The sequence below is a fragment of the Bidens hawaiensis genome, unplaced genomic scaffold, assembly GCF_021521415.1.
Source record: "Bidens hawaiensis isolate Kalapana, Puna unplaced genomic scaffold, B.hawaiensis_p1.1 tig00032827_1, whole genome shotgun sequence".
NCBI classification, from domain to species: Eukaryota; Viridiplantae; Streptophyta; class Magnoliopsida; order Asterales; family Asteraceae; genus Bidens; species Bidens hawaiensis.
The window spans coordinates 109,813-181,901 of NW_027495612.1; the positions used below are offsets into that span (position 1 = coordinate 109,813).

A 72,089-nucleotide genomic window follows, 5' to 3' on the forward strand; every position below is an offset into this window, starting at 1 on the left:
TTGGTTAACAAACTAGCTCGGCCCCATTAGTTTTGTGAAAGAAGTAGTTTTGTTTGATTACTTTTGTTTAAATAGTAGTTCGGTTCGATTATTTTTGTTAAAAAGAGTAGTTCGGCCCGATTGGTTTTGTTAAAGTAGTTTTGTTTGATTACTTTTGTTTAAATAGTAGTTCGGTTCGATTAGTTTGGTTAAAAAAGTAGTTCTGTTCGATTATATTTGTTAAAAAAGTAGTTCGGTTCCATTAGTTTTGTTGAAAAAGTAGTTCGGTTCGATTATTTTTGTTAAAAAAGTAGTTCGGTTCCATTAGTTTGGTTAAAAAAGTAGTTCGGCCCGATTAGTTTTGTTAAAGAAGTAGTTCGGTTCGATCAGTTTGGTTAAAAAAGTAGTTCGGTTCGATTATATTTGTTAAAAAAGTAGTTCGGTTCGATTATTTTTGTTAAAAAAAGTAGTTCGGTTCGATTATTTTTGTTAAAAAAAGTAGTTCGGTTCGATTAGTTTGGTTAAAAAAGTAGTTCGGTTCGATTAGATTTGTTTAAAAAGTAGTTCGGATTCATTAGTTTTGTTGTAAAAGTAGTTCGGTTCGATTAGTTTTGTTAAAAGAAAGTAGTTAAGTTTGATTAGTCTTGTTAAAAAGTAGTTCGGTTCGATTAGATTTGTTAAAAAAGTAGTTCGGTTCGATTAGCTTTTGTTAAAAATCCAATCCGGTTCAATTAGTTTTGCTAAAAAGGTAGTTCGGTTTGATTAGTTTTGTTAAAAAGTTGTCCGTTCGATTAGTGTTTCTTAAAAAACTAGTTCAGCTCGATTAGTTTTGTTTAAAAAAATAGTTTGGATAAAATTTAAAACGAGGGACGTAAAGTGAGCACAATCACAAACCACACGGACTCATATGAATCTTATAAAAGAGTATATTGGTAATTTCATTTTTTCTATGGATTGAAACTTAACAATGGGGACTCATCTAGTTCATTTTTTGAACCATGGGGATTCAACTTGTTCAATTTTTTTTCAGGGACTCGATGTGACTCCGCCAAACAATTATTTTCTCTTTGTAATAAGACCAACAGAGCTGCCATGGAGCTAGACCTAGATGCCTTCCTGCAACTTGACGACGCCTCAACTAGTGATGCCGAAGACGGTTCCCACCACCGCAACACCGTCGATGAGCTTCTCCTCCTCATCGACGGCGACTCTGATGCCTCTTCTTCATCGTCTCCGCGAAGCAACAACAATAATAGTCCAGTTGATTCTGATTCCTTACCACCAACAGCCTCTCACTTGGTAAGTTTTCGTCAATTGCCTCCGTTGTTCAGGTCAAATGCTAAGCCCGGGGCAGCACTGGCAGCCGCTGCTGCAGCCTCACGCTTGGTTCCAACTCCACACGCTGCTGCTATTAGGGAGAAATCCACTACTAAACCCCCCGATGATAGTGCCACACCTTCAGATCATTTAGATACCGAACATATAGAATATAAGAAGAATCTCGATGCTGAATGTGAGGAGTTTGCCTCTGAGGTGGAGGAGATATTTGATCTTGATTTCAGAGACAGAGACGCTACACTTACTTCTGCTGCGAAACCAGAGATCGACTCGCCTTTGGTTTTGGATAATGATGATACGGTGTCAGTTCTAGATGACAGCTGCAACGAGCACATTGAGGGCGACTCGGCACCTATTGACATGGATGATGCTAAAGAGGTTAAGGAGGAGGACTCGGTAATTGTTGTATTATCAGAAAAAATTGATGCTAAAGAGGTTAAGGAGGAGGACTCAGTAATTGTATTATCAGAAAAAATTGATGCTGAGAATCTGGAAATCCATGAAAAAGATGTTGAATATGACCTCCAAGCAGAAGCTGATGACAAGCCAACACAAACTGATGTTTCTGTCGATATGAGTGAAAAGACACGGTTAAAGCCCCTTCAGTTTGCTGAGGAACTTGAAAAGAAGCATGCGTTTACGGCTCTGCACTGGGAAGAGGGTGCCGCTGCCCAGCCAATGAAGCTTGAGGGTGTGAACATGGGATCAACGGTGTTGGCTTATTTCAGTACTAGCACTGATAACACCATTACCAGGACAATATCCTCTCCATCATTCAGGCGAGACCATGGAACTCCACAAGCCCTAGCAGTTCATCTTAACTACATCGCACTGGGAATGTCTAGAGGGTTAATCGTTGTTGTTCCCAGCAAATACTCTCTGCATTATGCTGATAACATGGATGCTAAGGTTCCATTCACATGACTCTCCTTTATAGTATCAGCACTATTAGATGCTATTGTGGATTTTTTTTTCTTGTTACTAAGTTTTAAAAAATATATATATGCTTTTCTTTCAGATGTTAATGCTTGGATTACAAGGCGATAGGTCCTATGCCCCGGTCACATCCATGTCCTTTAATCATCAAGGAGACCTTCTTTTCGCAGGATATGCTGATGGGCATTATACTGTTTGGGATGTCCAAAGGGTCTCTGCTGCAAAAATTGTTACCGAACATAAAGCTCCAGTAGTTCACATGCTATATCTGGGGATGGATTCTCAAGTGACTCGTCAGGTCAACATGGTTAGCGGTGATAGTAAAGGTGTTGTTAAGTTGATTCGCTTTTCTCCATTTTCATGGCTTAGTAGGTTCTCTACATCTAAACCCTCGGTAAAAATCTACCTCTTTTTATGGTTCTTGTTCATACGTCTATCACATCTGACCTTATTTTTCTTAAAGTAGACTCTTCTTGATGAATCAACAAGCACAGTTGTATGCGCGTCGCCCCTAGTGCCGGAGGAAAGCTTTGGAAGTTCTTCCACAAGCACTTCCATTGGTACAACTGGCACTGAAAATACAACGGGAGGGGATTTGACTTCCGCTGAAGAAGGTGTGGTCATATTTGTCACTCATCAGTCTGCTCTGGTGGTATGAAATTCTTTGAAGACTAGACCTTATGCATAAATTATTTTATTAGCTTTGTTACTATGGCACTAATATGTTCTTGTACAATGCCTTCACCTTGTTTTGTAGGCCAAAGTTATTTCTAACAAACCAGAAGTCTACGCTCAGCTTCCCAAGCCTGATGGGGTCCGGGAGGGTTCCATGCCTTACGCTGCTTGGAAATATATACCTCCCTCACAGGCTGGTATGTTACATATTGAGTTGATGACTCACATGCTGAAACTTTTTTGGTAATATGATAATTTTTCTTACAGAGAATGTCCAGGTAATAGAGTCTGGAACCGCGCCACTGCTCGCACTTGCTTGGGATCACCAAGTACTGGTTGCGAAATTGGTGAAGTCAGAACTGAAACAACATGCAGATTGGACCCTCGAGAGTTCAGCAATAGGGGTTGCTTGGCTGGATGATCAGGTCATTGCATAGTTATAATGTGGCTTTTGTTATTCATTTAAAGGTAAACTATAACAGATGTTATACCTGTTCAGATGTTGGTGGTGCTAACATCAGCTGGAAAGCTCTGTCTGTATGCAAATGATGGGACTTTAATTCATGACACAAGTTTTTCTGTAGATGGAGGCAGAGGAGATGATGTCATTGGACATCACACCTATTTCTCCAATGTCCTTGGCAAAGCTCATCACAATTATATAGCTGTTAGGGGTGCTTCTCTGTATCTACTTGGGCCTACACATCTTGTTGTTTCTCGCCTTCTTCCGTGGAAGGAACGCGTCAAAGTTTTGCGCAGAGGCGGTGACTGGATGGGTGCTTTCAATATGGCAATGGTGCTATATGATGGTCAAGCCCATGGGGTTTTTGATCTTCCTAGATCATTGGACGATGTTCGAAAAGTAATAATGTCCTACCTAGTGGAGTTGCTACTAGCATACGTGGATGAGGTCTTTTCTTATATATCAGTGGCATTAGGCAACCAACTGGAGCACTTGAAGACTGATAGTTACTCTATCACTTCAGAGCAGTACACAAGTGTTGGTGGGGTTGCAGTTGAGTTCTGTGTTCACATCAAGAGAACCGACATCCTGTTTGACGAAATTTTATCTCGTTTTGAGTCTGTTCAACAAAAAGGTACATTGTATTTCTCTTAGCGCATGGCCTTTTTCATTTTATTCTTTTGGTTTGGTTGATTAAACAAAGCCTTTGATACTAAGTAGCTTGGATTAAAAATGCGTGCATTATGTGCAATGCACACGGTGCGGTGATGCGCATCGCTGCAGTTCAATTCTTTAACCTGTTTTTGGTTTTTGAATCACAAGTTTATTAATTTTTACCCGATTTTATAAATTATAAGTGTTATTATGTTAATTCTGGCTCTGAATAGAATCATGCAGATTTTATGTCTATTAATCTTGTGTTTTCAGAGACATTTTTGGAGCTTTTGGAGCCATATATTTTGAAGGACATGCTTGGATCACTTCCACCCGAGGTATTTCTTGTTTACATCTTTTGTATGCTTGAAAGTTCAGGCAATGCTATATCATTACATCCAGGAGCTAGTGCATGTTGTAACTGTAACAACAATGCTTTTCTTTCTTTGAAGATTATGCAAGCATTGGTGGAGCACTATAGCGCAAAAGGTTGGCTGCAGCGAGTTGAACAATGTGTTCTTCACATGGACATTTCTTCCTTGGACTTCAATCAGGTAGATTTTGATAGAAACATTGCAAAAGCTGAACTTCTTACACAACTAAATAGTATGTTTTCAAGAAAAAATCGCGTAAAGATATAACGTAGAAACCTAGAAATGACATTTAACACCTAAATACATACACTCTCACCTCATGTGCAGTGTTATTAAGATATATGAACAAATATAAAGTTAAAAAGCCAGGTAGAATATGGAAACACAAGTATTTAGCCACAATTCAAGGATGTTGTATTTTTCCTCACAGCTTTTCTCATGATTTGTATGTGTCAGGTCGTCAGGTTATGTCGGGAACACAATTTGTACAGGGCCTTGATATATTTGTTCAATAAAGGTCTAGATGATTTCAGGACACCTTTAGAGGAGCTGCTTCTGGTATTCACAAACAGCGATGACGAGAATGCTCCATCACTCGGGTATGCCGCATTATGGGATAGCTAATCTTTTCAAATTCAGCTTCTTTTTATAGTCACTTTACCATATACAACACACTATTTCATTATCAATGATAGCTATTTACACTGTAAATTGTTGAGGCTATCATCATTCTCATACATACAAAGCACACAGTTTTTATTTCCGTTTTTTTTAATTTGTTATAGAAAGGCTTGTTGCTCAAGGAGAACCCCTTTATAGATTACATCCACAAATGATTAGCTGCTAAATCTCCGTTTATACTTTATAGTTTTCCATTTAAGCTACAGGCGGCCCCTGCCCTTAGCTTGCCGGATGTATATAGAGCCCCATTATATTTGTAGTACTTATGTGTAGAAAACCGAACTAATTGATCCATAACCATTGAAACCCAACAGCTACAACCGACCCGCACCAAACCCGGTGGATTGGTTAAATGATTTACTGAAAACCGACTATAGTGGGTCGGTTATGGTTAAGAAGATTTTCATACCTGCTAATATCGAAGCGAACCAAATATATGTATGTTTTTTATTGCCATGCAATATAGTAATATATGTAAATGTGGTGTAACAATTTATTCCATAGTCATAAAACTTCAAGCCAAAACTTTCAGGCCAAAATAATGCCCAATTATATTGTAATGAGCTATTTTTAGCTAGACCCAGATTCACAGTTAACGACCCACTATAACCTTCGAAATCGATTAACCGAAACTGCCATAACTGGTCGGTTATGGTTATGGTTTTGAGCCAAAGCCGACCCATGCACGCCCATATTTTTTACATACATACTCAAGGTACAAAACCTCTCGCGGTTCATTTTGCTGTATTAAAATCATGTCTAAATCAAAACATTATATATATATATATATCCTGTGATATACAAAAAGAAGTCTCGAATTGAGTATGGATGCAGTATTGTAAAAATCTTGATTAGTCACTGATTTAGTGGAGATTAGTAGCTAATCGGGATACTGATTTGATTTCACCTAATCAGACCACCAAATCGGTTGTCGATCAAAGCTGGTCCAGATCGGCCCGAATCGTTCAAAATTGGTCAAATTTTGGTCAAAATCGGTCAAGTTTTGGTCAAAGTTAGCTAAATAAGTCAAAATTGGTCAAACTCTTTGAAGTATTTGAAAGGTTATACTTATTAATCCAATCTGATTAATAAGTTTGAAAAGTTATATATATAATCGTGTGTGTGTGTGTATAATTTTGAAAATTTACGTATAAGATTCCAATCCAACTGCATATATGGCCCTCCATTGTTAATACAGTGTATCCTGTTATTAGCATTTTTCCTTCCTCCTTACGAAGTTTTATCCACGTGTCTATTTCATGCCTTGGGCTTTGTAAACAGGTACAGAATGCTAGTTTATTTGAAGTACTGCTTTTCAGGCTTAGCTTTTCCTCCAGGCATGTCATCTGTCTAATGATATAAATTATTATTTTGTATTTATGACTAGGCCTGTAAACGAACCGAACAAACACGAACAAGGGTATGCTTGTGTTCGTTCATTTAACTTTAAAAGAGCACGAACACGAAAACTTAATCGAACAAATATTTGGTGTTCATGCTTGTTTGTTTAAAAAATGAACATGCTTGTGTACGTTTATGTTCGTTTATTTAAAATCTAAACGAACAGTTTACGGACATAAACAAACATAAATGAACATAATTGAACAAAGATAAACAAGCATATTTGAACATATATGAACCTACTTAAATGAACACAAACAAACGTGAATGAACACAAAGAAACATAAATGAACGAACGAAACATGTGTTCATGTTTGTCCGTTTAATTAAGTGAACAGGAAATTTTTGTTCATGTTCGTTCGTTTATTAAATAAACGAGCATAAACGAACTTCCCGCCGAACAGTTCACCGAACGTTTGGTTCGTTTACAGGCCTATATATGACTGGATTTGGATTCTCATTTTTTGTTTTTCTTTTTACTAAATGTATAATCAGGACATGGAGCTCTCTCCCCTGCACGTTTACCGTCTCTTAGAAGGGAGCTTATACACTTCTTACTGGAGGATTCTAATGCTCCAAGTCCTTGGGGATTGGCTAACTTATCAGCCACAAATTCATATAAGAATCTCTATCATCTCTTAGAGTTGGACACTGAAGCAACATTAGATGTTTTGAGATGTGCATTTATAGATGAAATTCAAAAGCCAGATCATCTTTTGCATGAAAAGGATTCTACATCTCAAAGCCAAGATATGACCCAAAAGACTGTACACGCTCTGGTTCTCGTATTAGAAACTAGAAAATCTATTAGCACTCAGACTATTCAACCTGACACAGTTTGGCCTTCAAAGGATGATATAGGTCATATACTAGAGTTTATTTCTAGTTTTGTTTCCCGTGGAAAGGCCAAAGTCTCGAATGAGTTGCTAGGTCAAATATTCGAGTATTTGACTTTAGATGCTCGCATTCCAGCAAACGGTGAAATGAAATGTGAAATTTCATTTAAAACAAGAGAGAAGGAGGTTCTTGCACTTTTGAAAGTTGTGCCTCAGATAGATTGCGACGACAAATACTTGTTAGACATGTGTGAGAAGGCTCACTTTTACCAGGTTCTGACGACTCTTTCTCTCCCTTCCTCTCTCTCTCTCTCTTGAATGAATGAAAATGACCAATAATTGTGTTCATGTATTCATCTAGGTATGTGGCTTCATTTTTGACAGCAGACACCAGTATTTAGCTGCTCTTGATAGCTTCATGAAAGATGTGGATGAACCAGTTCACGCTTTCTCCTATATCCATAATTTGCTGCGAACAAAGAGGCTTGATTATATGGAAGCAGCAATCATTTCACGAATTCCAGATTTAGTTCAAATAAGCAGGTTGTTATTTCAAATGCTGAATCGCCCTAGCTTTACTTACTTTAATGACAAATAGCTTTCGTAATTGTGTGTTAAACTTTGGCAGGGAGGGAACGGTTTTTCTAGTTTTTGAACATTTTTTTCAAGAATTTCAACAAATTTTGGACGAGCTGAGGACTCATCCAAAAAGTCTCTTTCTCTTCCTAAAGACGGTTATTGAAGCTCATTCAATGGGCACCATGAGCTTTAGTTCTCTCAGGAAAGGAGAGCCTTTGTGTTTCACTGGTACAAGGGTAAAGCATCAGACCGTCATAGTAGATGATTTCTTAGAAAGACTATCAGAGTTCCCAAAGTCTGCGCGTGAGAATCCGGTTCCTGTAACTGATGAAATGACTGAGCTGTATCTTGAGGTAATTGCTTATACAGTTATACTGTTGTACTTTACGTTCAGTTTTGGTAATTTCCTTTATTTTTGTCAGATTGCATGCTGATCGCAGGTATTCTGTTGCACTTGGATCTAAACTATGCGGTTTTTTTGTTCTGCAGTTACTATGTCAGTATGAACCCAATAGTGTTCTCCATTTTCTTGAGACATGTGAAAGCTATAGGGTAGACCATTGTTTACGTTTGTGCCAAGAATATAAAATCATAGATGCTGCTGCTTTCTTATTAGAAAGGGTTGGAGATGTTGGAAGTGCTCTTTCATACACACTTTCTGATCTTGAGGATAAATTTAGCATGCTTGATGCTGCTTCTGCTGATTATGCCATGGCGGATCATTTAATGAAAAAGGAGGTTTGTCACTCTTTCCTTGGAACATATTTTTCGTAGGAAGTTTTCATATCCACCTCAAGACTTGCACATATCGTATTTACCCACCCAAAAATCATTGCATTATATTAACTGATTATTCAATTTTATCTATTTTATTAAAACAACTCATAACATGACCATTATACTTAGGCCTTCTCATTCTCCATGACGACTTCTCCATGATTATATTGTGGGTGAATGACGTCACATATTGTGCAGGTGAATGACATATTACATATTGTGCGTACTTGTGTCGGATTGTGCCAAAGGAACAGTTCTCGGTTAGATCCCAATGAGTCTGAGGCCCTCTGGTTTCAGCTGCTTGATAAGTAAGCACCATTCCTCCACTGACACAAACAGATAAAATAATAATAAATATTGGTTTAATCACGTGTTACAACTTGCCTTTGTTTTACAACTCTGTTTTGTGATAAGATGTTGAATTATTATTATTTGTGGACAAGTATTAGTATTTTACTTACAAGACAAGTTTTATATTAGATATTGATTAGGTATCATTTTTCACAATGTTTTAGGAAATCTTATTTTATAAATAGGGCACTAAGGTCGTATTATTTTTTATCATTTTTTTGATATTTTGATTTGGAATTCCCCAATTGGGAGGGGCGATGGACCTTTTGAAACTCGATCAACTTATTTTACTACTATTGTGCTTTTTCTTAATCCTTTTTAAGCCAGATCTTATCATTTAGTTATTCTAAATTGGCGACATATTATGATATTAAACTTCTCTTACAGTATTGCTTTAGCCGCTCTTCCTGTTGCTTCTCTATATACTTAAACCATTTATTTATATATTGTTTTTCTTTCATTATCTTTTATTTCATCATCATCATCGTACTCAGTATATCCCACCAATAGCAATGCTATGGTAGGGTCTGAGGAGGGTAAGATGTAGACAGCCTTACCTCTATCCCATAGGGATAGAGAGGCTGCTTCCGGTGAGACCCCCGGCTCAATAGTAGTTTTGAATCAAGCCTTGGACATAAGACACATAACACTCAATCATCGGGACACCGGCTGATTGGTGCATGTGCCCTTGTCTTTCGGCTATCAACGCCACCACATGATGCCTGATTAACCTTCCGCCACCTTTAACGTTATTTTCACGTGATTAGTAAAATAACGTCATAATTAGTGCAATTTTACTTTTGCCCACCCAAGGGTTCACACATATACACATTATATGTGCGCACCCAAGGGTTCCAATGATGATGATGATGATGATGATGATGACGATCTTTTATTTGCCATGCATCCATTTTATAAACTTGGGAAGAAATTTAAATTTTAGAACTTAAGATTCCCATGGAAAGAAGATATGAAAATAACTGGTATGCACATCAAGTCTAAAGATCATTTAAGTAATGAATGAGATCTAAAAACAGCTGGTGTATTCTTCAAGAACATGCATGTGATACAATTTGGAACATGGTGATGCTAATATTTTTCATATGCAGATTTTGTGAACCATTAACAAAACCAGGATCTGGTAAGGACCAGAACGGCACTTCATCTGCAACTATAGGGCCTGATAAAGGTTTGAGAAAGCTGTTGTCTATTTTTATTAAAGAGATTGTTGAGGGAATGATAGGATATGTTCGGTTACCGACTGTCATGATGAAACTTCTTTCTGATAATGGTAGCCAAGAGTTTGGTGATTTTAAGCCTACAATACTCGGAATGCTTGGAACATATGATTTTGAAAGAAGAATTTTGGTATTTACTTTTTTCTCTCGTCCTCTTTTATGCGTTGTATAAAGAATAAAGAATAAAAGTATGCATTTTTATTATCAGGACACTGCGAGATCTTTGATCGAGGATGATACATATTATACCATGACATTACTCAAGCGAGGAGCTTCTCACGGGCATGGACCTCAGAGCCTTATTTGTGTCATATGCAATTGTCTTGTTACTAAGGACTCCCCCGGGATCCGAGTGTATAGTTGTGGGCACGCAAGCCATTTGCATTGCGAACCGGCCTCTCATGCAGGCTGCCCCATTTGTACGCCAAAGAAAAAGTCTAGACTTCCTTCTGCTGCTGCCAAGAGTGGATTGGTGAGTAAGGCGGCGATGCTACCAAAGCACAAGTTATCGTCACAAGGGACCCACCTGCAGGAGAAAGACACACTTGATCGTCAAATACCCAGGGTCGGTTAGTTGTCTCTACTTTTTTTTTTTCCCTATACGTTACCAACTTGCTAGCTGATACTGAGGTCTTATTATATCAACAGTATGAAATATTAAGTAACCTTGATAAAGACAATAACCATGTAGATAACATGCCACAGTTGAGACTTGCACCGCCAGCTGTCTATCAAGAAAAGGTTGCTATGTTGAGGGGTGAAGGTACCAGCGGGCCTAAAACGGGGAAGCAAATTAAAGATCTGAAAACCAAGGGACGATTTCCCTTGAAATCAAGCATATTTGGTAAGTTGTTTTCTGCTTCACCGGTTCGAGACTCGTCTTTGAATTTTAACATCCCATCTCTTTTGCAGGCAAGGAAAAGACCAGCAGAAGATGACATATAGTATTATAGTATGCCAAAGGCCTGTTTAGAGAGAATCTTGTTTGTAAAATGAAATTATTTTAGAGACAGTTAGCACTATACGAAATGCGTAATATAATGTAGTGAGAAGGAATTTTGACGTTGGTGTTTATGCTCTTTTTTTTTTCCCTCTGCACCTAAATAATAATAATAATAATCAAAGGAAAAGAAAGGTTTCTGGAGCAACCTCTCTATCTCTTGGGATGGAAAGGTTTTTCTGCATCACACCTTTCTTATACCTTACTAATAGCTAATGTTATGAGTGAAATTATACTGAGTATGTTTGTATTTGTTTGTTTAACATATATTTTGCAAGAGTTGATTTTATCCTAACATAGATCTTATAAAACCAAAAGTTTTTGAAAAACCACTTGCCTAGACGACGTAGCCGGTCATTGATACCAGGGGTGGCAAATGTGACCTATGGGTTGTAATAAAATGTATATAATGAGTCAGAATGGGTCAAGCAAAAAAATGAAAATTATTGAAACGGGTCAAAACGGGTTGACATTTCTTATTACTTTTTTAGTTTTTTTGCTGTTTTAATTTTTGATTTATATTTCAAGTTACGATTTATTATTTATTTTTTTGAATATTTTAGTGAGGGGTTTCTGAAATCTCAACCCATTTTGATCTATTTTAAAAACCCTTCATTAAAAAATAATAAAAAAATCATAACTCAAAATATAAATAAAAAACTAAAAAAGTAAACGACCTTCAATTGCATACTTTACACATCTTTCAATTGCATATATAATAATTATATTTATATACGCACATTCAAACAACAATTAATAATAACATTAAATAAATAATCATACACATATAATACACTTATCACTTAGGATAAGTGTATTAACTATCACATTGTAGTATGCACACAGCCCCGAAAAACGTCACAGAGAAAGGGGCTAGAACTCACCTGCAGACGATTCCTTTCCGAACTAATAGTAATCCCCTTCTCCAACTGAGCTCGACTAACTGTTAATAATACACACATATTCATTTCCTTTATTCGTTTGTTAATCATTTTCTTAAGTTAATAGGGTTAACTTTTAAGTTAACAACCGACATGTAATTTTCTTAAATTGCTCATATTAGTTAACTTTAATTTATTAACGAGTCGACCTCATTAGTTTACATTCTCACCTATATTTGTTATTATTATGTATATTCATTATTATATTATTTTATTAGTAGCTCACGTTCTCAACTTGCTTAAGTATTTCTGAACGGGCCCCATAAACCATTGGTTTGACATAAGACGGTTTACGATTTCTAGACAAGTCGGGTCTCGGGTTCGAGTCTTGTTTAAGCCTCGTCTCCTTTATACTTTTATTGTTATAAAGTTTTATTATTATTATTAGATTATCTTTTATTTATTATTATTATAAACTTATTATGTATTTACCATAATGCCCTCCTATATCTAACTATAAATCCCGTCCCCCAAGGCCCCCCACCCCCACCTCGTCTCCTTCTTCCTCCTTCACTCTCTGCACCGCCGCCGGCCCTTCCATTTCCGGCCACTTGACAACGGTGGGCAGGAACTAGGTGGAACCACATGAAACTCCAAATCGATTCGCGTCTAATCATGTCGCATGGAAGATTCTCCAAACGAGTCACACACCAGTCGATTCACACACAAACGACTCGTACCCAAACGATTCGCTTGGAGAGTATTCGCATGGGATGCGATTGGAATTGGGTCGCACGATTCTGAATCGCATTCCGTGCGAATAGTTTGGTGATTGGAGTCGCATAGGCATGCGAATAGTTTGGATCCCAGTCGCATAGGCATGCGAATAGTTCGGATCTTACGGGTGTAATGAACCAGTTGATGGGTCCGGGTTCCGTACTCATCTGTGCTACTTGGTTCGAACCAGTGGCCACTTGGGCTTTGTTTGTATGAACCAACTTACTGTACATACATACACTTATGTTTTTTTTTTCAAATTGTTTTAATCAAAATCTGATTCTCCTACTTGGTTGGTTAGGGTTCATTTGTGTTCAACTTTTAGAGATCCGTTTGTTCATTCATGATTAACCTAAACGAAAGTGGATGAAATGGAAATGAAACGAAAAGGATAATCTTTGATCTTAAAACATAATGTTTACTTTTCAATGTGATTGAACTATAACTTGAATATCTTGATTGTAAATGGAAGGATGGATTGTTTGTACAGGGATTGTGTGTATGGGTGTGTGCCAATGATTGGGAGATGATTGGGAGATGACGATAAAATGATAAGGATAAGGATGGATTTAGGGTTTTAGGATTTAAATAGGCAAAGCCCAAAGGCTTTTAGGCTCATAATTGTCCTTAAGTCCACTAGCCTCTATTAACGGGTGGATTGTTAAGCCACCCTTAAGTGTAATAATTCTAGTTAAAACGTGTGAGTGTATGTTTAATTTCAAGGATTTGGATTACTACACTATGTCGTGTGAATGCAGGTATAAATGAGAAGAAAAGGGTGTTAAAGGGTGTTCAGATGGAGAGGAGCCAGTAACTCGAGATTGGGAGATGGCGGTCAACAAGTCAAAGAAGCATAAGGAACGTGGAGCTGAGACTACCGTAGCTTACGGTAGCCACCGTAAGCTACGGTAGGTGTCTGGCGTAACCAAGTTGCCATAGATAGACTTTTCTTGGCGTAATGATTTTGAAGCCACCGTAAGCTACAGTGACCCTGCACGCTGGTAGTGGTTACAACTCGAAATTGACGTTATAATTGCCTTTTGATATACTTTTCAGTCTATTCCGTTCTAGACAATTGTTTTGGGTAATTTTGGTGCTTGAGAACAAGATTTTGGGTACTTCTAATCAAAGATTAACACTATAATCTTTGTTTGCTTTGGATTAAACATTGAATCGATGATGCTAACCATGTGTGGCTAATCCTTTGGTATTTCTCTTGGGATGTAAGGTTAATTGCAAAACACTTCATGTTATTTGTTCTTGAATTTGGATTGATTGTCTAATTGTTATGTTAGTATGATCATGATGTTTATGTGATTGTAATTTGTCTATATTGTTTAAACCTAGTTTTGAACCATGCGTTCTTGGTGTCGTTGACAATTGAGATTTAGTGGAAAGAATTAGGGTTAATAGTATTGATTGATTGTTAAGTAACAACCCCGCGTTCTAGGAATCCGAGTACTTCGTTCTTAATTAATCACAAACAATTGCATTTACACAAAACCAAGATAATATGGTTTATCCATTGAATATTAACATAAGTGTTGAGTAATAGCCCGAACCCCGAAAGAAATGCTTGTTTAATCAATTGTTTACAACTTATTTGTTAGTTTATTTCAGTTCATAAAATCAAATCAAAATCAATTTGAAATTACTTTTTTGTCATTTACGTTTATATTAGTTTAATTGTTAAGCTACTTATTAACACATATTCCACAAACTCCTCGTGTTCGATACCCACTTACCGCTATCTATTTAGTTGTAATTGGTTTAAATTTGAGTGAGTCTTCGACCTCACGTCAAATTTTCGCGCCGTTGCTGGGGAGTAGTGCGCAACGTGTGTTATTTTTGTAGTTTTTGTTTAATTGTTTATTGTCAGTTTTACGCGGGTTGTGCTAGTGTGCAGGTATTGTTAGTGCATACGTCTATTGCTTTCGTCTTTGTCAAATGAAGATTCGCGGAACTTTTAAAGGAGCTAAAAGGTTGACCATTTTAGATGAATTATAAATGAAGATATTATTTTATGGGGTGATAGAGAACTTGATTACGAGCACGTGGGCGAAAACGGAACGTAAAACGGAGCTATAACGAAGAAGTTATGCGCAAAACAGCTTTCTGTTTTTCTGGAGCATAAAATATACGGAGTATATGTTATACGTTGACAACATATACGCTGGTTGAGGACTTATACGCCAGAAATGCTCCAACCACCCTATAAATAGTAGTTTTGACATATGTTTTGTAAACTCTTTGGTCCAGAACATATATGTACTGATATTTGTCATATCTTATTGTAAACCTTGATATATATGAGAAATAGAGAAGATAATGAGAAACCTTGTTGTTTTCGATCACGTTTAGGGATTCCGCACCTTCACGTTGATTATAAATATCGATCTACGTCTTGTTCACAACACGAACATGTTCCTACAAGTGGTATCAGAGCTTTGGTGCTCGATATCGGAAGAAAATAACAAGATACACTCGTTTCATGTCAAGATTCGATCTATTTCTCAACTCGTTAAAAAGTTCGTTTCGGATTCGATAAAGCCAAATCATATCCAAAAGCTCAGAGCCTTTCGGTGCTCGATTCCACAACTAATCGTTGAATCTCGTGTTTAATCGTTACTTCTAACGTGCTCGCTTTTGATTCCGTGTGTTCGTGTTAATCGGTTTGAGTTTTACTTGATTCGGATGATAAATGGTTGATATTTTACGTTTAGAACGGTTTTAGGATTCATCTACGAGTGTGTTTGGGATTGAATTTGTGTTAAAATTGATGTCCGGTGAAGGTTTTGACGATTCTGGTGAGTTTCCGGCCAAATAACCGCTTTTCCTGTGTCCTGACTGTTTTTTCCGGCGAAGTTTCGGTGACAACAGAATTTTCCGGCAAGTTTAACAAAGTTTTCCGATCATAACTGCCCATAACAGAAATATCCGGAGAGATTTTGGTGATTTCCAACATGTATAACTGAAATTTGCTGCTGTTGGTGTTTAAACGAGCTGTTAACGAGCTGATACGTGTTGAAACGGGCCAAAAACGAGCTGAAACGAACTGATTTGCTGCTGAAATTGCTGTCAAACGGACCAAAACGCACTGAAACGAACCAAAACTTGCTGAGTTTTGCTGAAATTTGCTGAATCGTGCAAAAACTTGCTGAAACGTGCTGAAATTTGCTGAAACAGGCAGAAAACGTGCTGAAAGTTGCTGTTATACGAGCTGAAATGTGCTGAAACTGCTGAAATCGTGCTTAAACAAGCTGTTTAATGTGCTGAACTGCTGTTAAACGAGCTGAAACGTGCTGTTTGCTGTTTAAAACGCGCTGAAATTGCTTAAACGAACCAGAAAGTTGCTGAAATTTGCTGTTTAGCTGAAAAAACGAGCTGAAACGAACCAAAATTTTCTGTTTTGCTGATAAACGAGCCTAAACAAGCCAAAAGGTTGCTGAAATTTGTTGAATTTAGATTACAAAAATTTTCAAAATGGAATTTTCAAGTTTGTTTAACGTTGAAGTTACATCGAGAAGAAACAGAATGAAGAAAGAATTTGATCATTTTGAGATGATGACTGGAGAATCGTTTGATCGTTTAATCGAAAGATATTGCAAGCTTGTGAGCGAAATATATTGGGATTGTTAGACGAGAGTTTAAATACATTGATAGGTTGGCTTATATACTCATCGAAAATTCACCTGAAGATTTGGGTATAATCATTTTGTCAATACAATCAAACCCCAACACATACACACTCTCCCGATTCATCGAGAAGCTAATGATGCATGTGGTTATTGAAGATTCTGAGAAGGTTGATGATAAGACTGAAGTTCAAAGTGATCAGTCTAAAAAGTTTGAAATGATTGATCAACTTTCTGAAAAGATTGTCAAATCTGAAGAATTATCACTGCCAGAATTTGAGAACACTCCAAAGTTTGATAATGATAGTGATTCAGAATTTGATTGAAGAATTGGTTTTGGAATCATAGTGTCAGTCTACTTGTGATCCTCTGAAGTTGGAATTGAGGGAAATTAAGGTTGAGGATGAAGCTGAGGAAGCTGTTGTTGGAGCTAAGGGAACTGAACCTATTCTCAAGCAAGTCAGAACAGAAAGTTCAGGTATCCCGACTGTGAAAGTCGAAGAGGTTAAGTTATTCGAGGTACACTCTGAACCTTCTGTTCATTATCATGTTAAATCAAATCAGAGTCTAATCATGCGTCGTTAAAAATTCATAACGTAAAGTCATGTGAAAAATGTGAGTTACTTCATAAAGAATGTTTAGAAAAAGATATGGAGAATAAATTGTTAAAAACTCACAATGACTCTTTACTAAATGAGTTTAAACGTATTAAGGAAGCTTACGCTAAGCTTCAAACATGTGAAAAGGCACTGAGGGAAAAGATTGATCAAAATGAGAAAACAATTTTGATATTAAAACAAATTGTTAATGAAAAGGTTGATTTGAAGCTTAATAGTTTCAAAGCAGCATCTCACCTCTTAGACAATATTCTCCTTAAACCGACAGGTAAAGATGAAATATCTGGGGAAGTTGTTTATGGTTATAATGATCATGGTTTGGGGTATAACCAAGTTCAAACCCCAAGTTCCGCTGAGCCTCTAAAGTCTGTAAATAAAAAAAATGGGCGTGATTGTGTTCAAGAACCTCTGGTTAGAAAGTTTGTTGACCGGAGGAGATGCTTTAACTATAACGAAGTAGGGCAGTGTGTCCTTTGCGTGTCCTAATCGTTATTAGCACGATCATGGCAACCACCAAAAATTTGTTAATAAAGTTGAATTTGTACATGATACAACATCTGAAAGTTGTAAAGAAATCCAGTATCGAAATCAAACCAATAAGGATTTCTTTGTTCGAAAAGAGAAATGTACACAAACGAAGGAATCTCCTTGTTATAAGAAGAGTTCTAAGTTTGCTTACATTAAAAAATCAGATGTTGTTACATCTAAAGTCAGCCAAGATGTTCTTAAAACAGAAAAATAAAAATTTCAAAATTCAAAATCTAAAAATACAAGCTCAAGTGTCAATTCAAATATCAAACCTAAATTTGTTAAGGTTGTTTATTTGAAAGATTGTGATGTTAAAAGGTTTGAGAGTTTGAAATTTTACGTGAAAAGATCCAAATCAAAGTTATATCATTGGATCATCAAGGACTAAAATGCCAAATCCAAACAAGATTTGTTGAGTCTTGTTCTAAAAGTTCGGATAACATTGTTATATCTGAAAAATCCAAAACTTCAGAAAATTCAAATGTTTTAAATGTTAATTCAGAGAGTTAAGACAGCAAGTGTTCTGAAACTACTAAAACTGTTGAGAATTTTGAAAATGTTCTGAGGTCCAAGACCAAGCGGGCTTGGATTTCTCTGTTTTCTTAAACTGTTTTGCAGGGGCTCTCATAAGTCATAATGTCTATCATTGGAGCATGGTTGTGCTAAACATTGCCAAATTACTGGAGGACGGGGCAAACACAGAAAATCTGGAAAGATGGAGCTCATTACGGTTTGCTTTTCATGTCCATTTTGGATTGCTTAACTGTTTATTCTTGTTAATGAGGCTGCCATTGTGATTTACTAAAAGTGATCTAAAAATAGCTGTAAACCACATCAAACAATCAAGTTTATTTTTGTTAATATTTTTGATTTTATGGGGAGAAAATTTCTGAAAAACCAAAAACATTGAAAAATCTGAAAAAGCCAAAAACATTATAAAATTCAAAAATGTCAAAAACAGTAAAAATGTTGCTCTTTAGAAAATGAGTTTTTGAAGCAAAAAAAGAAGATGATAGAACATTAATCATCTGGTCTCAAATCCAGTAAAAAGTAGGCATAAAAGGCTGGGTGCTTAACTCTATTAATGCATTGGTAGGCATTTAAAACAAACAAGTAAGAAAAAGTATGTGATATAAACCAAAATACAGCCGAATCTAGTGGATTAACATCCTGAAGCTTAGTTAATATCTGCTTTAAGAAAATGGAACGTTTAAAGATTGCTGTGTGTGCATGTGTTCATTTTGCAAAGAAATTAAGAAATTTAGCTTATTTTTCTTTTCATTTTGTAAAGAAATTCAACTTAATTTTTTCTTTATTTTTTATTCAAATATTGGATCTTCTCCTGCGTGATAAGATTATCCGACCTGAATGTTAAGATTTGGATATTCTGCTTTATTTTCTTGGTGTTTTGTATAAAACTTTGGACTTTCTCTGCGCGATAATATGGTATTATCCGACCTGATTGTTAAAAGCCTTATACAACTTCAACTTATTTTATCTTTTTAATTTTGTTAAAATGGAACCTTATCTGCGTGTAGTAATACCGATCTTAAGGGAAAATTTTAACGTTCTGAGTTGTTTTGTTTTATTATTTTTGCATGAGTAATAGCTAATCGATTTTCAGTAAATAGTGAAAAAGTATACACGTGAAAAACTCACTGTATAAAGATATACAAATTATGTCTGATAGGTGGGGTCCACATAAGATTCGTGCTTAATTGAATCAAATAAATGTATTATAGAAATTCCTGAATCATTTGTTTGGAAGGTTAGGTGGACAACAATACCAATGATTGACTTAACACTAGTCATAATAAACGCTGAAAATAAAATTGTGATGGAAGGGCAATTTGGTCAATATGATTTCCAGCTCAAACTCACAAAAATATGTAATTGTTTACATGTTTGTAAATAGCTTTGAAGTTCATTTGTTTACTGTCTTTATTGTTTTTCATTAAAACCAAAAAGATTTTATTTTTTCCGTTTTATTTTCGACTGTTGATGTTGGAATACAAAACTTTATAAAATCAATTGGAAACGTACTTGAATGTCAGTGCTTTTCAAGATCATTAATTTGGACTTGATAAACAGCTTTTTCCTGATGTCTGTGGTGGTTAATTGTCAAACGATTGAAAAGTCTTTAAAAGTATTTGAGTATGCTTACATTGTTAATTAAGATTTTCAACTTACAATTATCATGAGTAACAGGTCCCATCAAGACATGAAGCTTGAGGTGGAGTCGTTAGATGATCAAGAATTAAGGGGGAGAATTATTGAAGATTCAGTTATGGAAAGTGTCAAAAACTATACAAACAGAGATGATAATGTTTAAACAATTGTTTGAAGCTTGACATCAAATGTTCTTTGCACTTAAGGAAGGAATTGATAATTTGAAGAGATGTGTTGACAAGACAAGCGATACCCAGAGCTAAAATGTTAAAGCACTTAATTTGAATGGAAAGACTTGGCAATAGCCGAGGGGGAGTCTGTTAGTGCATACGTCTATTGCTTTCAGCTTTGTCAAATGAAGATTCGCGGAGCTTTTAAAGGAGCTAAAAGGTTGACCATTTTAGATGGAGTATAAATGAAGATATTATTTTATGGGATAATAGAGAATTTGATTACGAGCACGTGGGCGAAAACGGCACGTAAAACGGAGCTATAACGAAGAAGTTATGCGCAAAACAATTTTCTGGTTTTCTGGAGCATAACATATATGGAGTATATGTTATACGTTGACAACATATACGGAGTATATGTTATACGCTGAAAACATATACGCTGGTTGAGGACTTATACGTCATAAATGCTCCAACCACCCTATAAATAGTAGTTTTGACATATGTTTTGTAAACTCTTTTGTCCAGAACGTATATGTACTGATATTTGTCATATCTTGTTGTAAACCTTGATATATATGAGAAATAGAGAGAAGATAATGAGAAACCTTGTTGTTTTCGATCACGTTTAGGGATTCCGCACCTTCACGTTGATTATAGATATCGATCTACGTCTTGTTCACGACACGAACACGTTCCTACACAATTCCAGCACTTCTTCAATGGCATTCACCAGTTTAGTCTTGTGGGATGATTTATGCTGCTTACCGTTAATGCATGAGGAACATTTGTTATCAAGCTTGAACTCTGATGTGCTAAAAGTAGTTATATAAAAACACGTTAATCTAGACACTAAGTAATAAATTTTAGACTCTTAAACTTAACTAAACACTAACCAGCAAGTGAACCGATCGACTCTAGTACAGCTAAGTAAGTCCGGATATCGAACCCACGAGACTCTTTTAATTACATAAACTAGCTAATTGGACTCAACTAAATGACACGACTATTTATTTATGTTATGTTGGGGGGTTTTTCTAATAACTAATATTAAACTAACATTAAATTAATCACTAAGATTTAAAGACGACTTAAACCTGGACTTAATTCAGATAATGGAAAGTAACCACCTAGGCTAGAATCCCTAATGTATCAGTTATCAATTAATTGGAAAATGCTTTGTTATGGAACTGGGATCATAAAATAGTCACTTAAGAAAAAACCCGAATAGGACCCCTGACCCTTCTCAAGAAGATACCTATGGATTTCTATTAAGTTCTAAAAAACACCAACTTTAATATTAAACTTCCTTACGGTTATCTAATTAATTATGAACAAGTACCTTTATACGAAACCCTACCTTACAGCGTGGAAATCAAAGGCAATCTAATAAATTCATTCGACATTAATAGACAAAGCTGAAAAATCAAACCTAGACGGACTCCTTACGAAGAACTAAATCTAGCAAAACAGTCAAGCAAATCCCAAACTAGTCAAGAACACACAGTAAATGACCTAACAGAATCCTATTTATATGACAAGCAATCACCAAAGACTCTGTGAAACAATAAAATTTATCAAATAAAACCAAGCACTCATATGAATCGAATAAATAATATTAAACTCTTTACTGATTCATAAACCCATAACGAAAAGCAAATCCCAAATAAAATAAAACGTCAACAATGGTTCATCATAAGCTTAGGCAGTCTAAGGGGTTTAGCCAACAACCATACTCAAGAACAAAAGAAAATAAATAGGTTCAAACAATAAATTCATGACGAAAATAATAAATTCAAACCAAATATTAATGATGTTTGGATGAGTAGGTGTTGAACCTGGACAGTCTCTGCTCGAACCAAAGTGCTCTTCTCTTCTTTTTCTGTGAACCTTCTGGCAGCTCCCAACCAAGGGAAAGTTTTTCGTCCCTTATCAAAGAACAATAATATATATATATATATATATATATATATATATATATATATATATATATATATAGTCAATCTAGCCGACATAATATTATACCAAGTTTCTTTTTTTTTTCGGCTAACTTTATCTCCAAGTAGCCACATCTCTTCTCTAGCCCATAGTCCAGTTTCCTTTTAGCCCATATTGTGACATTTGTCAATTTCGGGTTATTTTATACTTGTATTCTTAATGTAAACCCGACCCGTTTTGTATCCCGAACCTTTCGATATTATCAAAATGATGAATTGTATGTTAATATTTGTTTTATAGTTGTTGGATCAAAAAAAAAAAAAAAAAACCCTTTTCGGTTCTTAAAATTCCCCGAAAACGCTCAAAACGAACTCCAGGGACTAAAACTACCAAAATGGAGACTTGAAGGACCCATTTGTAGTTTGTGCTTTCTTGGGTCTATAACCAACCCATTTTCATGAAACACCCTTTATGAAAGACCCATTCAACTTACCCTATATATACACACCCATCTTCTTCATTTGTGCTTGCTCATTTCTTCATTTCTCTCTCAAATTCTTGAATTCTAAGGTTGTTCTTCATAAGCTAATCTTTCATTTTAACTAACTTCTCAATACTTAAAGCTTGATGTTACAACATATATATATATACACTCCTTGTTTACCTTCGGTCTTTCATTTCTTCGGTCTCGGTCGGTTGAAATGTCGGGCTAGTAAGGCAAGGTTACATGGAGGACTTTGTAGTCCTTGTTTATATATTTAACAAATCTAACCATATAACTTGTTATACTTGCTTAACTTCTACATATTTTAGTTTATTGTTCATATTTGTCAAGTTCCATGGTATTGGGTATGTGGTGACTAGCCTCGGTTTCATCCCGAGTTGAGAACCGAACCAAAAACCGAACTTTTGTTTAAAAGCATTATTGTTAACTTTTTGAATGTAAAACTTGAGTATTATTATTTATAAGTTGTTTTACAAGTTCCATGGTAATTGGGTATGTGGTAACCATCCTCGGTCTTATTCCGAGTCAAGGACCGAACCAAAAACCGAACTTTTGTGTAAAAACTTTATTGTTAACTTTTTGAATGTAAAACTTAAGTATTATTATTTATAAGTTATTTTACAAGTTACATGGTAATTGGGTATGTGGTAACCATCCTCGATCTTATTTCGAGTCAAGGACCGAACCAAAAACCGAACTAAACCGAGTTCACTCGCTTAAGACACACAAGTGTGTTTTTAGCCACCAAAACTAATATTTTTCTTCAAGATTATATTTTAAATCAATTTTAGTTAATTTCTAAACATACTTGGCATGTCGGTAACCAACTTGATCTTATAACAAGTTCGAACCGATAAGGTCGTATACTCGCTTAACGAACGTTAAGGTTCTTCACAATAGAACTACATACTTGATTAAGTCTATTTTGATTTTATTGAGTTATCTCATAACATTTATTATTTTGGGAAGTTAACTGTGAGCTTGGTCAATTATCAAGTCTCGAACCGACAAACCCGAACACTCGTTTAAACATCGTTTTGGTATTCTTATAACCAAGGGTTTTGCAATATCGCATTTTAACCCACATTATTACTTAACATAGGTTGAGTAAAAAAAAGAAAAAAAACTAACGAATAGAATACCGAGACCCGGTTTCGAGTAAACTTATTTTACAAAACTCGTTTCTTTAATTTCTCAAATATTTACATTTTAAATCCTAAACTTTATTTATTTACTTTATTTGTCATGTATTTTATTTTAAACCCTTCCAAGACTACCTACTAACATAAGACCCGTTTAATATAGGTCTTGCTCGTTAAACCGATCTCTCCGATTATTCACGACACTATCTTTCAAGTTACTTGTTAATGTGAGTATTTTTCATCCCCCGTTTTCCATCTTTCGTTTTGGGGGTGGCATTGCATACTTATTCAAATTCAAATGATTTATACTTGAGTCTTAAACCACAACACGTATTGTATATGTTTACTTAAATAAATGCTCGATTTGGTGTTATATGCTTTACATGATTATGTGCAAATTCTTGAATGCTAAGGCGGGTAGCCTCATCAAAGTATGATGATACGTTAATTCCGAGTATATATGGTATCCCCATATAGAAAGGTGTCGTCAATGTATTCTTATTGAGGATTTCATTATTGTCGTCAATGTATTCTTATTGACGGTTCGTCAATGTATTCTTATTGACGGTTTTATTATCTAAATTGTTGCTATTATTTATTGTTTTCATATACTAGTTGTGGATTTCATACTATATACTTATTGTCCAAAACTATGAAAATTGCTCACCAACCTTCGTGTTGACAAACTCTATTTTATGCAATGTTACAGGTTTGATGTTAGCTTGATTGGATTACTTGAAGAAACTTATTATCTTGGCTTTAGGATATTAGAAAATAAAAGAACAAGTTATTTGTTTATCTATCTATTTGGCATTTTGTATGAACAATTGTTGTGTTATTTATGATGATATGGATTAAAATGAGTTGTTTAAATATTGTAACTTTATAGTGTCATTATGCAATGAGCAATCATGTCGCGCCTCGACGTTTCCGCATTCATTGGTCGGGGTGTGACACATATTTAATTTGTGAAAACTTGCAAAAGCTTATATCTCAGCCCACTTCCGATTCTATATTATGTGATATGGGGCTCCAAATGAATCTGTAGCTCATGCTCCCTACCAAAATAAATAAGCAACAATAGTTAAAGTGAATATAATAATCCTCTAATTCATCCAATTTAAAACAAATTCATCCAATTTAAATATGTAAGCCTTAAAAATCAACTCCAAATCTATTTAAGCTAAATACTTTGTTTTAGCTCGTAGTCTTTTTTAAACCTTTAAAACTTTAAATACGAACCAAGTAAGAGTAATATTCAATAAACCCTATCTCAAAATACTTAAAAGTGGAGATAATATTGATATAATAATATATATATATTTTAGATGACATCAAACTCCTTAGTTGGAAGACCAACAACATGCTCTCCCATAACCAATTTGTTCATGTTCTTTAAGTTCACGTGACACATCTTCCTATGCCACATTCTTGTTTCATTCACTGTTGCTTTGGACACAAAACATGATCCACCCCTTGAAACTGCATTTTTCATTATCAGCTCATACAAGTTTCCATTTCTGGGTGTCATCATCATAATCATGTCTGGTGGTATCACAAACTCAGGTTTCAAGATGAAGCAATGTGCATCATCAAAGCCAACTTTATATCCTTTATCACATATCTGAGTTATGCTTAACAATTTGTATTGTAAACCCTCTACATGCAACACATTCTCAAAATATACTTTGCCATTGGTAAGTGTTCCTCTTCCTACAATCTTCCCTCGATTTTCATCACTTCCAAAGGCAACTGGTCCTTCAAATTTTTGTTCATAGTTGACAAGTGATCCCCTATCACATATCATGTGCCTGGAACATCCACTATCCATATACCATACATCATTGACTTATGTGGAATGTCCCTGCACACATAAAAACAAACTGATCAGTTACTGTCTGAAATACAAACTTCAACAGTTTGTAAATCAGTGACATTTGAATCATTAATATCTGTTGGAATAGGATCCTCATGAACAACTTCACAAGAATCATCTGATTCATATTCAAACATATCATTTCTGGCTTCATTCTTTATTTCACATTGCTCAAGAACTGGTTCCTCTCTTTTAGTAACATCCTTTTTAGTTTTCATTAAAACCCTTTTGGTTCAAAGCCCGGTTTTAAGAGGAATTTTCATCACCATTTAGCACACCAGCCTTTCTTCTGTCTTTCTTCTTTACCTTGCCAATTTCAATAGATGAGTCACTAGTTTCATTCTCTTCTCTAGTTTCATTCTCTCTACTTCCATATCATCTTCATATATCTCATTTCTCAAGTAATTTTCATACTTATTCTTATACAATCTCATATATTGGCCACAAAATTTATTTGGAATGACATACTCTTCCTCATCTTCAATCCAGCAAGAGTCTGTATGATGTCCATAAGAATCACACTTCTTACACCACACTTTTGCAAAACTTCCTAGCTCTTCTAAATCTTGGTCATTTCTATTCTTATCACTTGGTTTGGGAAAATCAAATCCCAAAGTCATTTTTTCATAAGAACACTTGTTAAAGTTTACTTGTATTGGTCCACATACATCAAGCTTGTGCACCTCTTTGGCCTTAAAAAATTTTACTTCCTTTAACTTAAAATGAGAACCTGCAGACCTTTCTTCCTTCCCATGATCTGTTCCTCTTCTAGGTGCATACTCTGTATTTCCAATGTCAAGTAGTTCATGGTTTGAGAAGACAGGATAGATAGTTGGACAAAAATCATCTTCTGTAGACCTTTTAACTCTATCCTTCTGAGATCTTGATCCACCACACAAATCAAACATTTGACATTCATTTCTCATTCTTTCATAGTGCTTTCTCAACTTGGGAGTTTGTCTTGGTTCTTTGGGCATTCTTTCAACAGATTTCTTCTTGATAGGTTCTTTGACATTACCTTTACTTTTTGACCTCCTAGGCTTGCAACTGTGACGTTAGGTCGAAGGCTCACGCAAACTTAAACCAAATACTACTAAATAGATAGTGGTAAGTGGGTATCGAACACGAGGAGTTTGTGGAAAGTGTGTTAATAAGTAGCTCAACGATTAACTAATATAAATGTAAATGACGAAAAAGTAATTTCCAAGTTGGTTTTGATTTGATTTTATAAACTAAATTAAACTAAACGAAAGTTGTAAACGATTAATTAAACAAGCATTCCTCTCGGGTTCGGGTTATTACTCAACACTCTTGTTAACATTAAAATGGATAAACCATAATATCTCGGTTTTGTGTACATGCAATTGTTTGTGATTAATCAAGAACTAAGTACTCGGATTCCTAGAATGCGAGGTTGTTACTTAACAATCAATCAATACGATTATCCCTAATTCCTTCCACTAAATCTCGATTGTCAACGACACCAAGAACGCATGGCTCAAAACAAGGAATAAACAATATGGACAAGCTACAAACAATCACACAAACATCATGATTATACTAACATAAACATTTAGATAATCAATCCAAGTTCAAGAACAACTAACATAAGTGTTTTGTAAATAACCTTACATCCTGAGAGGAATACCTTAGAACTAGCCACTCATGGCTCGAGAGATCATTCTTGCATCAAGTATCTTGTTATTAGCAATCCCAAACATAAACAAAGGAGTACAAATCCCCAAAATATGATTCTTGTCTTCAAAAATCGCCTCCAAGCCGTCCCAAGTGGAAAGGTATGTGAAAAGACACCCAAAAACGGCCTAAAAAGTGGCCCAAACTCAGCAATTACGTGTCGGACCGTGGGCCACGGTCTACACCGTGGACCACAGTCCAGTTACGGTGCTCGGAATGCCACGGTACGGTGCTTTCTGTTGATTTTGGTGCCTGTTTGACCGTGGCCCACGGTCAACACCGTGGACCACGGTGGAGCTCTTCCTCAATTTCTTGTTTTCTTCATATCTTTCTCGTTTCAACTCCGTTTTCTTCGCCGTTTTCGCCCACGTTCTCGTAATTTCATCCTCTACCTCCTCCTACCTGCAAACATATGAGTAACCATAGTCAACTAATTCCATGAAATTAAGTTGGTTAAGCCAATGCATTTATATCTTTTAACTCGCTTAACGGCTTCCCTACTCGTCACTCGTCACATCCCCACACTTAACCGTCGCTTGCCCCCAAGCAACACTTAAAACCACAATTTCTTTCAAAATACAACCACCAAACATACCAACACACCATGTTCAGTCAAGGTCCCAACTCATACCCTATTCCCTCATTATTAGAGGTTTGCATTAGTATCACTTAATATTATATTTAGAACATAGAATTCTAGTCAACCTTAACATGCTTTTAGTTTTTACCCACACTTAACACACCATCACTCATTAACCCTCTTATCGGTGATCGTTCCATATATTCCAATAATTCTCAATTCTCGTCGCATACGCTTATACCACCATCAAATCTCCACCTATATATGCTTTAACACAAATGCAAATCAAGAGGTCTTAAAATGGGTTATAATGGGGCTAGGTGTAAAGGGATGGAATGAGAATATTGAAAGTGGCTCAGGCGATCCGATCTGGCTTGTTACAACAAAACTAAATAACCAATAAAATAAACGACTATATACACTACTAACTTGCATCACAAACTCGATACACACTACATTGGACATTGAATCTCAACTTTTTCTTCCTTTTTCTCGTTTTTCTTTTTTTTCTTTTTTTTTCTTTTTTCTTTTTTTTTTCATTTTTTTTCGAGTAAACATAATACTTCATACTTCCTATTGATTAGTGCTATAACAATTACAAATACAAAGAAATACCTACTAAGCCGGATCGTCTCGTAAATTAACGTCAGGGTTGATCAAATAACAAGAATAGGTCCAACAAAGTTTTCTAAAGGAACCAACCCCCCGCCCCTCTCATTACCCACGCTCATATATGTAATTTATGAGGCCCAACCCCCAAAACCCGCACTCACACTCATCCGAGACGAGGCTTTAACCTAAGTGCCTCAATCACTTTTGCATTTATGTCAAGCTAAGGTTTCGAAGTGCATTGATGGCACAAGTTCTAACGGAGAATTACCAATTCGTCACTGCTCTTTGTTTTCCAAATACCCAAGTGACAGTAGGCATGTTATGTGATTTGATAAACCGAAAGCATGCTAACCTTGCCTAAAATACTACTCGACCACATTTTTAATATAGCTAAGCAAATTTGGCCTTTAGGGAATTGTGACCATGAAAAGGGACCAAAACCTTACCCCGCCATCTTACCACTTTCCGGTTTTCTTTCAAAAAAATATTTTTTCTTAAATTTTTTCTTTTTTATTTTTTTTTATAATTTTTTTTTGTAAAACCAAAAATTTCCCCATCCCCACACTTGAGATACATTGTCCCCAATGTATGGTTGAGAAAATAAAAACAAAGAGACTACTAATTAAGAGCACCACTTCTTTTAATGAAAAACCCGTGTTGTCCCCAACATAGTGTCGAAGATAAATCCATAAGAATTTCCCCACACTTGGTTTTTGCTAAGATGGTAACTTAAACTACGTTAATAACAAACAACCTAGCAATTATAAAGCAAACTAAAAATAAAAATATACAAAATGTACAATTACCACCTTTTTGAAACTTTTATGACATTCAAGGTGGGTGACTGGCCCACTCCCGTGCAGCCTTCTCGTTATAAGCACGCTCTTTTTCAAGCAACTGTTGCCAGTCTTCCAGCAAACCAGGGTCGGGCCCGAACATCCTCATCTTCCACCCTGGATCATTTAGGTTAGGTGGATGTCTCACTTTCGTCTTCCTTGGTCGGCCACCTTTTTCTGCCACTTTCTCACTCTGTTGATGCTCAATTTCTTTCTTCTCAACTGACCTGTCAATCACAAAACACTCCATTTTCGTGTGATCCTTTCTCAAGGATACACACTTGTTAACAAAATCCGCCTTCAAGCTTTCCTTATCAACAAGAGGGTCAGTAGTATTTTCAAATAATGATAACCGTTTATCACGATTCCCACATTTAATTTCCAGTGTCCCCTTAGCACAATCAATTACTGCAAGTGAAGTAGCGAGGAAGGGTCTACCCAATATGACTGTGGGTTGCATATTAGTTACATTTTTAGCATAATCAAGTACTAAAAAGTCAACTGGGTAACATAAATCCTTCACATGTACCATCACATTATATATCATGCCTTGGGAAAGTGTATGGGTTTGATCCGCTAAAACCACGGTGGTGTTTACTTTTTGTAGCGGACCAAACTCATACTGATCATATAAACTACCGGGCATGATACTAACACAAGCTCCAAGATCTAGCAGTGCCCGATCAGTTTTAAATTCACCAATTTGGATTGATAAAAGGGGCACTCCTGGGTCTTGATGTTTACTCGGGATAATATTATTATCAACCCTCTCATCCCTTATTTTGGTTAATTTGTCATTTAAACATTTATCACAAGAACAATTTTCACAAAAAGATATTTCATTCAGTTGTAATTCAGATTTATTTTGAAAAATTGTTTCATTATTAACCACATTTTCAATCTCATCACTAATATCTTCCACCACCCCCTCAACAAACTGTGGTGTTGGATCAACTTGAACACTAGAAATTCCAAAATTAGGTAAGAGACTTACCGCATTGATATGCATGTTGTTCCCCTTCTTTAAGCTCGAGCTGTTTTTCTTCAAATTCTCAACATCGGTTGCAAGTTGACCCATTTGAGTGGTCAAAGATTGAATGGCTTTTTCACGGACTTCATCCTTTTGCATTCGGGCTTCATCAAGTTGATTCCTTTTCTGCATGTCTTGTCGCATCAACTTCAACATCTCCATCACTTCATTCCCACTTGAGGAACTTTGACCCGAAGACCCGCTTTGACCACTTCCCGTTTGTTGAAATTGACTTTGAATTCCTTGGTTGTTCCCACTTTGAGCATTCCCTTCATTAAAATATTGTTGACGAGGAAAAAATGGGTTTGGGAAGTCCCTTGAAAGTTAGGGTTGAGTTGAGTCGATGGGTTGCCATATCGAAAATTGGGATGATTTCTCAACCCTGGGTGGTACGTGTTTGAATTCATGTTGTAGCTCCGACCACCTCCTTGACCTTGAATTGTATTTACCTCTTCAACTTGCCCTTCCACACCGGGACACAAATCACTTGTATGTCCCAATGTGTTACAACTCGTGCATACATCATACACTTGATTGGAGACTTGAGGTTCTTCATTGTTAACCGCATGCACTTGTGGCCTTGTGGTGGCCGGTCTTGCTCTTCTTGCGGTTTGAGCCTTTCTTTTCGATGTAACCGACATTTGTTCCAAGAATGCCCCATCATCTTGTTCATAATTGGTACCAAATGTACCATTTGTGATTGACATTAAGTCCCGTTCGTCTTCCGTACTCAACCCCTCATGAAAAGAGTTCAACAATTCCCAAAGAGCGATACCGTGGTGAGGGAAATTCTTGATCACCATGTTGAATCGCTTAAAGGCTTCATGAAACATCTCACCCGATTGTTGTCGGAAGCTTCTCAAACTTCGTCTTGCATCATTTGTCTTTTAGGCCGTGTAAAACTCTTCCAAGAACCTTTGTTGCATCTCGGCCCAAGTATAGATTGATGCGGAAGGCAAGGTGTAAAACCATCTTTTTGCCTTATCTTCTAACGAAAATTGGAGTAAAACCAACTTGACCTCATCCGGTGAAAAACCTTGACCCCCGATCGTGTTGCAAATTGAGTCATACGCCTCCAAATGGAAATAGGGTTCTTCGGTTGCTAAACCCTTGTACTTTGGTAAACTTTGGAGTGCGTTGGTTCTAACCTCAAATGTTCTTCCATTTTGATGTTGAGGAATGACCACCGGAGATGGGTTATTTGTAATGATCGGTCGAAAGTGAGCTTCGATTCCCCTCGCCATCTCTCTCACATGCCTTCTCGGTACCCCCATTGGTACTCTCGGTTGACCCATTTGCCTATACACGGGCCTCAACGGTGGGTATTGTTGGAATTGAGGTTGAGGTATTGGTTGTTGATGTTGTTGATAATGAGGTTATGGAGGAACTTGTTGCAATGGTTGTGGTTGTTGCAATGGTGCTTGATTTACATGTGGTACACCCCATTGTTGCACTTGTTGTTGCGCAACATACCCAAATTGACCTTGCACCCTTATTTGATTTCCGTCGCCCCCACTTGAATACCCCTCTTCATACTCTTTGTACCCTTCGCTATTATCACCAAAACGTGGCCTGCCAAATGAATGTGGGCCCGACCTAAGACCCAGTGAAGTATGAATGATGGGTGGGTCTTGTGGTAATGTGTATGGTTGATTATACGACGGGTTTTGTTGAGATTGGAAAGGTGATTGTTGTTGTGAGTTGATGATTGTACTTGAGTGGGCATGAAATAAGTCAATGGTGGAAGGTTAGATGGTGGTTGAAAGCTAAACACGGTCGAAGTGGGCTCACTAGTAGGATTTGGAGTGGTAACGGTTTCATTGTAAGGAAGATTTTCTAGGTTGATGGGTGGTGGTATAGGTGGTACGGATTGACCCGAAGCCATGTTTGTGGTGTCAGTTGTTTGACTGTGCGTGCTTGGTGTCCTGGTAATCTTATTCTCCCTTTGAAGAATCCGATTCTGACGAGCAGATCTTTCGATTTCCAGATCAAAAACTAACGGTGATGAAGACCGAGAGTTTCGCGTATGCATATACCTGTAGATACCTGCACACTATCACAACCCGCATAAAACTGACAATAACAATAAAATAAAAACTACAAAAGTAACACACGTTGCGCACTACTCCCCCGCAACGGCGCCAAAATTTGACGTGAGGTCGAAGGCTCACGCAAACTTAAACCAAATACTACTAAATAGATAGTGGTAAGTGGGTATCGAACACGAGGAGTTTGTGGAAAGTGTGTTAATAAGTAGCTCAACGATTAACTAATATAAATGTAAATGACGAAAAAGTAATTTCCAAGTTGGTTTTGATTTGATTTTATAAACTAAATTAAACTAAACGAAAGTTGTAAACAATTAATTAAACAAGCATTCCTCTCGGGGTTCGGGTTATTACTCAACACTCTTGTTAACATTCAATGGATAAACCATAATATCTCGGTTTTGTGTACATGCAATTGTTTGTGATTAATCAAGAACTAAGTACTCGGATTCCTAGAATGCGAGGTTGTTACTTAACAATCAATCAATACGATTATCCCTAATTCCTTCCACTAAATCTCGATTGTCAACGACACCAAGAACGCATGGCTCAAAACAAGGAATAAACAATATGGACAAGCTACAAACAATCACACAAACATCATGATTATACTAACATAAACATTTAGATAATCAATCCAAGTTCAAGAACAACTAACATAAGTGTTTTGTAAATAACCTTACATCCTGAGAGGAATACCTTAGAACTAGCCACTCATGGCTCGAGAGATCATTCTTGCATCAAGTATCTTGTTATTAGCAATCCCAAACATAAACAAAGGAGTACAAATCCCCAAAATATGATTCTTGTCTTCAAAAATCGCCTCCAAGCCGTCCCAAGTGGAAAGGTATGTGAAAAGACACCCAAAAACGGCCTAAAAAGTGGCCCAAACTCAGCAATTACGTGTAAGACCGTGGGCCACGGTCCAGTTACGGTGCTCGGAATGCCACGGTACGGTGCTTTCTGTTGATTTTGGTGCCTGTTTGACCGTGGCCCACGGTCAACACCGTGGACCACGGTGGAGCTCTTCCTCAATTTCATGTTTTCTTCATATCTTTCTCGTTTCAACTCCGTTTTCTGCGCCGTTTTCGCCCATGTTCTCGTAATTTCATCCTCTACCTCCTCCTGCCTGCAAACATATGAGTAACCATAGTCAACTAATTCCATGAAATTAAGTTGGTTAAGCCAATGCATTTATATCTTTTAACTTGCTTAACGGCTTCCCTACGAGTCACTCGTCAAACTGCATGAGCTTCATTCACTTGATGTGTCACTTCTTTTCTCATCCCTCTGCGTTTCCTCTTCCTGCTTTTCAACTTTCTCAACAGATGCAACTTTCTCTTTCACTTCAAATTCACCCTCCTTGTTCACGGACGCATTCTCATATAACTTAATAAACTCCTCTTTGTCTTCAAACACAGTCTTGAATTGCTTCAAGTATTCTTCTCGTTGTTCTTTGTCCAACTTTAATGGATATTTATCATAGAAAGGAGGTGAAACTGTCTTATACTTTTCCTCATGCTTTATCTTTTCAATGTGACCTAAAATATTTCCTACGGGCATAAGATTTTTCAGGAAATCTACTTGATTATGCAATTTAGTATTCTTCATCTTCTCTTCAGTATACAACTTTTTCAATCCCTCAACTTCAATTTTCAATTTGGACTGAATTCTATAACTTTCTATGTAGTCCTTTTTAAACTCTTGATTTGATTATCATAGGTTCTTTCACTTAAATCATAAACATTGATAATCACATCCTTTCTTCCACATTCACTTTTCACTTTCCAATTTCCCTGTTTAAATCATCAGTAACAAGCAACAGGTCAGTTACGGAAAGTTCAGTAGGTACTTGAGAATTTGATGATTCCCTAACTTCATTAATCTTGGCCATGTAAGCAACATAATCTCAGCAGCATAGTTACTCCAATCAAACTCACCATCCTGAGGAATCATTGTCATTGCTACATTCCCTTGATCCCTGTTCTGATTATTTACACCAGCATTCCCTCTGTTCAGATTGGTCTGTATATGAAACTGATAGTTCCTCTATTGTTGTTGGGTCTGCTGTTGTTGTCTGTTCTGAGGATAGGGATTTTAATTCGAAGGTTGATTCCTTTGTTGGTAGTTCTATTGATTTTGATTCTTATTTTGATAGAACTGGGCCTAATTCACCTGATTCCCAAACTGCCTAGGAAGATTATACTCCCTAGAAAAGTGTCCTAGCTGTTGGCAGTTATAACAAATGGCTTTAGACTTGTCAAAACCAATCCTTTCATTAGGACCAGAAAAGGTTGACCTTCCTGTCCTATTATAAAACCTCTTGCTTCTTACCGCCAACATTGCGGCTTGCCATTTTAGATCCATATCTTCAAGGTCATCTGCATTAGTTTGTTCTAGGTCCTCCTGAACAACACTTGTGTGAATGAGGTTTTTGGCCACAAATGCATTGTAAGAGCCAGTGAACACTGAGAATAAAGCCTAATAATCAGTTCCATGGCCTGAGTTCTGCACATAGGGAGGATGTCCACTAGCTGTTGATGCACTGCCATTGTCCACATTCATTTGTACATTAAACCTTTGTTGAGCAGCACCATACACTCTAGGTGTCTCCGAAGCAACTGAGTTCGTATCTGAGGGTTCTTCAATAATGGGATGCAGTTGTTTAGATCTAGTTGACAAGTTTCCCATTGGGGCCACTAGAGCATTAGTCACAGGAAAACTTGGCCTTTCTTCATTGATCATGTGATTTTCAATCATTTCATGTTCTACAGCTTGCAGAAATGAGATCACATCATCCAACTTGAAGTTGGGAAAATTCACTTTCTCTCTTATAAATTTGCTTGCTGTATACCATTCTCATGACAAGGAGGTAAGTAGCTTCTTGTTCAAATCAAAATAAGAGATTTGCAAGTCTGTTGTTCTGATTTCGTTGACAATCTTTATAAATCTCTACAGCACAGACTTTAGTCTTTCACCTTCTTTAAATTTGAATCTATCAAGTTGCCGCTTAAGTCTGTCTTTCTTGATATCTCTCAGCTCTACATTTCCCTCAAACATCTATACCACTGCATCATGCATTGCTTTGGCATTCACACTAGTCAGGATTTCCCATAAAAGGCCAAGTTTGAGCATAGACAAGGCCTTATCGTCCCTTTTCTTCATTTGTCTATCAACTACTTGATTATTCCATATTGTTAGTTGAAACATATGAACCGTACTTGATGGAATTCCATAGCTCTGTATCATTATAGTTCACCGCTCCTTCGAATAAAACCTTCCACTTGATGTAGTTTTCTTGTCCCAGCAGTCTTGGGATCTTGTTGGCTGAAACTTCTTGTTCATCCATAAATTCAACCTTATCAGATCTGAATACAGAGACTTTTAAAACCCTTAAAGCTTCAAACTTTTTCACTTAAACTTCAATCCCATGGCCTTTAGAGAGCATACACAACTCTGATACCACTTGTCAGGACCGGATCTCATGCAAAACTAATGATAGTCGACAAGAGCACACAAGATCTAAATAATGAAGAACTTCTGATTATATCGGCGGCATCAGTGTAAACAGAGTGTAGGATTGAATATTTGATTGTAAATGCAAACACAAAGCAATAAACAAACAATTCCAATATATTAAATATATCTTTGATGAACAATTGAATAGTTTATCAGGTTTGCATGGAATGTCTAGGCTTTCGTGTGTAGAATGACGGCGGTACTAGGTGACATAAATGAGGAATATTCTCTCAATGATCGTTATGCACCCGTGCCCTTTTTAGAAAACCTAGTATTTTTTTTATAGGCCCATAGACATTCCTTCTAGAAACCCTAATGATTACATAATGAATGACAAATAAATACAAGTGTAAAACTGGTCTTCGAGTATGATTTATACTTGTAGAGCAGACCTTGTAATAGAGTGTATGCTCGAAACATGTCTTCAAGCAGACTTTACTTAGAATATTTTCCTTAGAAAATATTCTAGTTCAGCAGACTTCATTCTTCATGACACATTCAAACTTTGCTTGAATATATCCTACGAGCAAACATGTTCTCCTTGATCTCTTCAATATTTCCTTAGGATTTATTGTGAACAACTCCAGCATGCTCGGGTACTGAAACTTGCTCGAGATTGAACAATGCTCGAAGCTTATACTTACAACATTTTGAGATCTTCCTTTATTGTATCCATGCTCAACCCACCAAGATGCTCGAATGATTTGGTTTAAGCTGGATAGATCAAGTTGTTTGCTCGGATAGCAAACTATACTCGATGAAGAACATCCTTGCTTGACGAAGTGTAGCTTGCTCGAAGCTTTCAACGCTTAAAAGAATTCCAGAAGATAATCTTACAAGCGTAAGATATGATGCTCGAGGTAGTAATCTTCATGCTCGAAGGTCCAAGCTTGCTCGAAGTCTATACTTAGCCATTTCTGAGGAGGTTGAGAATATTCCAATCTTCCTTTGCAAATATGTGACATTCGTGACAAAACCGGTTACAACTCAATATTTACAAATCGAATAAGCGATTAACCGCTTATTGCGTATCGAACGAACGATTAAAAAAACGGTCCGGTTATGACCTAGATATCCCGAGGGGCCATCTATAAGAAATATACGATTAATATAAGCTAATATATTAGTAATATGGCCTTAGTTCGATAGCAAGCAAGTTAAACAAAAACATGCTCGTTTAACTACCCGCTATAGATTTAAACGCGAAAGATAGTTACAAACCAAGCATTGTATCATCTGTTAAGCCGAAAAAGACTTACCAAACACTTATTTGAAATGTTTTTAAGCGATCCGTGAAAATATTTTCGATTTTTTAAAATGTTTAGTATGTTTTTATAAATTTATACAAAAATAGCCGAAAAACACTCGTTTTCGCGCTGTTGGGCGTACCCGATATATTTTTCGCGCCAAAAACCGAACCCAAAATAAATTTGGACTCGAGATTTAACATCCGGGCACGCAAAACGAGGTAGTGGACCAGAAAATTGGGCCCAAATACCTCTCGGCCGCAAAACAAAGGGATTACCCCCATTTAAAATATCTTGATGTATATATATTAGTAAACAAGATTTTTTGGCACAACTATCATCATTTTCCTGGCCTTCTACTTCTGGAGACTCCTCATAAGTTCAAACGTAAAGGTAAATTAACTAGTTTAATCCATTTTTAGCTTGTTTAATTATGTTTGAACACATATAAACATAGCTTAATTACCAAAAATCATTCCTAACCATATAAAAATCCTAAAAATGGTTCAAAAACATGTTTTGATCATACACATGGTTAGGAACCTGGTTTGATAGTTTTATTTGGCCATAAACACGGATTAGAGGGTTTAAACGGCGTTTTTACGGTTCAAAAGTTCGGTTTTATACCCTAACCGAAACCCTAAGTTAAGGGGCTGTTTTGTTGTTGAAACTTGCTTGGTTTGTGATATAGGACCTGTATCTAGCTTACATATAAGTACAAGGACCCGAAAACATGATTAGAAGGGCGAAAACAAACCAAAACCACTAAGGTAATACCAAATCACTCGATTACGGACTGTTTAGGATTCGATTGTGATGTACACGTTGTTAGGTCTTGAAATTTTTCAGGGACATCAGGGACCATGTTATTGAGTCGCTGTTCAAATTTGGTAATTTTTGAACCATCTGAGAATATTTTGCGAATTTATTACCGAATTTGAACGTTAATTTGGGAAAAATAGTTAAAATGCTTGAAAAATTATGAAAATTATTGGGGAAATCAGATTTGGTATATTTTGATCATATATGAAATTTGGGAGCATTTGGAGAAGCCTAAGTAGGTTTTGTTTATTTACGTTTATTTGAATTTTCATTGTTGTTTTTGGCTCGGAAATGATATTTGGAAAGATTGTTAGAATTTGGGATTTTTCCAGCTTGTTTTGGAACATATTCTAATCACTCAGAATTTTTGGTGGAATGTTTGGAGATCGTTTGGTATAAACGGACGATTTTCGGGCTAAATATAGCAGATAAAATGAATTTTTATAAATTAATAAATAAGTAAATAATTCCAAAAATATTTTTATAAAAATTTAAATATTTTAATTGATAAGTGGCTAAATTTTCATAATTTAATAATTACCAGTTAATTAATTATGCTAAATTGAAAATTAAACAAATTCAATTCTGATTAAAACCGACAAGTTCGTGATTAACGAACCTTCGAGAATTTCAGAACACCAAGAGTGATCAAAAAAATCATATTTTTGGATTAATTAATTAAAAACGAACCTTTTTATGAGAAATCTGGACAATTTGGATAGATTCTGCGTGTTTCTCCTCAAATCAAACTGAATAAACGGAAACGGGCCCCATAGCGTATCCGGAACCCTAATATGTGATCTTTCTTTATAACTTAATCATTTTATCAACCAACACATTTACCCAAGCTTACTTCACCATAACTGTTTTCTGAACGTATAAACGAACAACTTGGCCCAGCTGGGAAAATAGGAAAACTGAGCCAAGTTCAGTTTTAAGTATTAGACACTGAACAACATCACAATCTAAGTCTACCGACACTTTCTGGATGTAACAACTACATCCAGACTAGCTATACAGCCCAGTCTAGTATAATGATTATAATAATATTAAAATATTAATATTATTATAATATTCATTATAGGGCCTAGTGATACGAGTCAAACGAACTGCGAGCTAACGCTGTATTGAATCTCGATTAAACCGTGAGTTTCATGACCCCACTTTTAAATTGCTTTTACGAACTTTTGGGGTGAAAAACATGTTGATACATATCTATATATACTCTGAACTATTTGATGATGGGAATTATCTAAGTGCTAATACACAAAAGTCCCCATGAACAAAGTGATTAACTTCGAGCCGGTGGCTTGTGAATAGTACTATTGGTTTGACAAACCCAGGCGGGGCCAGCACGGTTTGCTGAGACATTATCCCGTTTGCACATGACCATAATTATACAAACACGCTATGTAGTGTTAGACATAGCTACTCGGGGCATGTTGTGGGCGGAAAGGGAGCACAGTGATAGATTGAGCGTGGGAAATGGATGCACGTAGCACAAACAGTCAAGGCTTCAGTGTAGCTTAGCATAATTACATCATAAACATATAAACAAACGTACTTGTGAACATACATACATACTTGCATATTTACAAACTGTGATTGTTGTACGCACCATTGATCTCTTGAAACTCGTGAAACTCACCAACTATTTATAGTTGACCCGTTTTAACATGTTTTTCAGGTATACCAGACTTGGATTAGGAAGTCAATGTGTTACGTGTTTGACTTGCGATCAATGCTGGGTGAATTGATGCAAGTGTGCTTGTAAGAAGTAAAGCCGCTGAACGGGCTGGATTTAGTTCGTATCATTGATGTGTGAAAAGTGTATATATAATATTAATAACCAAGTTTTACCGAATTCACCTAAAAACCACACAATCGGCAAGTGTACCGATCGTTATGTAGCTAGCAAGTAAGAACGGATATCGAACCTAGGACATTATGGGTAAACTCTTATTATTAAACCTAATTAATTACTTATCTAGACTCTCTTTTGATTTTTTTAAAATATTAATTAAACTAATATTACTTAACTAATTAAAATTAACTAAAAATAAACTTTATAAAAATTGGGTTTTAACCAAATGCGAGAAACGACTACCTAGGTGATGGAATCCTACTAGTTAAATTAATAGCTAACGAACTTGACTAGGTTGAAAAACAATATCTAAAAAAAATATGACACTAAAGACCAATAAAGTATGCTAGATCGCCTCCCGATCTCTTCGAATACAATATATTAATATAAAGGGGGTATTTTTAATTAATTTGAACACGACTTGTATCACAATAATCTAAATGGACCTAGGCTAACTCACTCCCGTGCAATTAGTACCCCAACCCCACAAAAGACAAAGATGACACAACACTAAATTGCCTCCCGGCCTCTCTAGAGAGAGAATAATAAAATCTAATCCGCTCTCTATAATTACTACAACGATTTTTTCGACCATAAATCGCAAACAAGTTGAAAACAAAAAGTAGACAACCTAATCATGCATCTAACAATCACCAATGACTATCAAATACAAATGGAATAATTATTAAAGCAAAAACTGGATTTGATTACGCATATATATCATGACCAAACCAATTAAAAACTTTACCAAAGCATCAAATCAACTAACGTCAAATACTAGTTCGTCAAACCATTAATATAACATAGTACTCAACCAAAACCTAGGTAGTTTAAAGTATTTAGCTACTCATAACAAGATACGAAACAAATATAATATGGATATTGAAGTTCATAGAAAGGGAAAAATAAATATTAAAGTTCACCAGCCTAGTAAACTCCTTGGCTGCTTGCTACTCTTCTGTTGTGTCCGAATCCACCAACCAGAAAGAGAAGTAATAATATATTCCTTCTAGTTGACTCTCTTTTTTTTTTGTTTTCGCCTCCTGTGCACTTCTTCGTAGGGTTTTTCTTTTTCTCCCTTTTTTTTCTCAATAATATATTAGTCTCCTTATGATTATGCCTTGACTTCCTTCCCAATTAATTCCTTACCGACATAATTTCCCTTGCCCACCGACACAACTCCTAAGCCTTCTTTGTTGGGCAGACATAAAACTTAATTAACTGGTCCAATAGTCTCTTGAGAATTAGAATGTTATTCTTTTTAACAAGATACGAAACAAATATAATATGGATATTAAAGTTCATAGAAAGGGAAAAATAAATATTAAAGTTCACCAGCCTAGTAAACTCCTTGGCTGCTTGCTACTCTTCTGTTGTGTCCGAATCCACCAACCAGAAAGAGAAGTAATAATATATTCCTTCTAGTTGACTCTCTTTTTTTTTTGTTTTCGCCTCCTGTGCACTTCTTCGTAGGGTTTTTCTTTTTCTCCCTTTTTTTTTCCTCAATAATATATTAGTCTCCTTATGATTATGCCTTGACTTCCTTCCCAATTAATTCCTTACCGACATAATTTCCCTTGCCCACCGACACAACTCCTAAGCCTTCTTTGTTGGGCTGACATAAAACTTAATTAACTGGTCCAATAGTCTCTTGAGAATTAGTGTGTTCTTCTTTTTAACAAGATACGAAACAAATATAATATGAATATTAAAGTTCATAGAAAGGGAAAAATAAATATTAAAGTTCACCAGCCTAGTAAACTCCTTGGCTGCTTGCTACTCTTCTGTTGTGTCCGAATCCACCAACCAGAAAGAGAAGTAATAATATATTCCTTCTAGTTGACTCTCTTTTTTTTTTGTTTTCGCCTCCTATGCACTTCTTCGTAGGGTTTTTCTTTTTCTCCCTTTTTTTTTCCTCAATAATATATTAGTCTCATTATGATTATGCCTTGACTTCCTTCCCAATTAATTCCTTACCAACATAATTTCCCTTGCCCACCGACACAACTCCTAAGCCTTCTTTGTTGGGCTGACATAAAACTTAATTAACTGGTCCAATAGTCTCTTGAGAATTAGTGTGTTCTTCTTTTTATCCCAAACTATTTTTTTTTAACGTAAACAGCTCCACCAATTTAATTCATTTTAATTGCTTGCAGTGAACTCTTGGTGCGTGGGTTTAGCCTGCTAGGGATATTAATAAGAAAAGAGTAAGTAATAAAATATTTCATGAACAGTTAATGCAATATGAAACTAAATCATATTAATCTCTCTTTCTTTTAGTTATTGATTTCAAATGCCAAATGTATTATTTAGATAAATATTTTTAATAACTAATGTATTAAGTTAATACTACAAGAACCATAATATATGACTTGTTTAATGTATTACTCATTGGTCTCTAGTTTAGTAAATAAAAAAATAAAAAAAAAACTTTATATCAGCTCATAAACCTCTCAACCTTTAAATTTCAAATATGACCCTTTTAGGAGTAAAAATACATTAAAAACCAACTCAAAACACTTAAAAGTGTAGGAAACATTTATATGAATTATATATCTTTTAGAGCACATCAAATATCCCCACACTTAAACCTTTTTCGTCCCTGAAAAAGTAGTTTGCACAGGATCATAACCGAGATATACAATATAAACCCACAACTCTTGAATTTTCTTTTATTTTCAATATTTAAAACTATCAAACACATTAATCATGATTTTCGACATACTTATCCATGGAATTCACCTAGTAAGATAAATCTGGTTGATTGCCAGTATTGTTTTCCACCTATACCCATGCCCTTTAATACTTACCGAGACAAGTAAGATGAGACAAGTTTATTAGTTCATAAGATCTAATGGGACCCACAATTAAGAACAATTGCGCATGGTTTTACCGGACCAAGCCACCCCAACTTGACTTAAACCTTATATCTAGTTTATCAAAACATGTTATGCCAATATAAGAACAGCTAAAGACGATCAAGGATATTGTTTGTCCACCTAAGCTTAAGCATTAAGGTCTACCTGACAGCCATTAGATACAATTAAGGTATGTAAACTACATGACATACCCCCGTTATCAAGCAACACCCCAAAGTCCATCTCCATGGATGAGTATGCACGAATTCATCTGTAGGGCTTATATATGACGTGTCCCTTGTGGTCCGTTTCTTAAGGGTATTAGGACGTGAGCAAGGGGACCCCATATGACTAACAGCGTGGATGATCAAGTCAGTAGTGTATTTGTACTTTGAAGTACGGGATGATCATGTTTAATGACTTATATATGGCAGAAAAACTGCGGGTTTGCTCTTTGAGCTCTCTTAATATTCATAAATCCACTTAGGAGATATGAATACCCAGATGATATACCGCATAAAGACCCATGGTGTCCGAACCCCGGAGCATCCCATCAATACAGGATTTAAGGTTATAAAACCATACGCCTATGAAGTGTTAACCACTAAAACTAGAAGTATGAAATTTATGTTTATATCACAAGCTACTTAGGCATACCCTAACGTTAAACCTACCCAAGCATCGTATGATTAGTCTATTCAGATTTCTATAAAATTTTTAATTTTTACGATCAAATTTAACATAAGGCTTGAGTATGGCCCGACCTTTCATCCCATTTTCTATAGTCTAATATGTATCCCACTAAAAATCAAGCAATTTTAAGTTCAATTAAGTCTACAAGCATACTGTCCTTTCATTCTTAAGGGACTGAGCCTACTGACACATCAAATACAGAGTCTACCTGTTCAGTTACATCCCAATATATGTGTTGATCTGAAAACTTTTTTTTTTTCATAAAAATTTTCAAGAGTGTTGTCAAAATTCATCGGTAAATTAATATCATCTCCTGTTAAATACAGAAAAACAATTTCAAAAACAACTTTTTTTTTTTAAGAAAAACTTCAGTTTCCCATCCCCACACTTAAAATCTACATTATCCCCAATGTAGGAATAGAAAATGACAAAAATAAAGAAGAATTAAAATCTAAAACAAGTAAAGTGGAACAGACTCCCCTGGTAATGATGCAATTCTCTTCACAAGTCTTGTTCCTAGGCGACCGTATAGCATTTCATTCGCGGCCGTAGCTTCTGGGTGTCCTCTACAATATGATAGGCTCAGAAAAATCCTCATCCGAATGAAGATTGAGTACGAACGAGACAATCCAATCCTGCAAAATAAAACTCAAAACAACCCAAAGCAGACATCAAACAGACTCTAAGGACTAAAACAGACTCAAAGGAAAATAAAATAAAAATAAAATAAAAATAAAAAAAAATAAAGAAGAATAAAAATAAAAGAAACTGACGCAACTAAGTTTTATACAAACTCTACAACTCGGGCAAAGTCCCGAGTGTGCTCTCATCCTCTACTCTCCAGGCGGATCAAGGTAGATCGCCTCCTCCTCGCGATCTCTAAGTGGACCTCCAACGTAATGCTTCAGTCTATGCCCATTAACTTTCCAAAAATGTCCATCGTCAGCCTCTATCTCGACCGCTCCATACGGAAATACCTCCTTCACAACGAACGGACCAGCCCATCGGGATTTCAATTTACCCGGAAACAACTTCAACCGGGAATTGTATAGAAGAACCTTATCCCCACACTTAAACTCTTTGGGCCCCTTGATATGTTTATCATGAAGTTCCTTTGTCCGCTCCTTATACCCCCAACTTCTCTCGTATGCTTCGTTTCGTAGCTCCTCTACCTCATGAATTTGATAATAACGACTCTTTCCCGCCGCAGATAAATCAAGATTTACGGCTCTTAAAGCCCAATACGCACGATGCTCTAACTCGTCAGGAAGATGGCATGCCTTTCCATAAACTAGCCAAAAGGGAGTGGTCCCGATAGGCATTTTTAATGCAGTACGAAAGGCCCAGAGTGCATCATCTAACTTTTCAGCCCAGTCCGCTCGACTGTTCCCCACCGTTTTCTCTAAAATCCTCTTATTGCCGCGATTGGTGTTTTCCACTTGACCGCTAGTCTGAGGATGGTAAGCTGTAGAAAGTCGATGGGTGACCCCATAACGTTTTAGAACCTTATCCATCTGAGCATTACAAAAGTGGGTACCCCGATCACTGATCAGGGCCTTAGGAGTACCGAATCGAGAAAAGAGTTTCCGAAGGAATCCCACTACAACCCGTGCGTCATTTCTGGGTACGGCCTGAGCCTCTACCCATTTGGACACGTAGTCAACAGCAACGAGGATGTATCTGTTCCCTCTAGACATAGGGAACGGACCCATAAAATCAATGCCCCATATATCAAAGATCTTAACCACCTGGATGGGGTTTTGGAGCATCTCATTTCGGGATGAGATGTTACCGGCTCTCTGACACGCATCACACGAACGAACAAACTCATGCGCATCTCGAAAAATAGCCGGCCAATAGAATCCCGCATCAAACACGCGTTTGGCGGTATAAGTCGCACCGAAATGGCCACCAGTCGGGCCCTCATGACAATGTCGAAGAATGCTTCGAGCCTCATCACCAAAAACACATCGACGAATCACCTGATCTGCACCAATACGGAATAAGTACGGATCCTCCCAAATCTAGAACTTGATATCTGCAAAGAATCTCTTCTTTTGCTGATATGTCAGTCCGGGCACTAACTCATTAGAGGATAGATAATTAGCAAGATCAGCAAACCATGGAAACCCCTCTTCACTCGCTTTTAAGTACAGCAGAGTCTCACCCGGGAAATCATCACCAATCCTCTGTTCCCGGGTCTCATCCATGTCGGGATTTTCTAGCCGTGATAAGTGGTCAGCGGCGACATTTTCAGCCCCTTTTTTATCTTTAATTTCTATATCGAACTCCTGAAGCAGAAGAATCCATCAAAGGAGTCGGGACTTCGCATCTTTCTTAGGGCACAGGTAACGCAGAGCCGCATGATCAGAGAATATGATAGTCTTAGAAAGCATGAGATAGGAACGGAATTTATCGCACGCGCAAACAACCGCAAGAAGTTCCTTCTCTGTCATGGTGTAATTCACCTGAGCATCGTTAAAGGTCTTGCTAGCGTAATAGATGGGATGGAAATGTTTCTCTCGACGCTACCCTAACACGGCTCCAACAGCAAAGTCGCTCGCATCGCACATGATCTCAAACGGAAGAGTCCAATTAGGAGCAACAAGAATAGGAGCACTCACTAACCTCTCCTTAATCAACTCAAAGGCCTTCAAACACTCCTCACTAAAATTAAACGACCTATCTTTCTCTAGAAGCTGGGTCATCGGACGGGAAATCTTCGAAAAGTCTTTAATAAATCGGCGGTAGAACCCCGCATGACCTAAGAAACTATGAATAAACTTCACAGAAGTGGGCGGTGGAAGTTTGGAAATGGTTTCTACCTTAGCTCTATCGACCTCAATCCCCGCACTAGAAATCTTATGACCTAAAACAATACCCTCATGAACCATAAAATGACATTTCTCCCAATTAAGCATAAGGTTCGTCTCTTCACACCTAGCGAGCACTCGATCTAAGTTACGCAGACAGTCATCGAAGGAATTCCCAAAGACGGAAAAATCATCCATAAATACTTCCATGGAATCCTCGATCAACTCATGGAAAATGGCCACCATGCACCGCTGAAATGTAGCAGGGGCGTTACACAATCCAAATGGCATGCGTCGGTACGCGAATGTACCAAAGGGACATGTAAATGTGGTTTTCTCCTGATCTCCCGGGGTGATGGGGATCTGGAAATAACCGGAAAAGCCATCAAGGAAACAATAGAACTGCTTCCCTGACAAACGCTCAAGCATCTGATCTATGAATGGAAGCGGGAAATGGTCCTTTCGTGTGGCCTCGTTAAGTCTGCGGTAGTCGATGCAAACTCGCCACCCTGTCACAGTCTGTGTCGGTATGAGTTCATTCTTTTCATTCGTGATAACTGTCATACCGCCCTTTTTAGGGACCACCTGGACTGGGCTAACCCATGCGGAGTCAGAGATCGGAAAAATCAAACCAACATCGAGCAACTTAATAACCTCCTTTTTAACAACCTCCTGCATGTTCGGGTTAAGCCTCCTCTGCGGCTGCACCACAGGTTTAAACTCGTCCTCCATAAAGATTTTATGCGTGCAGAACGACGGGTTTATACCTTTGATATCCATAAGCTTCCATGCGATGGCATGCTTATGAGATTTCAGAACAACCATCAACTTATTCTTCTCCTCCGTCTCCAAACCCGAAGAGATGGTGACGGGAAGTTGAGACCCCTCCCCTAAAAAGGCATACTCGAGATGAGATGGTAAATCTTTCAGCTCTAAGGATGGGGGTTCTCAACAGATGGTTTTTCGATCGGAAACTCTCTCTCTCTTCAACCGCTAGGACATCTGAAAAAATCTGGGAACTCATTATCGGCTCGTGTCCTCCTGACTCAGGCAACTGCTGCTCCTGATCAAAATCAAATACTGTCATCTCGACTAACTAATTCTCCACATCGATTATCTGAGTGTCGGATGTGTCTCTCTCGCAGAACTTCGTAAGATAATCGCCTACATGCGTCATGAAAGTGTCAATGAAGTAGAGAGTGTCATCATGCTGCTGAGTATGTCTCATGGATTTCTGCACGTCGAATGTGACCGTGTCATCATGAACTCGAAGAGTCAATTTGCCATCAGCAACATCAATGAGAGCACGTGCGGTGGCTAAGAACGGACGACCGAGTATGAGCGGAACATTCGAGTCCTCATCCATATCGAGAATGACAAAATCGACCGGGAAAATGAATTTGTCCACTTGCACCAACATGTTCTCCACAATGCCCCTTGGGAACTTCACAGATCGGTCTGCCAGCTGGATGCTCATTCGGGTGGGAAGCAGCTCTCCCACGTTAAGTTTGGCAAACACAGAGTAGGGCATGAGGTTAATGCTTGCACCGAGGTCGGCCAAAGCATTGCTAACATTAAGATTACCAATCAAACAAGGAATGGTAAAGCTTCCCGGATCTGTCATCTTCCTAGGAAGCTTGTTCTGTACGGCGGCAGAACACTCCTCACTAAGAGTAACAGTCGAAAGCTCCTCAAGTTTCTTCTTATTAGTGAGAAAATCTTTAAGAAACTTGGCGTGTTTTGGCATGTTCGCAAGAGCTTCGATAAACAGAATGTTCACATGGAGCTTCTTAAGCATTTCGAGAAATCTAGAGTACTGCTCCGAATCATTCTTCCTCACCAGACGACCTGGGTATGGCGGTTTTGGCTTATAGACGCGCATCGGTACTTGCTCAACCTGCTTCTCCTTCTCAACTGACGCACCATCTGACTGAGAGGTACTTGCTGGGTCTCGCCTTCAGTTCACCTTGTCAGGTGGCGTCTCTAACTCCAACTCCTCATCGAATTCCTCCTCCTCTCTTGGTGCGCTGCTAACAACTCCTCTCCCACTTCGGGTGGTCACTGCCTTGGTATGAGCATTTGGAAATGGTTTAGAATAGGTAGGACCGGGATTAGGGACGGTGTCACTAGGAAGACTCCCCGAGGGTCGTTGATCAATCTTTGCGGACAACTCACCAAACTTGGCCTCAAGATTCTGAAATGCGACCTGTTGCCCCTTCATAAACGTCTCATGCTGCAAAAGAGTGGATTTTGTGTTGGCTTGATTCTGTAAGAGCTGATTTAACAATTGAGATTGGTTAACTAATAGCTCCTCGATCTTGGAAGTATTATGTGGCACAGGAGCAGGTTCGGGGGCGGGTTCTTGGAACAAATTCTGGCGTTGTTGATAACCGGAGTTACCTGCTCGCCAATTAGAGTTATTGTTTCGCCACCCGGAATTGACAAAACGATTTTGATTAGTAAGAAAATCTACCTCCTCCTGAGAATCAACGGGACAATCGGCTGTCTCGTGATTTTTGTGACAAATCTCGCACTTTCGTTGCAGCTTTAAGTCTCTAACCTCCTTCGTCAACTCCTCCAACTGTGCCGACAGTCTCGTATTCTGATCAACATGATGCACTCCACGGGATGATGCGATGGCAGCGGCCTTGGCAGCCGAAACGGACCTTCTACTCGGTGTTTGCTGCTCTGCTAACGCTATGCTGTCGAACATTTCTTCAGCCTCCTCTATGGTAAGCTTATCGAGCATGCTTCCTCCAGTGGCGGTATTAAACCGTTGTTGAGTTTCGGGGGTAAGACCATTATAGAATTTTTCAACCACAGCCCAATCGGATAGGCCATGTTGAGGACAACGGTTTAGAAGAGTTTGGAAACGCTCCCATGCTGAAAAATAGGACTCATCGGGGTCCATGTGGAACGAATGGATTTGCTCGCGGAGACATCCGGCCTTCGACGGAGAGAAATATTTTCTTAGGAACTTGGATTGAAGGTCGGCCCATGTGGCGATTGAGGCGTTTAGCAACGATTCGAACCATGAAGTAGCACGACCGGAAAGTGAGAATGGAAACAACTTAAGATGAATGACGTCGGATGAGATATTATTAATATTAAAAGTTTCGCAGATCGAACGAATCGGGACAGGTGTCCCGGAGCATCTTCGTCATCCAAGCCGTGGAACTTAGCAGAATTGGTGATGGAATTCATGACGTGAGAGGGGATTTGCCAGTTTTGGTTATTGGTCGTAGCTGGTCGGACTATTGCAAATCGGGCTCCCACGATGCCATCGTTGGCTTTAGCATGAACTGTCTGTCGCAGTGGTGGTGGAACGGCGTCACCCATATCTATTCTAGGAGCAGGGACGTGTACCTGGATGTCGGGTATAGAACTCACGCTTCCTCTAAGCTCCTTAAGCCTCTTGCTAAGATCTCTCTCGGGTTCTTCTGATGCAGAATACGGAGGTGGTCCTTGTGAACGAGTATGGTGCATAAACTAAAAATTATTAAAAATTCGATTATCTATTTATTTATTTTTATTATTATTATTTTTTAATTTAATTAAAAAAAAAATTTTAAAGAAACCAAACCAAAAGGCACAAATAGCAAGTAAAGGCACCTAAAGGCAACTAAAAAGCAAATGAACAAATAAACAGATCAAATAATCAACTCGGTTTAAACAAAGAATTTACTAGTGTCCCCGGCAACGGCGTCAAAAACTTGATGTGTGAAAAGTGTGTATATAATATTAATAACCAAGTTTTACCGAATTCACCTAAAAACCACACAATCGGCAAGTGTACCGGTCGTTATGTAGCTAGCAAGTAAGAACGGATATCGAACCTAGGACACTATGGGTAAACTCTTATTATTAAACCTAATTAATTACTTACCTAGACTCTCTTTTGATTTTTTTAGATTTTTTTAAAATATTAATTAAACTAATATTACTTAACTAATTAAAATTAACTAAAAATAAACTTTATAAAAATTGGGTTCTAACCAAATGCGAGAAACGACTACCTAGGTGATGGAATCCTACTAGTTAAATTAATAGCTAACGAACTTGACTTGGTTGAAAAACAATATCTAAAAAAATATGACACTAAAGACCAATAAAGTATGCTAGATCGCCTCCCGGTCTCTTCGAATACAATATATTAATATAAAGTGGGTATTTTTAATTAATTTGAACACGACTTGTATCACAATAATCTAAATGGACCTAGGCTAACTCACTCTCGTGCAATTAGTACCCCAACCCCACAAAAGACAAAGATGACACAACACTAAATTGCCTCCCGGCCTCTCTAGAGATAGAATAATAAAATCTAATCCGCTCTCTATAATTACTACTACGATTTTTTCGACCATAAATCGCAAACAAGTTGAAAACACAAAGTAGACAACCTAATCATGCATCTAACAATCACCAATGACTATCAAATACAAATGGAATAATTATTAAAGCAAAAACTGGATTTGATTACGCATATATATCATGACCAAACCAATTAAAAACTTTACCAAAGCATCAAATCAACTAACGTTAAATACTAGTTCGTCAAACCATTAATATAACATAGTACTCAACCAAAACCTAGGTAGTTTAAAGTATTTAGCTACTCATAACAAGATACGAAACAAATATAATATGGATATTAAAGTTCATAGAAAGGGAAAAATAAATATTAAAGTTCACCAGCCTAGTAAACTCCTTGGCTGCTTGCTACTCTTCTGTTGTGTCCGAATCCACCAACCAGAAAGAGAAGTAATAATATATTCCTTCCAGTTGACTCTCTTTTTTTTTTGTTTTCGCCTCCTGTGCACTTCTTCGTAGGGTTTTTCTTTTTCTCCCTTTTTTTTCCTCAATAATATATTAGTCTCCTTATGATTATGCCTTGACTTCCTTCCCAATTAATTCCTTACCGACATAATTTCCCTTGCCCACCGACACAACTCCTAAGCCTTCTTTGTTGGGCAAACATAAAACTTAATTAACTGGTCCAATAGTCTCTTGAGAATTAGTGTGTTCTTTTTTTTAGCCCAAACTATTTTTTTTTAACGGTAAACAGCTCCACCAATTTAATTCATTTTAATTGCTTGCAGTGAACTCTTGGTGTGTGGGTTTAGCCTGCTAGGGATATTAATAAGAAAAGAGTAAGTAATAAAATATTTCATGAACGGTTAATACAATATGAAACTAAATCATATTAATCTCTCTTTCTTTTAGTTATTTATTTCAAATGCCAAATGTATTATTTAGATAAATATTTTTAATAACTAATGTATTAAGTTAATACTACAAGAACCATAATATATGACTTGTTTAATGTATTACTCATTGGTCTCTAGTTTAGTAAAAAAAAAATACTTTATATCAGCTCATAAACCTCTCAACCTTTAAATTTCAAATATGGCCCTTTTAGGAGTAAAAATACATTAAAAACCAACTCAAAACACTTAAAAGTGTAGGAAACATTTATATGAATTATATATATTTTAGAGCACATCAATCATCTAGTTGTAAACAAAGTTAGATCGTTTTAAAATATTGTAAACTAGTTTGTATTGTTCTTTATAAACAATGTGGTTGATACCAAAGGTGTCTGTTACATTCCGTTTTACGCTTCCGCAAATCGCTTTTCTATGATGAACTTACTGGCAGTTTTACCATTCACCAGACAATGAAAAAAGTATCTTTTTGTTCAACTCAAAATCAGAGATCAGTAGATTTGTAGTCCTGATTTCATTCACTATGGCAATGAATCTTTGAAGTAATGACTTCAGCCTTTCTCCCTATTTGAACTTGAACCTGTCCAACTATTGTTTTAGCATATCTTTCTTTATGTCTCTAAGCTCCACATTACCTTCAAACATCTCAACCACAGCATCATACATAGCCATAGCATTAGCATGATTATTCACACTTTTCAAAATCTCCCATGACAAGCCTAGTTTCAGCATGGAGAAACCTTTATCATCTCTCCTCTTTATTTGTCTTTCAAGCACTTGATTGTTGCCAGCAGTTTCAGAAGGAACATATGAACCATTTTTAATTGATGCCCATAACTCCGTGTCATTGTAGTTGACAACGGCCTCAAACAACACCTTCCACTTTAAATAATTTTCTTGTCCTAGAAGTCTTGGGATCTTGTTTGTTGATAACTCTTGATCATCCATAACCTTTAACTTTCTAGATCTTAATGCAAAATCCTTTTCCAATCACAAACTTCCAACACAGTGGTCTTCAAAGAGCGTACAAAGCTTTGATACCACTTGTCAAGACTGGGATCTCGTGTCATATATAAAACAATATGACAAGAACACACATGAAATCTAAATATGAAGACCCTCTAATTATACCGACGGAATCAGTTATAATCAGGATGTTGGACTAGCTATATATAAATATAGATTATTCAAGAATAGTGACAGTGTTTATAGGGTTTGCATGGAACGTCTAGGGTTTCGATATTCAATGATGGTCGTACTATGTTAGCATAAATGAGGTCTTAATCTCTCATTAATCGTTTATGCACACGTCTCTCTATTATGTAAACATAGTATTCTTTATATAGGCCCATAGACGTTCCTTCTAGAAGCCCTAATGATTACAAAATACATTGAAAATAAATACAAGTGTAGGATAGGTCTTCGAGTATGATAAATCCTTGTCGAGCAGACCTTGTAATACTGAGTAAGCTCGAAACATGTATTCGAGCAAACATTACTTAGAAAATATTCTACTCCAGCAGACTTTAATCTTCATGACATATTCCAACTTTGCTCGAATAAGTCCCACGAGCAAACATATTCTTCTTGACCTCTTCAATCTTTCCATAGGATTTATTAAGAACAACTCCAGTATACTCGGGTAATGAAACTTGCTCGAGATTGAACCATGCTCGAAGCTTTACTTAGAACACATTGAGATCATCCTTTATTGTTGTAACATTTTGGGTTTTTATTCGTATTCATTTATTTTGTAAGAACGTTATTCGGATCTAATCTTTCATAAAAACTTTGAAATTATAAGTTATTAAGTTCCATCCCGGCAAAGCGAATGTCGTGGCCGACGCTCTTAGCCGTAAGAAACAAGTCAAATCTGTGTTACTTACTTGTGTTCTTGTACAAAATGATCTCGAAGAGCGTGTTCTTAACGCGCAACACGAATCCGTCACCAAAGGCAACATGTATGACGAGATGTCGTGTGGTGCGGAATCTCAATTGGAAACCAAGCCTAATGGTTTACTTTATTTCTTTAACCGCTTATGGATTCCCGATCGTGCTGACCTTGCACATTCATAATGGATGAAGCTCATAAGTCACGATATTCCGTACATCCAGATGCTGATAAAATGTACGTCGATCTTCGTTCCATCTTTTGGTGGCCCGGAATGAAGAAAGACATTACTCTCTACGTTGCGAAATGTCTCACTTGTTCTAAAGTCAAAGTCGAGCATCATCGACCTTATGGTTTACTCGAGCAACCTCCCGTTCCAGAATGGAAGTGAGAAGATATTGCTATGGACTTCATCACTAAGTTTTCTTCTACCCAAAAGCAACATGATAATATTTGGGTAATAATTGATCATTTGACGAAGTCTGCTCATTTCATTCCCATCAAGGAAACGTATTCGGTTGATCGATTGGCGCATATTTATGTTGAAAGGATTGCTTGTCATCATGGAACTCCATTAACCATTATCTCTGATAGAGATGGTCGTTTCACTTCTCGTTTTTGGAAGTCTCTCCAATCCGCTTTGGGAACTCGTTTGGATCTTAGTACTGCTTATCATCCGCAATCTGATGGTCAATCTAAGCGCACGATTCAAACTCTAGAAGATATGCTTCGCTCATGTGTCCTCGATTTTGGTGGCAATTGGGATATTCATTTACCGCTTATTGAGTTTTCGTATAACAATAGCTTTCACTCTAGTATTGGTATGGCACCTTTCAAAGCCTTTTATGGCCGAAAATGCCGTTCTCCTATTTGTTGGAATGAAGTTGGAGAATCTCAAGTTACTGGTTTGGAATTAGTTCAAGAAACGACTGATCGTATTGCTCAAATCCGCCAAAATCTACTCGCTGCTCGTAGTCGTCAAAAGAGTTATGCGGATAAGCGTAGGAAGCCTCTTGAGTTTAATGTTGGTGATCTTGTTATACTCAAAGTATCTCCGTGGAAAGGTGTGGTAAGTTTTGGAAAGAAAGAGAAGTTATCTCCTCGTTTCGTTGGTCCTTTTGAAATCATTGAGCGTATTGGTCCTGTTGCTTATAGACTTGATCTTCCATCTGAACTCTCAAATGTTCACCCGGTATTCCATGTTTCGAACTTGAAGAAGTGCCTTGCCGAGGGTAATTTCCAAATACCTCTCGATGAAGTTCACATTGTGAAACCATGCATTTCGTTGAAAGACCCGTTGAGATCATGGACCATAAAGATGAAGTTACTAAGCGTATCCGTATACCGTTAGTCAAGGTGCGTTGGGAATCGAAGCAAGGAGCTGAGTTTACTTGGGAACGTGAAGATCAAATGAAGGAGAAGTATCCTCATCTGTTCGCTACAACAAGACAAGATGAGGTTTTCAAGGTTTCTATAACACAAGAGGGTTTCTTAGCCTTTGTTGTTTTTATTACACCATTACGTTGTTAACACTAGACTTAAAAATTAAATTAGTGAACGTTCGTAATACTCGTATAGGTTATGATAACAAAAAAATAACATATATAAAACGACATTTGTTGTGTCTGTAAGTGGGTGTTGCGACGGCAAGTCGACACAAATCGGTCAGTTCCAGATACGTTTGTTACAGTACTAGATATATAAAAGAAATAAGAAAAACTTATATAGCTTATGATATAAAAATAACATATTTAAAACAACGTTTATTCGGTCGGTAAACCCAGGATGTTGTTAATTTTTGTTACATTCATTACAATACCGAAACTTTACATATTTAAAGCAAAAAAAAAAAATCAAAATAACTAAAAATGGATTTAAAATGTTTTACTTTTAATCGACTAACAGCAGGCTAACTAGAATGGTCATTTCAACTTTCTGTCGCTAGGTTAAATGTTTTACTTCTAATCGCAACCTTGAAGGTTAATTTTATAGCATATCGGCTGCCAATTACCAAAATATTTTTGGGCTTAAAACTAGTTTGTCAGTTTAAACCGGTATTACAATAAACACTCGTATAGCTTATGAAATTGAAAAAACATATTTATACAACGTTTATTAGGTCAGTAAAACCTGGATATATATATGTGTGTGTGTGTGTGTGTGTGTGAATTACATAATATACATTATAACTTTAATAAATTATAAGGTATAATGAATATTAATGAATGGATAATTGCGTATTTTCTAAAATATATAAATTATAAGAATAATTTGTATTTTTATTTTATAAGAAATCAAAATGGAATGTTTTGAATCTATACCTACTAAGGAAAAGAAAAGGTTAGCTTCAAATCATCTTAGTTGATTTGGTAAGCCATAAATATTTTAAAAGAAATGTAGTGAGTTCGATTCACATCAACATGTTTTGTGGAAGGCATAGTTATGTGGACAATATGTATTCTTTCAATAATATAATTAGGTTAGATTATAATTATTTCCTAACTAGGTTTGTATACTTATTTTGTGAATAATTTAATTTTATGTTTGTTATAAGTAGGGTTTATTTAAACTTGGATGCTTTAGATACTAGGCAGTGCAAAGGTTGAAAGTATGCAGCCGATATGAGCTTAATGTGTGAGCGCATATGTTGTTAATACGTCGCATATGTTATGTGGCGTGTTTGTTATACACCGCATAACATTTGCGTCGCGTATGTGTGTGTGTGTGTGTGTAGGTTAGCTTGTTTAATTGTATTGTAAGAATTGATTCTGAGATAATAAAATATCTCTCTCCTTCACTTCTCTTTTCCTTTCGTGTCATCGTTTTTATAAGATTACATGGTGAAAGCTTCATTTTTCCATCCATTGGCATCATCAATCAATTTTTCGATGATCCTTACCCATCTCCCGCTTCTACTCCGACTACTAATTCTGTTCCCCCTAATCCATCTTCTGCTATTCCTAATCTTTCTTCTTCTAATTCTCTTCCTAATGATCCAGCTGTTTGAAGGTCTTCTAGAACTTATGTTCTGCCTTCTTACTTGAATGACTATGTTTGTAATAATTCTGATTCTTCTCTTCATTGCTTCCATAATGTCACTAATTCGTGTTCCTCTTCTACTTGTTGCTCTTCTTCTCATCTTCTTCCTTCCCGTCAATCTCTCACCAAAGCTATTTCTGATTTAAATGAGCCTACTTCGTATAAGGAAGGCGCCAACATCCCTGAATGGCAAGATGCCATGAAAGCTAAGGCCCTTGAAAATACTAATACTTGGGATGTTATTGATCTTCCTCCTGGAAAGAAAGCTATTAAAAGCAAATGAGTGTTAAAAGTTAAGCATAAAGCAGATGGGACGGTTGGACGTTGTAAATTAAGTTTGGTTTAGAGGTGATACTTAACAAGAAGGGGTTGATTATACTGAAACTTTTTCTCATGTTGTCAAAACGACCACCATTCGAAGTCTTATTGTTGTTGCTACAAAACGAAGTTGGCTTCTTTTCCAACTTGATATTAGCAATTCTTTCTCCATGGAGATCTCGATGAGGATATCTATATGCTATCACCACCCGGTATGTATCTCCCTAATCATTAGGTGCTTAAACTTCAAAAGTCCTTATATGGCTTGAAACAGGCTTCTTGCCAATGGTATGGGAAGTTGTCCTCAGCTTTGAAATAACGAGGGTATATAAGTTCTCAGAATGATCATTCTTTCTTTTCCAAATCCTTGGGATCATCAGTGGTTTATAACGCTGTATATGTTGATGACATTTTAGTCACTGGAAACATTTTGGAAGAGATTAACAATCTCAAGATTTTTTTGGATTCTTCTTTCAAAATTAAAGATCTGGGATGACTCAATTATTTTTTGGGAATGGAGGTTCTTTATACTACTAAGGGTTTTATCATGTGTCAACACAAGTTTGCTAAAGACATGCTTTCGGAATTTGATACTTCCAACATTCCTATCACCAATTCTTCGTTGTCTCATCATTTACAGTTGAAAGCTCATGAAGGACTCGCTCTTAATGAACCTTTACGATATAGGAAACTTGTTGGTAAACTTAATTACCTTACTCACACAAGACCTAATATTGCTTTTTCTGTTCAATTTTTGAGTCATTTCATACAAGATCCGAGGATGCCTTATTGGAATGCCACTCTTTCCACTTTTTCATATGTCAAAGGCACTTTATCTCAAGGATTATTTTTCAACAACAATCCTTCTTTTGACTTACAAACATTCTGTGATTCGAATTGGGCGGCTTTTCCTATTACTCGTTGATCGGTCAAAAGTTTTTATATTTCCCTTGAGGGTTCTCCGATTTCTTGAAAATCTAATAAACAAACTGTTGTTTCTTTAAGTCCTACTGAAGCCGAATCAAGATATCAACGACGTGTAACTGTCGAACTTGCATGATTGACAAGACTTCTCTCTGAGTTTAGTGTTCCTAGAATTACTCTTGTCACTCTCAAATGTGACAGTTAAGCTACAATTTATGTTGGAAAGAATCTTGTCTTCCATGAGCGAACTAAGCACATTGAAATCGATTGTCATTTTGTTCGCGAGAAGTTACAAGAAGGCCTCGTGACTTTAGTATGTATGAAGATGAACAATCAACTTGCTAATATTTTTACAAAGAGCTTACCAGGGCCTTATTTTCACGAGCTTCTGTGCAAGTTGGGGTTTTCTAAACCTCTAATTTGAGAGGGGGGGGGGGGGTGAGCGCATTGTTTTCAACATAAACGCCGCATTACATATGCGCTGTGTGTGTGTGTAGGTTTGCTTGTTTCATTCTATTTCAAGAATTGAATCTGAGATAATAAAATTTATCTCTCTCCTTCATTTCTCTTTTCTTTTCGTGTCATCGTTTTTATACGATTACACAATGGTAGGAGTGTATTTTTGCTTCATGTACTAGCAAAGGTTGAAAGTATGCAGATCGATGTGTTCGTTTGAATCCTTTTTTGATGAAGTTTGTTTACTAGTAGTCATTGCACTCTTTGGATATAAGTCATGAGATGTCCTGTTTGTAAAATTTAAAAAAAAATACATAATTATGTTTGAAGAACATCACATATTTTAAATAGCTATATGTATAATTGGTTTGGTTTAGTTTGGTTAATTCTGTTATGCATGTCACACACCAAAACCAAAACTTTATTTTTCTGTTAATCCATTATCGCTTAACTAGAACAATCGATTAATTGTTCGCTTCGATTAAGTCCTTAATTTAGTTATAGTTTAGTTAATTATTTGTTCAGCCCTCCTACTGATCGATTGAAATTTCGTTAGCAGTAACTCATTATCAATGGTATTTGATAAACTTCGGGTCAGGTGGAATAATAATTTTGAAAGTTGTGAGATTGATGCTCAAATCCTTAAGAGATTTGAAGTGAAGCCATTTGAAGTATGTGACCAAATGTGTACCGAAGAATAATCCAAAATTTCAAACTAACAACATTAATTTAGATATTCCTCGTTTAGCTATAATTCAATAAGTTATACATTTGAACTTAAAACACAATGCAAACATAAAGAGCTTTACGCTACTTAACATGATTACTGTATAAAATGTTCACCAAAACCAAAAAAACATGCAATCTTTAACTAGGCTTGAAGAACTTAAGTTTCAACCCATTGTCAACAATGCTCCAGATCCCACCAATGCTAAACGCAATACTAAACGCCACACCGAGCCACCCGAGTGACCAATTGAAGTACCAATTGTAGCTATACTTTGTGGGCTTCTTGATGAGCACCCACATAAAACATGGGTATGCAAATGTGATAGGAAGCGTTAGTCCTCCCAACAATCCAGCTAGACTCGAGAGGAATGGTAGAGCCACCCCTATGAAGAAGTTAATGAACGAATAGACCACCCGGAACCCTGACCGCACCCAGACTGAGCATGGCCTGTTCGTGCGGTGAGTATAGCTCGCTTCAAAGTTGTCAAAAACAGGCATGGAGTAGATCTGGTAGCTGCTCAAGCAACTGAAGACGACTAGTAGAAACGTTATTGCAAGCAACCATCTTGATATGTCATGTTTGTGGAAGCCGAATAGCGCGTTCAACATCCCACCTGGAGGCATCTACAAGATTGAAATTTAAAATAAGAAAGTATGATATAGAATAATAAACTCTTTATGAAAGTAAAACAAAGATGATTAAAAAATAGACCTAATCTCATCTAATCATTGTGCTTGAAACCAAAATAGCCCACATAACCGAATCAATAACCAAAACAGACGGGTTTGGTTTAATGTGTTCCCTAAAACCCAATTTATGGTTTGTTTTCGGTTTTGCATGTACCAAAAACCGAATATCTTAACTGAACGCGAAAAAACCGAACAGACTATTATAACCGAACCGAAACAAGAATTACCGAAATTCTTGACTTTTGTATTGGCTTATGAATTATAATTTTATTTAATTAAGTTGAGTAATCTATAAGAAATTACTAATGATATATCTCAACAACCTTAGTTCCAAATGTGTAACAAGCAATTAATCATTAAATAACAAAAAATACAAAAAGTGAGGCTCAGAGTTTTATGCTATTCATTATTTTTAATCAATTATATTCGGTCCAAAAATTTAATGCTCAAACAACAAAACTGAAAAAACCAAAAACAAATGACTATGCAAAAACCTATAAACTGAATTTTCGGTTTGAGTTAAAGACTGACCAACGTGCACGCCTAATTTCTAATTATGATAAAGAGAATTACTATAAATTGATGTACGTAACAAACCCGTCTAATATTATCAAACAAAGGTTTTTAGTAGTGTGGTTAACCCAAATAACTATATATATAAACTCACCAAATTTCCATAAGCCCAAAACCCGCCAATGGCTACCGGGAACAAACACATGGCGATGAAGAAGTATGCGACCTTGGCTCCTTTCCACATTGGTACGTGAGCGGGATGCTTGAACGTCGATGGCATTGTCGACTGCGAAAATGCTACAAAACACTCAGTAGTATAAAGTTTTACTTTTGAGGTCAAACAATTATATTGCACATACAAATTTTATATTCATTTCAGCAGAACACTGACACAAGAATCTTCCAAAGGTATACAACTTTACATGTGTTTTTACCTAGTATTAAAACTTTTCTTCAGCTTTTGAACAATATCAATAAACTTTCTGACCTTAAAAGTCAAACTTACCTGAATCTCAAGAACAAGATTGTGGCCTCTAAATGCAAATGCTATAATACCAAGTGCATTGAAAGCCGAAAACACGGAAGCGGTTAATGAAGGTAGCACGATGGGTTCATAAGATATGTTAGCCGGCCGTTGCTGGCTAACCGATAGGAGCCAAACCATGGTTGAGTAAACAATCGCGGTTATAGCTCCAACGAGCGAGATCCCAGCTATTGAGTTAAGGTTTGGAAGTTGAGACAAAACAAGGCTCAAAAAGGTGAAAACCAAATACCACTCTACCGTTGTTAACGGGCTTGATGTGCAAACGGGCCCACAAACGGTCTCAAAGAAGAGTTTCATTGTTTCACCGCCTATAATAATCAAGGTGGTCGCGGTTCCTGCTGATAGGTACGCCGTTGGGAAGATTGAAAGCCATGCTCCTAGTCGATTTCCTGAATAACGAAAGTGATAATGAGTTTTATTAATGTGAATTTGATAGATTTTAGTAATGGAAAACCAAATACTATAAATTCTTACCAAATGCTGCTTCGGAGACCTCAACATATCGGTTGTATCGTTTGCCGGGGACTGCTTCATGAAGTTGAACCAAGATCCATAAGGTGTATAGTTGCCATATGTAGGCTATGGTTAATGAAATGATACCCCAACTCCTGCATCATGCATAAGCACTACATATTACAGGCGAACTTTATGTTCTTTTTTTTAAAGGTCAGCATATTCGGGCTTAGTAGTATGCCAACTTCGATAGCCCAGGTATATATTCATATCTCAAACAGAGTTACAACCATTCATTGATAGTAGTATATATAATATATTGTGATATATGCTTCATCCTTCATAAAATATGACAAATGAGCAAACAAGGTTTTAAATAAAGTATGATTATTATAAATTTTATTAAGTATAATTATATCTTTCTTTTTCTATAACAAATTACTTAGAGCATAAAATATGATCACTTTCTACAACTTTAATATAGCTAGTTAATTTTACACAGTAATCGATTTTTCAAGATCTTAATATACTATAATAATATACTATAATAAAAAGCTAAATATAATTACTTTACTAAAATTGAGCAATTGTTGTTACAACATATTAAAATAGCAATGATAATGAAATAATATTATATAGGATATGTAAATATGAAAAGAAAGTTTATGCCTATTTTTCGGTCAAACTATGATGTTAGATCATTTGATTTAAAGTGGAATTTGTAACTTTTTTTTCCCCAAAGTCAAAACCATGATGTTATATCATTTGTAACTTTATTCGACAAGATAAAGGGAATGGTGTCTTTACGTGACGTATAAGACAACTTTCTTATACCCAAAGTATGAACATATAAATTGTAAAAATTATTAGACTTAAAAGAAATTATGATAAAATACATATGAAATACATTATATAACATCTTGATTAAAAGCAAAATAATATAACTATATAAAATGCATATACCATGTTATATCTATAAACAATTAATCCAACATTAGAATACTTTCTAACTAATTTCTACACATTTCAATAAAATAATAATATTAATATACCTGTCAGCTGTGATAGTTAAGATGTGTCTTATCCAAAAGAAAAAAATTATAAATTACCGTTGAAAGTTAAAAAGGAAGAAAAGTTACCAGCCGAGAAATGAAAATGCAACGGGCAAAAGAAGAGCCTGAAACCCGACACCGGCGTTAAGGTTATGAAACGCGGCATAATGGGCGTTACCATTCCTAGACTCAGTGATCGGAAGCCACGCATCTTGCGGGTTCAGCTTCGTCAAGTGCCCGACGTCCTCCAAATACCCCTTCATATTCACCAACACCCTCTTCATAGGCGTCCCGATGGGGCTCAAAAACCTCGGCGATATAAACGACGTGGGCGTCCATCCAGCGGAAGACTTCCCACCCTCCTTTGAATGTGCCCTTGGCGACCGCTGACCAGACGGGGTTTGTATTTCGGGCGTGGAATCGCGGGGCGTTGCCGGGATTGATATTAACTCGGTTTCGGGTCGTTCGTAATCCATTACTGATTTTTGGGATTTGGTTTGGAGTAATGGGAGTGAAGTGAATAAATAATAAGTGGGTGGCATGCAAAGGTGCATAAAGAATGTTTTGTGGGTGTGAAAGTTAGGGAAAGAAGATCGTGACCGTGGAGAGTGGGGAGGATCTCGAGATGATCATAATGGGAATAAGTGTGTGTCGGGAAAAAGTGAGAATGGAGCGCTTAGTATGTGAAAGTGATGATATGGAATTATGTAAGCGTGACTTTGGAGAATATAATTAATGCTAATAACTATTATTATTATTATTATTAGAGTTAAATACTCAGTTAAATACTAGAGTAAAAAAAATGGAGAGAAGACATAGCTCGATAATTAGTAGTTGGACTTGTATTTGCATGAAATAGGTGCTAGATCACATGACCTTTGCCGCCAAACAAAGGCTTTGGTACATAAAGGCTTTGGTACATGACTCCTTCAATATGCAAGTATGCAACCAACATAATAGGCGTCGATGGTAGCTGTCCTACAACAGATATTCAAAATCATAAATCTTCCAATTATAATGTGCATTTGGTTGCAAATAGACATTGAAAGATCAACGATCCTACATAAATGTATGAAAACAAAACAAGATTTCAGAGAAGGGCAACTCACATTTTCATAATCCAAGCATCAAAGAAGCTAAATCACACAAAGCGTCCACTTGCATTACAATCTAGACCAAATTATCCGACTCCAAATCATTATTCATAGGGAAAATTGGATAGGGAAGGAAGCATAGATCCAGTGTAATCTATCAGATTTCGAGTGTTCAAAGCGAGTACTAAAAAATGATCCTTAATAAAAAAATTCCCAAAAGATCAACAATAATTGTAATACTTTGTTACTAGGCCTAGAAATTATTAGATTCTCTAATGCTTAATGGACTTGTTTAGATTTTTTTTGTGGGCCCTTATAGTTTTCTTTTCAGCCATTCCCAACTCAATTGACCAATTAAGGTTAAAAAAATTATATACATAATTTTTCTTTTAATATTTTGGGCTCTTATCAAGGTCGTGCCCTAAGTGTTGGCAGAGCCTGTATGGGATCTGAGATAGCCCTGCATAGATTGACAACTCGCAAACAAGATGGTGACCAATGAGAGGAGCCTAGACGAGTGAGTTCAAGATTTAGAGAAATTGATGGAACATTGGCACATTGCATATTTGCAAAAGATTGACGGCCTTTTAATCCTAAATGAGTTTGAACCAGATGTTTTTTATAGTGATTAAATTGCCTCAGTTGTTACCCCTTTGATGTGCCATGGCTTGCTTATATTTTTATTATTTCCATTACACATTTATTCTCATATTTGAGTATTCAAATTCTATTTTCACATGATTACATTTTGTTTATGAATTTGCTGGGTATTTGACTTACCAGTAATGATCGGGTGAAAGCTAAAGTAAATCATCTAGTAGCAGCCAAGGCACACTCAGATGATCATGAGCAGTAACTATTCGGAAGAGCCAAACTATGGAATGAAGCGATAACCATTTGGATGAGCCAAAGGTAATGTACTAACATTTTATGTAGGATTCTCGGTAAAGACGAAAAGGACAACTGAAGCGTGTTAGTCTAGTATGATGTAGATAGCACTACATCATGCTAAACTGGTGGGTTGAAGAAAGGTCTTCAACCAGGATATAATATTTGATCGGCACTCTTCCCCAGATCCGTTATTCGACCGGTCATGACCCGTCCAGACCTACCATTTAACGACTGTTCATCACAGGCTTACCATTTTACAGATGTTTGATCCGAACATATTACTTGGGCTTAGTGTTGGATATTAGATAACCGATCATCAATTATATATTTAACGTTGATATCAAGGTACGATCCAAAGAGTTACACTTCGGGCAACGAACATTGAATAATATTTAATAGTTAAATATCATAGTTCACTAAACATGAATTTAACATCGGTGATTAATTATTTGAAAAAAATAATTAGAGATTAAATATTTGAGAAATAATTGACGGGGTTAAGTGGTTAAACGTTAGTGTTTTAATGTTTATGAGATATTATTTAACAAATAATTGTTAATTACTATAGTGATTAGAAATAATTGCAAAGGTGTGGTTTATAAATAAGATTATTATAAATATATCTTATTGGTTAGAAATAGTGATTGTAATATCTAACGGCAGATATTGTCGGGACGCGACTTATTTTGTATCAAACCTAGCTCAAAGACGCTAACAAAAATAATAAGCGTCAATATCTAATTTATTCATTCAAACCATGTGCACAATTGTCTTAACAAAGAAAACAAATCCGAGAACAATACATCAATCTCAAACGAATTAATTGTTTTTTATTTTATTAAAAAACCTATGGTCAAACTAAGTCTTGCATCTACAATCATCCCAAATAGATACTTGCAATATGCGTAAAAATAATATATTTTGTCAACGCAAATTGGAACAAGTAACCACAATTTTGTATACATATAATAAATAAAAATTAAAACTCCCTGCGATATGTGAATTACATCAACTACCATAACATCAATATAAAAGTGTCATTTCACCTCGGCCCAAAATGGTGTTGAATTACTCCAACGACGTATGATCATACTATAAGGATAGGAATGAGATAACAACCAACCATAAAAACTGTAAACACATAGTCATTTAGCAACTAGCAACTAATCGAACAATATCACAACTACGCAAATAGTGGAATTGTATTTGAGTATGTAATTATGTAATAAATAAGCATTAGGGTTTGTGTACGTATAAAGCCCCCAAAATATAACACAGAAAAAAGGAGAGTGTTATTACTCACCTTAGTAAGTAGGCGAGTGAAGGACGAGAAGATGAGATAAGTGTGTAATTAAGCGAGTCGACAAATTTAAAATAAAATATCCTAAAAATATAGAATAACAAACTATATTACAAACCGAGAATAAACAACATGAAATTAAATTAAAGCGCAAGCTATATCGCTCATTATAAAGAAAACGATAAATAAGCGAGCCGGCAGACTTGGAAATAAAGTATTCTGGAAAAATAATAGAAAATTCTTCTTTTAAAACTGAACTTAACTGAAAAATAATTATTGATTAATTTCTCCCCTAACTCTAGTTATGGAGAAAACTAGAGGAAACAAGTGTCAGTTCATTATTGACTCGGATGTTGGTATGAGACCTAATTCGGGTCAATTACGTTCAAAATGATGAAATAAGACTAAAACATAAAAGGGTTAGAGGCTAATTCAGGACAATTCATGATGAAATCGAAAAGCCCCAAAGTTAGACTTACATAAACCCTAAATGAGCAAGATGAAAATGACCACCGAAACCCCATAAATTATTGAAGTTGACTGAGGGCTTTCATTTAGAAGGGAAAAAATTGATGTTCAACACTTACCCCCGAAAGTGAATGGATGAGAATCACTGGAGAAATCAAAAGTCTTGGACTCTTGAAAGTCAAATCGTCAAGAACTTGAGCAATTAACAACCCTAAACTGAAATTGATAGTAAGAAAGCGATGAACAGAAAAGGAGAAGGCTTAAGGGAGTCTAGTTTATATAGGAGGGTCGGTTAATCATGATTAATTAACAATAATTCATTTAAGGAAAGAAATGGATGCAAATCAATTAAATTCGTCCAACGTTTGCAACAAGTTAGTTAATTGACTTAGAATAAATGTCCACATACGTCCCTTGGAGGTTACTTCGGAAGATTGGGTCGAATAGGAATCAAATCGGCATCAATTGGAGATACCAAAATGTTGATACATCAGTTTACATCTCGTTCTTTGTTTAAATGTATTTTATAATAGGATAAAGTATAGGGGTTATTTTATAAATGTAAGGCTCATTCACTATGTGATGTATAGCGAAGGAAGACGAGTTTTATGCCTCATTTGTTAGAGATGTTAACGAATGAGAAGTGTAACGTATTAGGGCCATTTGCTAAGGTTGTTTAGAGAATGGCATAGCGAATGAGTTATCCTCTATATATACCTTATAACCTATTTCTTAAAGTAGAGTTATTATTATTGAATTTCCTCTTGTTACTCTACCTAAATTCACACTCATTACACACACTAACACACAGTTAACCTAATCATCGTTCATACAATCATATCAAAGACTAAGTCTCTTAGAGAAAAATCGACCAAGGAATTTCAAGTGGTATAAAAGCTATGGCTGTCTAATTGATTGTGTATTAAACTAAGACTACCACAGTTGAAGGTGTTTTGTGACCAAATTGATTAACAAATTATACGAATTTGATAAACGAACATATACAGACCTAAATTTGATTAATTCAAGCTATTTGACTAGATAATTAATGATTAATTGTATCAAGGATTGTGCATCATGTTTAGACTGGTGTGTCTGGATAGGTTTAATTGTATTAATTCATTCAATTCGATAGAATTTGGATTGAGCGGGAAGATATAGTGGTTTAAACAGTGAATTTTTTTACTTTTGTGGTCAAAATTTGATTTGAGTTTGACTTATTTGAGTTGGGATCATTTCGGATTGTGTTCAGAATGGTTTGGATTTGGTATTGTGAGTGTTGTGGTTGTGGTTTAGATAGAATTGGTTATGGATTGGTGTCACACCCCGTTAAGCGAATTGCGGAAGCGTAAAACGGAAATGCAACAGATACAACTGGTATCAAATACATTGTTCATAAAGAAACATTACTAACTAATTTACAATATATTATATCGTTCTAACGTCTTTTACAAACTAGGTGATACAATCAAACCGGTTCTTCAATTACTTTACTTCTAACTCAAATGCCCATGACATCAATCACCAATCAGACACGTAACGCACAGGAAATTACTTCTCATATCTGATTACCTGAAAAGCACGTTAAAACAGGTCAACTACGAATAGTTGGTGAGTTTCATAAGTTTAACGAAATCAGTTCTGCGTACCACACAGTCATAGTTTGTATGTAGGCACGTATGTAAAAATATGTATTTACGTTTGTATAAATATGTACAGCCATATCCTTGTGTGTGCATATGCACACATGTAAGTTTATAACATAAATTCGAAATTTCGGTAAAATCGTGATTGTTTGTTCGTACTACCTGTTTCCAATTTCCGTGTTTAACCAACCACTATGGACCCCCTTCTTCCCACAACGGTTCCACATAAACTCAACCACTGTGGCCCCCCTTCCGCCCACAACGGTTCCGCGTTAACATCAACCACTGTGGTCCCCCTTCCACCCACAATGATTCCACGTAAACTCAAACATTATATAGTGTACACGCAAATATTTAGTATATTCTACACATAGTATTTCCTACGGCTAATCACATAGCATGTATATAGACACATATACACATATAGTATTTATCACGTATCACCAAATACTGTGGCTCCCCATCCGCCCACAATACGCATAATCACATTATTTCCTTAACATTCATGTCATAATAAAGTTAGTTTGTTACTATTGTAGCCCCCCTTCTGCCCACAACAGCCACATAATCATCACAGACCACGTTATCCCCATGGCCATTACAGACCACGTTGTCCCCCAAATTAGTTATGTTTAACATTACATAACGTGTTTGTATAAACATGCTGTCACTTGTAATTTCATTATGTTTTGCAATTCGTATTATCTCCACTCAATATATCAATCAACGATAATAATCATCTTTCATCATCACGTGGTCAATCATTATGTCTGTAGGGACTTTTCATATATAAATGTTCAGATATTTTATATCCTGATCCGTTTTCAGATAGATAATGTGTATAAACATGCTTTCCACCCCAAAAGTTCGTAAAATAGTTTAAAGAGTGGGGTCATGAAACTCACGGTTTTGTAGGCACTCAGTGCGAGATCAGCACGGGGTTCGTTTCCCTTGCTATCACTTAGTCCCTATAGTCCATATTATAATAATATTAATATTTTAATATTATTATAATCTCAGTATTAAACTGGGCTGTATAACTAATCTGGGTATAGCTGGTACGCCCAGAAAGTGGTAATAGGCTTAGGCTGTGATGTTGTTCAATGTCTAATACTTAAAACTGAACTTGGCTCAGATTCCCGTTTTTCCAGCTGGGCCAAGTTGTTCGTTTACGCGTTCAGAAAACAGTTATGGGAAAATAAGCTTGGGTAAATGTATTGGTTAATAAAATGATTAAGTTATAAAGAAGGATCACATACTGGGGTCCCGGATTAGCCACGGGGCCCGTTTCTGTTTATTCAGTTTGATTTGAGAAGAAACGCGCACAATCCGCCCGGATTGTCCAGGTTTCTCATAGAAAAGTTCGTTTTTACTTAATTAATCGGAAAATATGATTTTTGATCACTCTTGGTGTTTTGATATTCCCGCAGGTTCGCTAGTCGCGAACTTGCCGGTTTTTATAAAAACTGAATTTGTTTAATCTTTAAATTAGCATAATTAATTAACCGTTAATTATTAAATTATGAAAATTTAACCACTTATCAATTAAAATATGTAGATTTTTATAAAAATATTTCTGAAATTATTTACTGATTTATTAATTTAGAAAAATTCATTTTGTCAGTTATATTTCGCCTGAAAATCGTCCGTTTACCCCAAACAATTTCCAAAAATTCCACAAAAATTTATGAATGCTCAAATCATGTCCCAAAACAACCTGTATCAATTCCAGAATGTAAAAAGCTCGTGCGATATTCTTTTCAACCCAAATTCGGCTATAAAAATTCACACGAACGCATATACACAAAACACCTTTATACTTCTCCAAATGATCCCAAAATTCATATGTGATCAAAATAAATCAAATCTGAGTTCCCAGAAAAATTTCATAATTTTTGAAGTAATTTAGCTATTTTTCCCAAATAGTTGTTCCAATTCGGTAATAAATTCGCCAAATATTCTGGAATGGTCAAAAAATTACCAAATTTAAACAGGGACTTATTTACATGGTCCCTGATGTCTCTGAAAAATTTCAAGTCCTAAAAATATGCACATCATAACCTTAACCTAAATAGCCCGTAAGCGAGTGTTTTGGCATTACCTTGGCGGGTTTGGCTCGTTTCCGACCTTTTAATTAAGTTTTCAGGTTCTTGTGCTTCTAAGCAAGCTAGGTACAAGTCCTATTTCACAAACCAAGCAATATTTCATCAACATAACAGCCCTTAAGTTAGGGTTTCGGCTAGTGCACAAAAACGAACTTTTGAACCGTAAAAACGTCGTTTCAACCTTTTAATCCGTGTTTATGGCCAAAAAAATTATCAAAACAGGTTCCTTACCATGTGTATGATCAAAACATGTTTATGGACCATTTTTAGGATTTTTACACGGTTAGGAATGATTTTTAGTAACCAAGACATGTTTTTATGGTATTAAACAAGTTTAAACAAGCATAAAAGCTACTTATTTAAGCTCCTTACCTTAGGTTTTCTTGCTGTTTTTGGCTGGAGAAGAAGTTGTGTCCAGCATTTTCAAGGAAATGATATTAAAAATGGTTTGAATCTAGTTTAAATGTGAAAGAATAACAAAGGGGGGGGGTGGCGGCTGAGGCCGGGATTCCTTATGGGCCCCCTTTGGGCTGTTTTGGCCCAATGATCTGGTTTCTCCAGCCCAAATACGAAAATCCTGGTCCAAATTTAGTTCGGGTTCGGTTTTTGGCGCGAAAAACTTATCGGGTGCGTTAAACAGCGCGAAAACGAGTGTTTTTCGGCTAGTTTTGTGTAAAATTATAAAAACATACTATATATTTGTAGAAATCAAAAATATTTTCACGGATCACTTAAAACATTTCAAATAAGTGTTTGGTAAGTCTTTTTCAGCTTAATGGATGATACAATGCTTGGTTTGTAACTATCTTTCGCGTTTAAATCTATAGCGGGTGGTTAAATGAGCATGTTTTCGTTTAACTTGTTTGCTATCAAACTAAGGCCATATTTCTAATGTTTTAGCTTGTATTAAACGTATATCACTTATAGATGGCACCCCGGGGTATCCGGACCATAACCAGACCCGTTTAGTTATTCGTTTGTTCGTTACGCAATAAGCGGTTAAACGCTTATTCGAGTTTGTAAGTACTAAGGTGTACTCGGTTTTGCCACGGATGTCACAATTGGTTTGGTGATTAAATCTGGGTTCAGGTTGATAATGATGATGAACTCATTTGTTGATTTCTTGAATGTAGATGAGTTCATTCGCAATCTGAGTTGAACTCATTTGCTAAGCAATTGAGAGTTTGTTATAACTATTTTAACAACCTATTCGCTACACGTTCACCCATTCGTCATTTTACTCACATTCGTTAAACCCCATTCGCTATACTATTCATCTTTCGTTCGCACTCAAATCTGCTATATCCATATTCTCATTCGTCATTGTTCATTTGTCATTGTCCTCATTCGTTACAAAGTCTCATTTCTTACAAAGTCTCATTCGTTAAACAAAGTCTCATTCATTGCATTCAAAGTCTCATTCGTTATCACAGTTTCAAGATTATCAAATTTTCATTTTTTTAACTTTCATCTTTTGGCATATTGAACCCTAAACTGCTCAAAATGATAAATTACTATGCTTTTTCTTCTTAGAACACAATCATGCAACAAATGTTTAATTATGATACTAGGATTGGTACTCATGCTAAAACCCCTAAGCTTAACAGTCTTGATGATTTTCCAAGATGGGATTTGAGATTTAGATCTCATTTGGGGGTAATTAATCCGAATATTTGCAAAGTTTAGAGACCACATATCTAAGATTGCTTGTTGATGCTCCTAGTATTGGTCAAATGGAAAAACCTATTTCCGAAATGACAGCTGAAGAAAGAAAAGCTTATGAGGTATAAGTGAGGCATTTTCCACTTTGACAATGGCCTTGTCAGAACTTATTTTTCATCAATTTAGCCACATTAACAAGCTGCTCCTTTGTATTAATCTCTAATGACAAGGAGTGTGGATAATACACAAGAAAGCAAAAAATCCATATTGAAGTTTCAGTTTAAAAACTTTTGTCTCATGCCTGGAGAATCTGTTGGAGAATTGTTAACCAGGTTTTGTCACTTGTTGGCTGAGTTGAATAGATTTGGTTTGAATACTAATAATGAAGATAGAATTGATACTTTAAAGAATGCTCTTCCCAGTTCATACTCAGCATATATAATGGTACTTACTAAGAATGGTTATTTCAAAAATCCAGCTCTCACTAGCATAGATTTTATATAAAAGTTTGAGGAAAGAGAGTGTTACTTAAAGTTTCAAGATTCATCCATAGTTAATCAATATCCTACTTTGTATGGTGGTGCACTTCATGTTAACAAGGGCATTTCTACTCCTATTAAAGCTTTTTATACTCAAGCAAGTCATGAGACTCCTCAAGAAGTTGTTCTTGAACCCCATATATTTTCTAGTTCATCTAGTACTAGTGTTGGTTCAGTTCCTCCTATCACACCACTTAACGTAAACATGAAGGACGCAGTATTATACCAATGAGTCAAAGGAGAAACCAAATGTTGTTGAATCAGCAAAGCCAAGTGATTCAAAGGCAATGACAACACAGGAAAGGATTGATTGATCAAGAAGACGTTTGGGTAATGTGTCAAATGAAGTACAGCAAGCTAACATAGCTGTGATCATTCAAAGTGAATAGATTATGGGTGATAATGCTGAG

General features: G+C 36.4%; 2 protein-coding genes across 2 annotated transcripts; one reads left to right on the forward strand and one right to left on the reverse strand.

Annotated features, from left to right (window-relative positions):
* Positions 1–1,071: 1,071 nt before the first annotated feature.
* LOC143584151 (uncharacterized) lies at positions 1,072–11,227 on the forward strand. Its single transcript, XM_077066259.1, has 18 exons — positions 1,072–2,226; positions 2,336–2,647; positions 2,720–2,905; positions 3,011–3,125; positions 3,196–3,353; positions 3,428–4,025; positions 4,319–4,383; positions 4,498–4,599; positions 4,876–5,018; positions 6,382–6,437; positions 6,997–7,610; positions 7,699–7,880; positions 7,966–8,269; positions 8,406–8,654; positions 8,892–9,001; positions 10,154–10,412; positions 10,491–10,847; positions 10,931–11,227. The coding sequence occupies exons 1-18, from the start codon at positions 1,072–1,074 to the stop codon at positions 11,225–11,227; spliced, it is 5,262 nt and encodes a 1,753-aa protein (XP_076922374.1).
* Positions 11,228–58,822: 47,595 nt separating this feature from the next.
* Positions 58,823–62,618, reverse strand: LOC143584152 (lysine histidine transporter-like 8). Its single transcript, XM_077066260.1, has 5 exons — positions 62,062–62,618; positions 60,944–61,077; positions 60,431–60,858; positions 60,080–60,211; positions 58,823–59,346 (listed from the first exon to the last, which is right to left on the reverse strand). Exons 1-5 carry the CDS (start codon positions 62,526–62,528, stop codon positions 58,861–58,863), a joined length of 1,647 nt encoding a protein of 548 aa, XP_076922375.1. The 5' UTR covers positions 62,529–62,618; the 3' UTR covers positions 58,823–58,860.
* Positions 62,619–72,089: the final 9,471 nt, after the last annotated feature.

What these genes read in the sequence shown, in the direction of transcription:
- LOC143584151 (XM_077066259.1), top strand. Translation starts at nt 1,072, where the DNA reads ATGGAGCTAGACCTAGATGCCTTCCTGCAACTTGACGACGCCTCAACT. An exon ending in TATACCTCCCTCACAGGCTG is followed by an intron (nt 3,126 to 3,195) that starts GTATGTTACATA and finishes TTTTTCTTACAG; the next exon opens with AGAATGTCCAGGTAATAGAG. An exon ending in AGGCTTAGCTTTTCCTCCAG is followed by an intron (nt 6,438 to 6,996) that starts GCATGTCATCTG and finishes ATGTATAATCAG; the next exon opens with GACATGGAGCTCTCTCCCCT.
- LOC143584152 (XM_077066260.1), bottom strand. Translation starts at nt 62,528, where the DNA reads ATGCACCTTTGCATGCCACCCACTTATTATTTATTCACTTCACTCCCA. An exon ending in GCATTTTCATTTCTCGGCTG is followed by an intron (nt 61,078 to 62,061) that starts GTAACTTTTCTT and finishes TGCATGATGCAG; the next exon opens with GAGTTGGGGTATCATTTCAT. An exon ending in ATCTTGTTCTTGAGATTCAG is followed by an intron (nt 60,212 to 60,430) that starts GTAAGTTTGACT and finishes GCATTTTCGCAG; the next exon opens with TCGACAATGCCATCGACGTT.